The sequence below is a fragment of the Canis lupus genome, chromosome 17 (assembly GCF_011100685.1).
Source record: "Canis lupus familiaris isolate Mischka breed German Shepherd chromosome 17, alternate assembly UU_Cfam_GSD_1.0, whole genome shotgun sequence".
NCBI classification, from domain to species: Eukaryota; Metazoa; Chordata; class Mammalia; order Carnivora; family Canidae; genus Canis; species Canis lupus.
This window is the reverse complement of record NC_049238.1, coordinates 15,922,445-15,994,533: the sequence shown is the minus strand read 5'-3', so window position 1 is coordinate 15,994,533 and position 72,089 is coordinate 15,922,445. Positions and strand designations below refer to the sequence as shown.

The 72,089-nt window shown below is 41.5% G+C and overlaps 1 protein-coding gene and 1 long non-coding RNA gene across 3 annotated transcripts; one reads left to right on the top strand and one right to left on the bottom strand.

Moving 5' to 3' along the window:
* The first annotated feature begins 33,920 nt into the window (after nt 1-33,920).
* Nucleotides 33,921-71,229, top strand: APOB (apolipoprotein B). Of its 2 annotated transcripts, XM_038560882.1 has the most exons (29): nt 33,921-33,998; nt 34,236-34,274; nt 35,564-35,679; nt 36,688-36,833; nt 38,832-38,985; nt 39,832-39,987; nt 41,392-41,516; nt 42,187-42,272; nt 43,411-43,630; nt 44,386-44,613; nt 44,838-44,955; nt 45,059-45,205; nt 45,903-46,114; nt 46,388-46,625; nt 47,189-47,365; nt 48,716-48,907; nt 49,985-50,152; nt 50,613-50,824; nt 53,327-53,509; nt 54,312-54,433; nt 55,858-56,068; nt 56,637-56,812; nt 56,936-57,123; nt 57,599-57,744; nt 59,414-59,787; nt 60,310-67,506; nt 67,911-68,025; nt 68,127-68,310; nt 69,279-71,229. In XM_038560882.1, the coding sequence occupies exons 1-29, from the start codon at nt 33,932-33,934 to the stop codon at nt 70,920-70,922; spliced, it is 13,341 nt and encodes a 4,446-aa protein (XP_038416810.1). In that variant the 5' UTR covers nt 33,921-33,931; the 3' UTR covers nt 70,923-71,229. The 2 variants fall into 2 exon arrangements, with proteins under 2 accessions (XP_038416810.1, XP_038416811.1); XM_038560883.1 differs by lacking the exons at nt 67,911-68,025; nt 69,279-71,229.
* Nucleotides 44,723-55,483, bottom strand: LOC119869702. The gene is made up of 3 exons (XR_005372163.1): nt 48,800-55,483; nt 48,164-48,273; nt 44,723-46,863 (listed from the first exon to the last, which is right to left on the bottom strand). It is a non-coding gene; the product is annotated as an uncharacterized LOC119869702 (long non-coding RNA).
* Nucleotides 71,230-72,089: the final 860 nt, after the last annotated feature.

The window sequence follows — 72,089 nt, the reverse complement described above, 5'->3', positions numbered from 1 at the left end:
AGCTTAGATCATAATCTCAGGGTCATGTGGTCAAGCCCAGGGTCAGGCTCCACACTCAGCAGGGAATCTGCTTGAGACTCTCTCTCTGTCTCTGTGTGTGTGTGTGTGTGTGTGTGTGTGTGTGTGTGTGTCCCTCCCTCCTGCTCTTTCTCTCTCTCTCAAATAAATAAATATTTTTAATATAAAAAATAAACTTAAAAAATATTTCTCAGCTGCACCATGGGGGAATTAAGAAAGCTGCTGGGGCCAGTAAGAAGCTCCTTAGGGGAAAGTTACATAGTAATTTAAATTAGAAAATTACATAGTAGAAAGAATACAGTTTTCGTAATCAAAGAAACCAGGTTCAGCTTCATATTTCCTGATTTCGAACTGTATTATAAAGTTACGTAATCAAAAATAGTATAGTATTTGCATGAAAAGAGGCACATAGATCAAGAAAACAAAGAACCCAGAAATAAACTCATGCATATAGTAAGGTCAATTAATTAATAAGAAAGAAGCCAAGAATATACAATAAGGAAGGGAGAGTCTCTTCAACAAATGGTGCTGAAAAAACTGGACAACCTCATGCAAAAGAATGAAACTGGATCCCTATCTTACACCACATACAAAAATCAACTAAAATGAATTAAAGGCTTAAGTTGAAGATCTGAAACCATAAAACTCTTAAAAGAAAACATCAGTGGACATTGATCTTGGCAATGATCTTTTGGATTTGATGCCAAAAGCAAAGTGAAAATAAACAAGTGGCACTACATCAGACTTGAAAGCTTCTGTACAGCAAAAGAAACAATCAAAAAATAAAAAGTCAATTCAAATGATGTATATGATAAAGTGTTAATGTCCAAAATATATAAAGAACTTCCACTCAATGACATAAAGCAAATAATTTGATTTAAAAATAGGCAGAGGAACTGAATAGGTATTTTCCGAAAGAAGACATACAAATAGCCAATAGATACATGAAAAGGTGTTCAATGTCACTAATCATTAGGGAAATGCAAATTAAAAGCACAATAAATAACATTACACCTGTTAGAATGGCTCTTCTCGAAAAGAGATAACAAGTGTTGGCGAGGATGTGGGTACCCTTTAGCATTGTTGGTGAGAATGTAACCTGGTGTGGCTACTATGGATAACATCATGGAAGACCCTGAAAAAATTAAAAATAGAACTTCCACGTGATCCAGCATTCCCATTTCTGGGTATATATCCAAAGGAAATGTAAGTTAAATAGGATATCTAAGAGATATCTGCATTTTCATATTCATTACAGCATTATTCACAGTTACAAAGATATAGAAACAACCTAAGTGTCCATCAGCAAAAGAATGGATAAAGAAGATGTGGGATGGATAGATAGATGGATATGGGATGTGGAATATAAAGGGATTTTATTCAGCCATGAGAAAGAAAGAAATCCTGCCATTTACAGCAACATGGATGGCATAATGTTAAGTGAATTAAGTTATAGAGAGAAAGACAATACTGCATGGCATCATTTGTATGTGGAATCTAAAGAGAAAGTCAAATTCATTGGAACATAAAGTAGAAAAGTGGTTGCCAGGCCTAGGGGGTTGGGGAGGGTGGAAAGAATAGGGGGAGGCTGGTAAAAGGGTACAAACTTTTAACTATAAAATGAGTAGGGATCTGTGGTACCTGGCTGGCTCAGTTGGTAGAGCATGCAACTCTTCTTTTTTTTAAGATTTTATTTATTCATGAGAGACAGCGAGAGAGGCAGGAACATAGGCAGAGGGAGAAGCAGGCTTCCCACAATGAGCCCATGATGGGGCACCCAGGAATCACGCTGTGAGCCAAAGATAGATGCTCAACCACTGAGCCACCCAGGTGTCCCAAACATGCAACTCTTGATCTCAGGGTTGTGAGTTCAAGCCCCATGTTGGGTGTAGAGATTACTTAAAAACAAAATCTATAAATAAGTTAAATAAATAAATAAGTAGAGTACAGATCTAATGTATAGCATAGTGAGTATACTTGGTAACACTGTATTTTATAATTAAAATTTGCTAAGAGAATAGAAGTTGAATGTTCTTACCAAATATATACATATATACATTACTATAAAATATATACATGACATTACTATATATATATATATATTATATATATATATAACATAAAAATATGTAAGGTGATGGATGTGTTAACTAAATGGGAGAGATCTTTTCACAATGTATACACATATATCAAATCATGACAATGTATACTTTAAATGTCTTCTAATTTTACATCAATTATAACTCAATAAGTCTGAAAGAGAGAGAGAGAAAGAGACCAGGTTCAAGTACTGGCTTGGCCTCTTCCTACCTATGCTAACCTTGACATGTCACCTATCTTAGTAGAGGCTACCCATCCAAGATAGCCTTCAGCACCATGACATTACCCTACTGCCTCAGGCTGATGCCACTACTTACCAAGAAAGCAATGGGCAAAAAATGATCCAGGGGGGATCCTGGCTTCATCAATGTGTATTCCTTCAGTTGTATTTTTATTTTGTATTTTGAGGCTCATATTCTGCGGGGCTCTGCCTCTAAGTTCCTCACTCAGTAGGCAGACTTTAATCAAAACTTAATAATGTATTAGAGACATACTATTCTAAAGCATTCCATACTATTCCAAAGCAATCTCAGCATCCCTAATATCACCTCTGATCTAGAACCCCCTCAGGACAATGTGAGCAATAAGACAAGTAAACCTAGAATGTTCCTCCCTCCAGCTCTCGCTAAAAGTTGCACATGATGCCTTCCCTTGCCAAGGCACCATTGCCTGTCTATACCAGTACCGAACGCCCTTCTGTTTCCCAAAGAATCCTCACATAGATGAATATATGCTGATATGGAAGCATCAAAGCCAATATTTTAATGGTTTCAGAAGCTGTCCTCATTTTCAACCATTAGCTCAAAAAAGGAAGCAATGAGCTCAAGACCTTAAAGTGAGATAAACCTATAAGGAATTTTTTAAAGGGTTGGAGTTATTTACAAGGGTTAGTAAATGTATGAAAACTGTTAGTGAGAAAATAAACTGATGCAACTTCCTTGGAGTGGAGGGCAATTTGATGCTGTCATCATTTACCAGCTGTGTGATGCTGAGTTTTATTTTCCTTCCTGGCAAAATGGAGCTCTAATACCTACCTTCCGGTTTTGTTTCAAAGATTAAATGTGACAGAGGGTCCCACACATAGTTTGTACTTAACAAGTATTACCTCCTGCCTTAATCATCTTGGGCTGCCTTAACACAATGCCACAGACTGGGCAACTTAAACAACAGAAATATATTTCTCATAGTTCTGGAGGCTGGAAGTCAAGATCAAGGTGCCAGGAAGATAATTCATTCATAGTCTTCTTTTCTTGGGAAGGAGGGAAGGAGAAAAATGGCAGGTGGTGGGGGGCATAGATTAAAAGAGAGTAGGAAGGAGAAGTACTGAAAGAGAGAGAGAGATGGAGGGAGAGAGAGAGACAGGGAGAGAGGAAAGAGATTACTCTCGGTGTCTCTTTTTATAAGGGCACTAGTCTCATCATGAAGACCCCATCCTCAGATCTCATCCAACCCTAAATATCTCCAAAAGGCCCCACCTCTAAATATTATCCCTTTGGGGGTTAGAGCTTCAACAAATGAATCTGGAGGGGACACAAACATTTCATCTGTCACATCATAATGTGAGTAATCAGCATTTTAAAAAAGGGAAAGATATTTGCTCAGACTTTGATTTCTATTGAGACAGATGCTAAGAAATCTATTCCAGGATATCAGGTTTAAGCTGGGGTTTTATTTTTAAGTTGGAGAATATATTCTAGGGTTTTCTTTTTCATGCCCCAAGGTAGGAGCAGTATCATCCTACCATGCACATAGCAGGTTTATTATCCCTCTCAGAAGGTATGAGAAGCAACTGTTTCCTCTGATCCATTACAGAAACAATAAAAAGTTCAGGAATGGGGAGCTCGGGGAACGGGGCCACAAAGCCTAGTGGGCTTTGGCCATAATATAGTTCCTATAATGCTTAACTAAAATTTGTCTTAGACTTTCTTGGCAAACTATCCAGGAGGTGGAAACACACTAGTGATCTTTCACACACCTGCCTTTATTCTGGTCTGAATTTAGTCACCTTAGTAATAATGAGAATTTTCCATTAGAATGACTTACTTTAATCCCCAAATTCTAACTTTAAACCTTGCTAGGCTAAGCAAAAAAAAAAAAAAAAAAAAAAGCCAGACACAAAAGAGTACCTGCTGTGTTTCCATTAATATGAAGTTCTAAAACAGGTAAAACTAATCTTTGATGCTAGAAATCAGGACTGTGGTTCCCTCAAGAAGGGCAGGAATTGAATTAGAAGGGTCACCAGGGAATTTTCTGGAGTAATGGAAATATTCTATAGCTTGAGGGCTTACACATTTGTCAAATCTCACCAAGTTGCCCTTAAGATCTGCTCATTTCACTGTAAATAAAACCTCAGTTATAAAAAGTGACTATATGAATTTCGGCTCTTTTGTATCAAGTGGAATGTAATTATGAGAATTATGTGCATTTTTCCTTAGAAAGATCTGTCAGAAATCTTGATTCACATTTTTATATAGTCTTCAGTAGCAAACAGGAGTATGGATTGGGATAGAAGCCATGTGTTCCTCAGGTATTCTCTCTGCATTTCTGTAGCCATCCATAGAACAGCAGTTCTCACTGGGAAGAGAGGGACAGTGGAAATTAACACTTTTTAGTGGGGTATATCAGAGTTACCAGGCTGTTTTTCTAGTATAGGTATGGGCTATCTCCCAACTTTACCCCCAAAGATTCTCTTGTGATGTTCCCCCTTAAGAACCACTCCAAAGTGTGCCACTCTTATTAATATTGTACCCCTCAGGGATGTTGAGTAAAAGCTCTTGATTCTATGCAGTTGGGTCATTCAGGTAGACCAACCTCTGCCTCTCTTTCTTACTGCCATCTACCAACTTCCCAAGTATTCTTCTTCATTAACTGACAATGATAGGACCTGCATCTTTTTTTATTTTTGCAATTTTAAAGCACTTTAATTAATATAATACAGGGTTTCTTTTTTCTTTTCTCTTCCCAAAATCTATTACTAAATTGTATGTCTTTTTTTATTGGAGTTCAATTTGCCAACATATAGCATAACACCCAGTGCTCATCCCATCAAGTGCCCCCTCAGTGCCTGTCACCCAGTGACCCCCATCCCCCACCTACCTCCCTTTCCACCACCCCTAGTTCGTTTCCCAGAGTTAGGAGTCTCATGTTCTGTCTCCCTTTCTGATATTTCCCATTCATTTTCTCTCCTTTCCCCTTTATTCCCTTTCACTATATTTTATATTCCCCAAATGAATGAGACAATATAATGTTTGTCCTTCTCTGATTGACTTATTTCACTCAGCATAATACCCTCCAGTTCCATCCATGTCAAAGCAAATGGTGGGTATTTGTCATTTCTAATGGCTGAGGAATATTCCATTGTATACATAGACCACATCTTCTTTATCCATTCATCTTTCAATGGACACCGAGGCTCCTTCCACAGTTTGGCTATTGTGGACATTGTTGCTATAAACATCGGGGTGCAGGTGTCCTGGCGTTTCATTGCATCTGTATCTTTGGGGTAAATCCCCAACAGTGCAATTGCTGGGTCGTAGGGCAGGTCTATTTTTAACTCTTTCTCTCTACCCCACTTACTATCATAATTCTGAGTGATATCAAGATTCATATAAATGAGCCATCCAGAAACACAGACTTGGACCTCTATAATTTCAGTGGCTGTAACTTCTACTCTACTTGGCTAAGTCATGCCTAGAAACTATCATCTGGAGCTGCACCAGATCAGAAATTCCAAATTCCATTATTCCACAATGGGCCTTAATATCTATGTTATTTTTCTACTTCCTTTGTACCTTCATTCCCATTAAACCTACTTTTCGACTGCAGAGACCTCCAGCTCTTTAAACCCACAATTTTTTTCCGAGTCTATGAAGACCTTCTGAAGGTCTCTTGCTAACCTAATCTGTAATATATAATTGATTGTCTCAATTATTCTTGACCAGTATCTTTGACACATTTTGTTAATATGCTTTCCCTGCTACAGCAACTATATAGTAAATCTCTAGCCTAAGATCAATGCAACATTACTGCTTATATATCTCATTATTCTTGTGTACACATGTCCCTTAGTAACACCTGGTGACCCTTTTACTTGCTCTTTAGACTGCTTTCCAACCTCCTCAAGAATTATTCCAAACATTTGCCATTCTCCCCAAAACCCTCAGCAGATCACCTAGGCTCCTATATCATGGAGAAATTGAAATCACTAAGCTCACTCTCCATTAGCTTCTTGCTTTCAGACAGCAGTTTTAATGTATTTTCTAGCTCACATTCTTATTCATATCTGTACCCTTGACTCCTTTCCCAAAGTCTAAGAACACAAGGTAAACCCAAGGTATCTCAAGGTCAGTGCCAACACTTAACTCACCCCCTTCTCCTCTGACACTTTATCAATCATCTTATTTTTGTTCAAATATTAATCTCTTTCTTCCTACCTCTTCCTCTCTTCAGCCTATAAACATGCTCATGTCAGGCCCATGTCAAAAACAAATCATCTGGATCCCATGACTTATCCTAGCTACAATTTATCTTATCATCACCATATTATTAAGATTATATTTTTGGGCAGCCCCGGGTGGCTCAACAGTTTAGCGCTGCCTTCAGCCCAGGGCCTGATCTTGGAGACCAGGGATTGAGTCCCATGTTGGGCTCCCTGCATGGAGCCTGCTTCTCCCTCTGCCTGTATCTCTGCCTCTCTCTCTCTCTGTCTCTCTCTCTCTCTCTCTCTCTGTCTCATGAATAAATAAATTAAAATCTTTTTTTAAAAAAGATTATATTTTCTTAGTATAACAATGGTTTTAATTGGTAAATCTTTTGAGTATTTTAAATCTCAATTTCACTGGACCACAGAGAAACTTTAACTGATCACCCTAAAATAAACACTCAAAAATTGTAAGAACTAATAAACAAGGTTAGCAAGGTTGCAGGACACAAGGTCTACATGCAAAAATCAATTAGTTTATATATATATCACCTTACACTTGTCACAATGGCTAAAATCAAAAAGACAAGAAATAATGAGGTTGCTGGGGATGTGAGAAAAAGGAACCCTTGCACTCTGTGGGTAGGAATATAAATCAGTGCAGCCACTGTGGAAAACAATGTGGAGGTTCTTCAAAAAATTAAAAATAAAAATACAGTATGATCCAATAATTTCATTACAGAATACTTACCCAAAGAAAATGAAAACACTAATTTGACAAGATATATGCATCACTATTTTATTGTGGTATTATTTATAATAGCCAAGATATAGAAGCAACCTAAGTGTCCATCGATAGATGAACAGATAAAGATGTGGCACACACACACACACACATACACACACATAAACAATGGACTATTACACATCCATAAAAAAGGATGAGATCTTGCCATTTGAGACAACACAGATTGACCTAGAGGATATTATGCTAAGTGAAATAAGTCAGACAGAGAAAGAAAAATACCATATTGTGTCACTCAAATATGGAATCTAAAAAAACAAAACAAATGAATAAACAAAAAAAAGGCAGAATCAGACCTATAAATATAGAGAACTTATGGTCCTGAGGGAAGGGGTGGGGACACTGGGAAATACCAACTTCCAGTTATGGAATTAATAAGCCATGGGAATAAAAGGCATAGCACAGGAAATAAAGTCAGTGATATTATAATAGCATTGTATGGTGACAGATGGTAGCTACACTTGTGGGAAGCATAGCATAATGTTTAGAGATGTTGAATCACTATGTTATACGCCTGAAACTAATGTAATATTGTGTATTAACTATACTCAAATAAAACAATTGAAATAAAAAACAATTATTCTATTTCTATACATGAGCAATGTGAAATCCAAAAAATGAAAATTAGAAAACAATCCCAATTATAGTAGTATTAAAAGAATAAAATATTTAGGAATAAATTTAACAAAAGAGGTATGATATTTGTACACACAAAATTGTAAAATACCATTGTAAGAAATCAGAGAAGACTTAAATAAATGGAAAGATATCAGATATTTAAGAATTGGAAGACACTATTATTAAGGTAGCAAAGTCCCCAAATTGATCTAAAGATTCAATGCAGTCCATTTCAAAACCCCAGCTGGCTTCTTTCAGAAAATGACAAGATGACGCTAAAATGCATATGGAAATGCAAAGAAAGCAGAATAACCAAAACAAACTTAAAAAAGAATAGTAGATTCGGGGGACTTACGGTTCCTAATTTCAAAACTTACTACAAAGCTACTGTAAACAAGATACTGGCACAAGAGTAGACATATAAATAGACAGTAGAATGAAAGTCCAGAAATAAACTCTTACATTTATAGTCAATCGACTTTTGACAAGGATGTCAAAAGATTCAATATGGAAAGAATAGTCTTTTCAATAAATGGTGCTGGTATAACTGCATATGCAAATGCAAAAAAATGAAGTTGGAACTTCGGGTTTCAGCCTTACATGTAGATAGCTTGTAAATCATCAGTCCTAATCTTACATAAAAAAAACTGAACAAACTAAAAATTGATGACTTGTCTTGGACTCATGATATTGTGGGGGCAAAGAGCTACCCTGAAATCTGAACATTTAATGGAATCCAGGGGCACTTGGTGGCTCAGTTGGTTAAGAATCCCATTCTTGATCTCAGCTCAAGTCTTGATCTCAGGGTCATGAGTTCAAGCCCCATGTTGGGCTCCACAGTGCAGAAGGAGCCTACTTAAAAAGAAATAATGGAATCCTAAGAGTCACTGAAATCTGCTTAGGTGAAGAACTGGAGTCATACATTGATAGGAACACTTTTTGCAGTAATTTCAACAAATTGTTAGAGCTGAGTATGGACTAGTATGAGAGAAAGAGACTCCTGGAGTCTGTGCTCTTTAGGGTCTCTTTTGCTTTCATGGGCTTTACTTCTCAGAACCCCATCAGGTTCTCACAGTGAAGAGCCAAGAAAGATAAGCTCATAGCTCTGACATGTGATGAAGAATTTTTTTTTTCGAAATAAAGCCAGAATTTCTTCCATAACAAAGTCCTATTCTACAGAAGAAAGATTTTGCCAGAGTCTTATTTTACCTGAGAGAAGTACACTGCCTTGATTCCAGCTCCCTCTACTTTCATGTCTTACTTAAGGGGTGGAGGGAATCCAAGAAACACTTGTGAAGGACACAACCCAGGTACCTAAAACACTGATATTTAACCATACAATTACAGAATGCTACCCCTTACCAACACCTCACCACCACAAAAACAGACTCTGTCTAAGGAAGAGAAATTCTAGGACAACAAGGGGAGACAAAAACAAATACACCATAGAAATTTGAAGCTTCTGTCACCTACAGCTACAGCAAAATTAAACACAGCCCAACTCATATCATAGTAGACCTACTCGGCTTCATTTATTTTAATCATTCCTAAATTTACTCACTCTATTATAAACTCTTTTATTGAACATGTGATTGGTTACATGGCAAAAGACACCTAACCCTCTAATATTTTTCACATTATATAAATAACTATATTATTATATCATTTACATCTCTGCCTATCTTATTGCCCCAATTGTTGAAGTCCTTAAGGACAACATCTGTGTTTCACTTTTCTGTACCTTCTGTGGGTAGCCTGAGTGCTAAGTGAGTGAGTGTGTGGATAAATGAATGAATCAATAAGCATAAGATTTTATTTGCAGTGACCAGGGAATCCTTGGGGAGGAGGTACTGCAGTTCTAATTATTATTGCTCTAATAGAATTTCCTTGGTCTTAGACATCTGCCTCCAGGGAAGGAGTGTGGTACAATGGGGAATGGTCTAGAAAAAGGAAATCTGCTTTCTAGACTTGGATGTACCATGAAGTAGCTATGTGGCCTTGGAGAGCTCAACTCTGGGCTTTTTGCAGATCTGTAAAATAAACACTCCTTTCAGTTCTATCATTCCAAGATTCTTGAAGCCAGTGGTCCCTATTAAAGTGGGAAAAAAATCACTGAAGTAAACTCTGAGTGTAGAAAATGAGTATTCTTTTTCTTATACCCTCTAATAGCTACGACTTCTTAAATGCCTGCTATATTCAGGCACTGTTTTAACTGCATCACCTATATTAACTTATTTAGTTTATTCCTATGAAATAAAACTACTTTATCCCTCCTTCATGTGTGAGGTACAGAAAGGTTATGTGACTTACATAGCTGGTGGCAGAATGAACTTCAGCTCCAGGCAATCTGGCTCCAATAGGTGTGTTCTTGATCCTAATGTTTCTCCTATGCCCAAGGGTAGCACCAGGTCTTCTGCCCTTGGAACCAATGGCCTCTTCCATCACCATATGGTTCATTTGAAAGATTAAACTCTTGCCTCCCTGGAAAGTGATAATTCAGAATGATGTTGTGAAAAGACACCCTTCCCAGTAGAGCAAAGACATATTTGCTAACGCCCTCATTTGGGGCAAGGGCCTTTGTTTTATTTGACATTACCAGCCCTGGATTGGGAAATCAACCTGCGGAGAAGCTTTTGAACTGACTTTTGGACAGAATGCTGTTATTTTCCCAAAACCCTATCAAACATGAGGTTGAAAGGGGAGTCCTTTCATTGCAACATCACCTATCTTCCTCCTGCTGACAGGGTTCTGTTTGCTTCAATGTCAAAGAAGGCTTCCTTTATGGGTTCTTCCACAGGAACTGGATTTAGGAAGCTACCATAACACTGCTTCCTCCCATTCCTCAGCTCAGTCCAGCAGTATATCATCTATGAGAGACTTGCTTAAATGGTTAAACAGCCTTTTTAAATGGGGTTAGGAAGAATAAGTAAACAGGAACTTTCCATCACATGAAACATGTACTTTGAATCCAACAAAGTATACAAAGTAACAGGTAAGATAAAGGTAAATCTAGAACTAACAAAGATTGGGATCAACATTCAGTGTTGCTGGACCTTCTTCCTGTTATTCCAGCCACATATTTCCACCTCATTCTTCTTTCTGGTCCTTCTCTTTGCTCCCCTTATTTCTTCTCCCCACCTGTCCTTTCCCATAACACTGTATTATTGTCACATTTCCCCCTCCTAGGTCACTGAGGAAAAGAGCCTCATATGAGTGCATATAAAAAACCCTGAATATCCATATATGGATAGCATATGCTTGCACTTTGAGTTTTTTCATCTTTGTAATCATTCATGCATACATTCAACAGATGATGATTCATCGCCGGTTCAGTCTTAACTTTCTTACCCTACCTCCTCATACCTTAGGACAGTGTTTCCCCAAGGACAGTGGACTTAGCTAGGGAGGCCCAAGGTAGCAGAAATTGGGGCATATTCTCAATAGTTTACCACTGGTCATGGATTCAGCGTTTGGTAGAAGCCAGGTCTACAAATTACAGCCTTGAAAACAAAAACAAAAACAGATGTTTGGAAAAACTAGCAGAAACAAAGATCTTCCTGTCTGGTGCTTTTAATGTCTTTCTGGAACTTTCTTTTGGAGCTCTGGAAAAAACTCAAGTACAGGGAGGAATCAAACAGTGTCCTTCTGTCAGTATCTGTTATCTGTTCACTAAAGAAGCCATACAAGCTTGGGAAACTTTTCCAGTGCCACCCTATCATCCAATGACTCATAGAATATCATAGACATGAGATTATACATGAAGTATATAAGAGTATATATGAGGTATATATAAGTATATACCTCATAAGAGGTATGGCTTTTGACCAACCTTATTATACTGTTTATCAGTATTTATTGAGCACCTTCTAGGCATTCAGCCTGATGTTAGGTGCATTTCTGCCCCTTTGGGCTCTTAGAACTAAGTTGGAGATACTAGACAGATGCAAATCAGATAATGGATACAGCAATATAAAGTAGAATCAGTCCATGATCTGGAATCTTAAGTCTGGATATGGCTCTCAACTTTACCACTTGTTAGCTGTGAAATACAGTTAAACCTACTTCAGAACTGTTGCGTGTGCTTTGTATGTTACGTAAACTATGTACGAACAGAAAATATTTTTCTGGTTTTTAGAAAAGAATGTGAAGCAGGGTAGGATTCCTTGTCAGGTTACTACAATCCCATGACATAAGCTAGTGTTTTGCAAACAAAAAGTAACCACCCATTGGTGGATCATGAAATCAATTAAATGGGTGGTGACCAGCATTTTTTTTTTTTAATGAAATAGACCAGAACAGAAAATATCAGAGTACACCACATATAGTAAGGGTAATTTTTGTTTCAGGCACTTTTATCTCGATTACATATATTTATGTATACTGTATTGTGATGGGGAAAGAATTTCTTAGTATGGGTCACTTTCAAAAAGTTTGCAAAATGCTGAGAAGACTGCATGCCCTCTCCATTCCGGTGTCCATAAAATTATTTGGATTCATCCTTGTTACCCCTCTAATGACCACTCGTTAGATTTCTAACTCAATCAATCTAGTAATTATTGATTTCTGTACTTGCTCAGCCCCATGGAGCAGTACCTATAGAGATCCTGTGCTCAAGGATCTAACCAGGAAGGAGAATGACTAAAAACAACTGGAGACAAATGAGAACATTTAAATGCCGCATGGGTAATAATTCCTCTTCAGTAACAGGAGGTCACAGAAGAGGAGAGGGAGCTCAGATATTAGGGGAGATTTCCAAGAGGTCCACTGAAAGCAAACCCTAGAGAAAGAGACTTGGCTCACAGAAAAACAAAAGAGAAGTAACTAGAGTAGAGGACAGAGCCTGAGACAAGTGGAGGAGAGCATAGTCTTTCTGAAAAGTCGGCCTGAGCTACCATGTGTAGCCATTCTCCCCCTCGTGAGTCCTTGCTTGCCTGGTTGACCCCAACTACCAGCTCTCACCAAGCATAGCTTGGGTCTTCTCCCCCTTAGATCATCTTCCTTCAGCTCTGACCCTGGCCAGTCACTAGTTACTATGTGTGGTGACAAATTCCCTGTCAAGACAATTGGCTTCGGACCTGTGTCTCAGTGTCTGCTTCTCTGACTCATTTCAGAGGTTTCTTGATGACACAGGAAGAGTTAACTGTACTATTTATTGGAGGACAATGATATTCTAATATTCTAATATCATAAAAAAAAGAGCCAGAAACAGGATCAGCCTGACAAAAGTGATCTTACTGATGACTTGCCCAGTGCAGTCAAATTGGGGTTGCTGTTGCTTGCATTTGTTACCAGCACCCATATTGCTACTCAGCCATCCTCGTCTTCTCAGAATCCTTCTCTCCTGAACACAGAGACAAGAGGCAGTGGTGAGAGAGCACTAGACCTCAGACATGAGAACACTGAGTTTCCAGGAGGTTTACTACTGGTGCTCTGGAGCTCCATGTGGATGAAAGCACCAACTCCAACCCCTAGTAAATTATTTATTCCCAAAGTATCTGAAAATCTACTCCAGGTGTACTAGAAAGTTTTGAGATACAGAGATGAATTAAGTATGAATCTGATCCTGTAGCTGTCACAATAAGTATCTTAACTAAGGAGTTGTTGGGGTCCAAGGATGGATTAATAGGGGCTTCAATTATGTGCAAAATTTGCTAGACATTTCTAGGTTTTTATAGTAAAAAGACACTAGCTCTTACCTGCAAAGGGTTCTATGTCCCCTCAAATTTTTTAAATGATTAGTTTTCTCAACTATAGTTTTTATATTTTCTTATATTAAGAATAGTAGTCCTGTAACCATGAATCAAAAGCAGCGGAGGGTGCTTTTGAGTAACACTGGCTTCTATCTGATTTACTACCCCAACATCTATTCATTAAGTTGGTCAGTTATCAGACTGTAGTGACAGGGTATCACAGCCTCCATGGAAATACATATCTTGTATAAGATTAAAAGTGCTTTAACCAAACCTAAGGTCTGACTCTCATTTTCTGCAAATATAGTATGATATGTCACTAATCCCTGTGACATTTATGCAAGCATTTTAGTTTGTCTCCTACTGTAGCGGCATGTTCAAAACAAGTAAACTGAAGGTAATCAATTTATTGTGCAATGTAGACAACCCCACTATTTCTATCATCATTGTGAAGAGTATGGACTGCCTCATGGTGGAGTCTGTCACTAAGATTGCTGCTATTGAGACTATGGAGACAAATTACTAGGTGGGCTGTATCATATCCAGCAAGGCCATGATGTTTCTTTTTGAGTTGGCTCATTGCAATTCAGAGTCCCATTTGGCTAATTGTTATTTGATGTCATTGTGTATATACAAATTTGATTTTGAAAATTTGAACCTAAGCAAATCTAAAATTTATTCTTTGAAAGTGGATATTTCTTTTTGCTTTTGTTGTGGGTGAGGCATTTATTTTTCTTTATTTTTTTTCTTTTGCTAAGGATCTTGGAGGAAAGTTTACCTGTAGGAAATGTCCTGTAAGTTACTTAAATAACTCTTACACACTTGTATAAGCTAAATCCAGATGTTTTAATCAGAAGATTAATTGTGGCCTAATTTCACAGCTGTAGCTTTCCTAAGTTCAAAGAAGGTTAATTCCATACCTAAATTGGAATGCTTCTTTCTCTTCATAGGAAAATACCTAATTATTTAGAGTAATAAGTTTCTTTCAGATAATTAATACTAGCAAAATTAATTCATTCTCTTTATAAAGCATTGGTCTGACAATGAGTGAAAAATTTAGGCTGTAGAAAACATAAGTTGTCCTCTATTTATTTCTTCCAATATTCCAAATCAGTAACTATCTCTACTATAACGGGGTCATTACCAATAGAATAATAAAAAGGAGGGAAAGTTAACAGTTATATATATGTGTATATATATATAACTTGCTATCAGATAAATTTGATTTTGGAAAGTTGTATAAAAGTTGTATGAAATAAGCTCTGGTTGACTGCTAAAATAATAGAAAATAATGCCAGGCAGCTTCATAACCAGTGAAAATCTAACATGAAAATGTAGAAATATCCACTTAGTTTATGATGCTGCATCTCAAATATACATTTAGCTGATAATGGGAAAGCTGATTAAAGTTGGCCCAGTGACATTTTTCAGATGGCTGAGAAATGAGAAATATATTCTCCCCTTCACAGCTTTATGTCTCATTGGTATGAATTGATACATTATTTTGCTAAAGACATGAGTATGTGGTCCATGTAGCAGGGTGTTTATATTTCTAATTCTAAACTACTCTTTTTTTCCAAATCCCAAAGAATTTTACTAAAATAAAAATTATGTCTTATTACTGAAATCATAAGAATGAATTAAAAACTAGACTCTGTGCTTTTGTTCAGGGTAAAACAATACCTTATAAAATGTACAGCCAGAAGGAATTTCACACAACACAAAGGAAGAACATTTTATGTGTTAAGTCTGACCAGACAGATAGTAGAAATTACTAAAAACCATCTACTGCACCAAGATAATATGGATTTTTCCTTCTTTATTCAGTAATTTTTTGAGAGTTGTGAATAAAATGTGTGTGTATATGCAAACAGAACTTGTAAAAGTGAACTGAAAACAATTCTGCCAAAGAAATTATCTTTGTTGATCCTTCATTTTTTAAAAGACTTATTTATTTGAGAGAGAAAGTATGACTGGGGGAGGGGCAGAGGAGGAGGGAGGAAAAGATGCCCTGCTGAGCATGGAGCCTAATGCAGGGCTCTATCCCAGGACCCTGAGATCATGACCTGAGCAGAAATCAAGAGTCAGATGCTTAACTGACTGAGGTACCCAGGTACCCCTCCTTACTGATCTTTTAAAACACATGCCTACTTTCTTAAAATGTCCAATGTCCTTTTCAAATCCAACTGCACCTCCAGAAGCATTCCTATTAACACTGTGTTTTAATTCAAAAGGTGATCTTTCAGTGGAACAATGGAAACTACCTTGGAGGGAAAACAGTCTTATTTGACACATCTCATAGGCAATTGAGATTTGGAATGGAGACAAATTGTGAATGGCAGATGAAAAATAATAAGTTATGAATCTCCATCAATCAAGATGTGTGATTGAATATTGGCCACCAAATATAAAGATAGCTCCTTCCCACACTCAAGATAGAAGAGATTTGTTCAACAATTCATTCATTTATTCATTCATTGAACAAACACATCATGTTTGAAATGGTTTCAGAATGGACAGATGCCAAGGGGATTTCTCAGAGCCCTTACTGTCTCCAGGAAAGTTTATTTATGTCACCTTACAGTCTCATCAAAGCTCTAAAGAGCTTTATCAGCTATAACTGGGAAGAGGGGTTCATTTCTCTGTTTGTTTAGTCAATAAAATTTTTTTGAACATTTTCTAACTTCCAAGTACTTTGTGTGACTCATAGGTCTACAATCTTTTTCTAAAAGAAAAGATTCATGTCTTCTTGCCTCAAAATATATATATTTTATATATATATGATATGTATCATATATACATATGATACACACTATAACATATATGTTCTGAGTACTTGATTACAATGAGGCTCACTTGGAGCTCTTGGTCTCTACTCTTGGTCTCCCTAAATGTAAGAGTAAATTCTGAGCAAGGTTTGTACTCTCTTCTCCACCTTCCAGGTCCTACCATCACTATCTTACCCATCATCACTCTTTAAAATTATATTTTATTTATCCTTAATGTATAATACTTAAACCTGATGTAAAATACATTTAATATATAATATTATACACACACACACACATACCTACATATATATACCTATACATATATAGGTTCCTATTGGTTCAGTTTTTCTGAAAAACTCTAATAAAAAGGGCATATGCATATACAAGTGTACATTTGTATGTGTAGCTACATTGTACATAGTTTTACACAGTTCACACACTTATAACCATTATTTTCATCTGCTTTTCACATAACAGTCTATCTTGGAGACTGTTCTATATCAGTGCAAATATAGAACTGCAGTGTTCCATTGTATATTTGTTAAGTAATTTCTTTTTAAGATTTTATTTACTCATTCATTTGAGTGTGTGTGAGAGAGAGGAGGAGCAGAAGAAGAAGGACAAGCAGACTCTGCACTGAACACAAAGCCCAATGCAAGGCTCAATCTCACAATCCAGGGACCATGACCTGAGCTGAAATCAAGAAACAGATGATTAACTGACTGAGCCACCCAGACTCCCCTGTTCAGTAATTTATTGAATTAACTTCCTATAGACGGACATTTAATATATTTCTAAACTTTGCTATTAAAAACAATATTGTGGGAATATCTTTGTACACATGTCACTTTATAGATATAGGTATATTATACACACCTACAGATACACATTGTGTCTAAGACAAGTGCTTAGAGGTACAATTTCTGGGCCTCAGGATATGTACATCTTGCATTTTGTTTGGTCTTGCCATATTGTTCTCCACAGAAGTTGGGCAGATTTACAGTTCCCCCATCAATAACAGCAAAGTGTGTTTTCAAAACTGCTTTATCTTTGCTAGCCTGACAGATGAAAACAGGGATCTTAGTGTAATTATGATTGTATTTTTCTTATTATAAGAAAGAAAGAGCATCTTCTTATATGTTTAAGAATGATATCCTTTTCTGTGAACTGTTTATATGCTTTGTCATATTTTTGTTGGTGTTGAAAGCATGGCTTTTTGTAACAGTCATTTCTGTGTGCCTAAGGAATAGTCCCAAGATACATAAATGTTTTACTGTTAAACTAGAAGTTGACAACAGTCACTTGGACAAATTATCATTAGAATTTAAAAGTTAGTAAATTAAACTTTATCAGTTACATCTGATAATGTAGATGGAGTGCAAGGACTATTGTGTATTGTGTAGTGATCTATGTCTTATGTTTAATTATAATATGAGGATAAAATACCAGCCAATCCATTCCAAGTTGGGGCAATTTCTGTTCTCCTTAGAATTCTCATAGTTAAATCTATCAAAGAGTATTCTAAGGTTAAATAATTTACAATTAGAACTCAAGGTTTTGTGAATTGCTATGTAAGGAAATACTTTCCCAAATTTCAATATCATTAAAGAGCAAATAATAGTTGATGACAAATGCATCTAGCTTTATCCTAATCTCATCAGTTGTTCTAAAGCTTCTTAAAGCCATGACTCTCCCAGGTACAGCCATTAAAAAGAAGAAGAAGAGGAAGAGGAAGAGGAAGAAGAAGAAGAAGAAGAAGAAGAAGAAGAAGAAGAAGAAGAAGAAGAACTTTTAGACCTTGCATAAGTCTCTTAGTTTCTAAGGATCTTCTTACCTCACTCTAAAGTGTAAGTCAATCAGAGAAAGACAATTATAATATGGTTTTATTCATATGTGGAATATAAGAAACAGTGCAAAGGATCACAGGAGAAAGAAGGGAAAACTGAATGGGAAGTAATCAAAGAGGGAGACAATCTATGAGAGACTCTTAACTATAGGGAACAAACTGAGGGCTTCTGGAGGGGAGGCAGGTGGGGGATGGGGTAATTGGGTGACATGCATTAAAGAGGTCATGTGATGTGATGAGCGCTGGGTGTCATATATAACTGATGAATTACTGAATTCTACATCTGAAACTAATGATTGACTATATGCTGACTAACTGAATTTAAAATTTTTTAAAAGTATAGAGAATTACTAAATAATCTAAAATTCTATGATTCTTTATTCTCTCTTCTTACCCTCTGTAATTCAACATTGATTATTTTACCAAAAAAAGTCACAAAGCCATGAGTTCCAATTCTAAATTCTTTAACATAAGAATATTCTCCAAAGGACTTAACTGTGAAGGTTTACTTTCCACCCCTGACTGGATTCTACAGACATAGGCAGCCCCATCCACTCCCACCCAGTGTCCAGGAGATTCTAAGGCAACCCAATTTTCAAAACAACCATGAAGGCTTTAACTGCATTGAAAAATGTATAATGCTACCTATGATAGTTTTACAAATTGTATAGGAAAATAATTGTTTTTCATAAATATTAAAAGAAAGGACGGCTTCCCTGAAAAATAATTTGAGTTTCAAGATTTATGCAGGAATTCCATTGAAAACATAAAGGTACCAGATAAGAAGCTCAAACAGATTTTTAGAAAACTGAGAAGTTAGAGCTACTTCTTCAAATACTTTTCAAATAATTCCAGTTACTTCAAAAAAACTACGTAGTAAAGAAAATATCATGGACATATTTAATAAAACACAAGTATCACAAAAAGTATCAACTGGCCATTCAGCTGGCATCCAAAGGAACTATTTGCAAAATTCCTCATAGGACTGGGGCTTTCATCTTAGTGGTTAACCTCTCTCCACCACCTCCTGTGACCTCAGCAGTGGTGCACCCCTCCTAAGGCAATTATAGTAGGTCTTATAGTTTGGCAGTTCTTATAGGTCATACTTCCTTTCTAAGAGTATAAACTAGCAGAAAAGAAGCCCTTTTTATTCACCTTGGGAAAATGTCTGAGGTAGACATATGTGTGCACATCAGAAGATCACAGACATTTGGAAGAAGAAAGGGAACTGAATTGAAAGGATGTATTGACAGACTAGTGATAGAAACTAATACTTACAGACTATTTGCCACGCTCAAGAGCTGGGCCAAGTACTTTATCGGCATTAATCCTTCTAAAAATCACAGAACCTTATCAGGCAGGAATATCTATTATGATTCCCTTTCCACAGATAGGAAAGCAAAAGGGACAAGAAACTAAATATGTCCCTTATCACATAGCCAATAGGTGACAGCAACAGGGTAAGCCCAGGCCTCTGGCTTCAGGAGTATGTGCTCTTAACCACTCTGCTGGTCCACTTCCTAAAAAGAAAAGATACATGAGCTAAGGAAGCACCATACACAGCTTTGAAAAAGTGGTGGGTTTCTGGGTCTGCCCGTGATCAGCTTGTTCTACAAGAGTAATTTCCTCAAGACTATCCAACATGTGGAAGCTCTGCCCTCCTCCTTAGACCATAGGCTACCTTGAACCAAGTCTGGCTAGCCAATGAATTAATCAAACACATAAAATCTTTAGAAAGGGAAGTTACAAATGCTTCAGCATATCAGCACAAACCTATACACACTGATTTCATACATAATGTAAATATCCAGTTCTCTTAACTGGGCCTGTCTCGCAAAATGCTATTTTACTAATTGATTAATTGACTGACTGCTGATGGGAGGAAGCCTTAGTCTTTTAGTTTTTTGAGCCCTGGCTTCATTTGTAGTCAGGTACTTTAACATCTCACTGTCAGCAATTCATAGAACCAATACACAAAATAAGCAAAGATGTAAAAGAACTCAACAACAGGATCAACCAACAGGATCTGATTGACATTTATAGAAAACTACACCTGGGCAGCCCGGGTGGCTCAGTGGTTTAGCGCCGCCTTCAGCCTGGGGCGTGATCCTGGAGGCCTGGGATCCCATGTCAGGCTCCCTGTGGGGAGCCTGCTTCTCCCTCTGCCTGTGTCTCTGCCTCTCTCTCTGTGTCTCTCACGAATTAATGAATAAAATCTTAAAAAAAAAAAAAAAGAAAGAAAGAAAGAAAACTACACCCAACTCAGCAAAATAGTATGTTTTCAAGTAACCATGAAATATTCAATATGTTAGACCATACTCTAGGTCATAAACAAACCCCAACAAATTTAAAATAATTGAAATCACACAGCATAACTTCTCTGACCATAATGGAATCAAACTATGGTTGAGTTCAAACTACACAACCAAGTGATATAATGCTACTTTTGCCTCATTTTGATATTTTTATTAAATATAATATTACTATACTTTTCTCCAAAGGCTTATTGATATCAAAAGTGTCACTTTTTAAATCTCCTAAATAGCCAAATAGATTTCTTCTAGCACTTCCTTGAAGAAGCCTGATATCTCGCATAAATGATTCGTTTCTAATTTATAATTTTTGCACTTAATCTTTTCTTGCCAGAGACACCTTTATTTCTTCCCTACCCAAAATATCCACAGTGTCAAGCATTAATCTGCCCTTCTAGATTAGGCCAAGGTCTCCATTGTCTGCATTGTCTCTGGAGCTAAGTGAATTGCTAGCCTGGAGGTAGAAGGGAGTCCATTGCTCTCTGGGAGCCTGTCTTTAATCCCCTTGAGGTGAGTTTACTCTACTAGAAGAAAATTAGCCCCTGGAGAGCAAAAGTCAACAACCTTTATCATTCTTCTTCCTGGGTTATTTTGCTGTTATTGACAGGCTGTCTTAATGTCCCAGGGAGTTGTTTTCTGGATTTCTTTTACCCTTGGAATAAATGTCCCAGGATTTGATGGCTGTGTGGCCCTCAGAGTGCAGTAGCAATGCTGCCCAGCAGTATGCCTAGAAACATTTTCCAACAATATCCTTCCACTGCAGCAAGTACCATAGCCAAAACCCATCTCAGGAAGCCGTTAGACACAAAGGAAGCCATACTTAGTTCTGTAAGGCAGATACAAGACCACCTGGATCATAGTCCACAGTTAGGTAGTCAGCTAACAGGATCTCCTTGAAGCAAACCCTTCTCAGGAAAAAAAAAAAAAAAAAAAAAAAAAAACTTCCTTCTCAGGAAACACAGAAAGTATGGGTCTATATCACAGCCCACTATAAGGAGATCATGTACTTCTGTTTGTGATCTCTGTTCAGGCTATTACAGGTTTACTTATGTCTGCCACCACCCCCAAAATTCACATGTCGCTGTGGACTGAATTGTGTTGCCCCAAAATCCATATGTTGAAGCCCTAATCTCTAACATGACAATATTTGCAGCACATTTCTCTCTCTCTTTCTGTTTCTCTCTTCTTCTTCTTCTTCTTTTCTTTCTTCTTTCTTCTTCTTTCTTTCTTCTTCTTCTTCCTCTTCTCCTTCTTCTTCTTCTTCTTCTTCTTCTTCTTCTTCTTCTTCTTCTTCTTCTTCTTTTTCTTCTTCTTTCTTCTTCTCTCCCCACCCTATCCCCACCCCCTGCCATGTGAGGACACAGGCTTCCTGTAAGCCAGGAAGAGAGCTCTCATCAGAACTCAACCATGCTGGCATCCTGATCTCAGACTTCCAGCTTCCAGACCGTAAGGAAATAAACTTCCTTTAAGCACCCAGTATTTTATTAAGGCAGTCCAAGCAGACTAAGACGTATGTTGAAGTCCCAATCTCCAGTACCTCAGAGCATGACTGTATTGGAGAAAAAGCCTTAAAGAGGTAATTAAGTGAAAAGGGTGAGCCCTGATACAATATGAGTGGTGTCTTTATAAAGATGAGGAGATTAGGAAACAGACACAGAGGGAGGACCATGTGAAGACACAGGGAAGAGAAGACAGCCATGTACAAGCTAAGGAGAAAGGCCACAAAAGAAACCAATCCTGCCAACACCTTGATCTTGGGCTTCTAGCCTTCAGATTTATGAGAAAATTAATTTCTGTGGCTTAAGCCACCCAGTCTGTGGTACTTTGTTATTGAAGTCCTAGGAAAACTAATACTCAGGCTATTTGGGTAGTCACTGTGGTATATTTCACACGTGCCAGCATCATAGCCCATAAAATAACTCAAAATAATAATTCAGAGATAATGGGAGAACCAAAATGGTGGATATGATACAGAAAATGTGAAGGAGGAGGAGGAATAAATATGACAGACAACCTTAATAAAGTGGAGATGAGGGCTAAGGCTTGATGACCAAAGCAAGGGAGTGAGTGCACTGAGAGGGACCCAAGTGAGGTAAGAGCAGGGGCGGGGGGAGTCCTATACAGGAGTACCCCTTCTCCACCCATGGAATAGAATAATGGTAAGGCAAGGGAGCACTAGGGGTGAAGCAACAGAGGCCAGCTGAGGAGAGCAACAGATGGGGGTCCAGTCATCAGTGGGATGAGCTCACAAGTTGCTCTAGTTATGTGACTCTCCCACCTGTCTGGTACACTCCTTTCAGGAAGGTTCTAGCTTCTTTGAGCAGTAAGGGAGTAAATAGTTCACCTGCCCTCTAACAAGGAGACACAGCACTGTTATTAATGAAGTGAGAACAAAGTAATTACCTGGGTAATTCAGACATCCATCCCCATTTTCAACTAAAATGTTCAGGTAAAAAAAGGTGTAAGAGTCAAGAGGAATAAATTGATTTGAATTTATTACCTCAATTTACCATTTTATATTGGACTTGTCCAAAGTAACTTACAAAGATGACCTTTAGCTGTGCTCATGGGTCAGACAGTGATAGAGAATGTTATCATCAGCCAGTGTTGTACCAAGAGACTCCAGTCTCAAGACCTGGTCTGGAAGGAGAGGACAAAACATTTCATACTGAGTCATCCTCAGAGGTATTTTCTGGGTATGATGCAGTGTCTCACATTCTAGAGTGTGAATTCAGTTGAATGAGCCATGCAAAGACCATTATGTACAGGACAAGTGCGGAAAAAGAACTGAGGTATCTGAGCCAGTTCTTGTGTACCTACTTGGGGAAAATGCATGTAGAAGGGGGGAATTATGTGCGTGTTGGCCATGTCTATGTCTTCCTCTGTGAGATTTCTGTTCATGTCTTTTGCCCATTTCATGATTGGATTGTTTGTTTCTTTGCTGTTGAGTTTAATAAGTTCTTTATAGATCTTGGAAACTAGCCCTTTATCTGATATGTCATTTGCAAATATCTTCTCCCATTCTGTAGGTTGTCTTTTAGTTTTGTTGACTGTATCCTTTGCTGTGCAAAAGCTTCTTATACATAGACATGGCCAACACGCACATGAGAAAATGCTCCGCATCACTTGCCATCAGGGAAATACAAATCAAAACCACAATGAGATACCACCTCACACCAGTGAGAATGGGGCAAATTAACAAGGCAGGAAACCACAAATGTTGGAGAGGATGCGGAGAAAAGGGAACCCTCTTACAGTGTTGGTAGGAATGTGAACTGGGGCAGCCACTCTGGAAAACTGTGTGGAGGTTCCTCAAAGAGTTAAAAATAGACCTGCCCTACGACCCAGCAATTGCACTGCTGGGGATTTACCCCAAAGATGCAGATGCAATGAAACGCCGGACACCTGCACCCCGATGTTTCTAGCAGCAATGTTCATAATAGCCAAACTGTGGAAGGAGCCTCGGTGTCCATTGAAAGATGAATGGATAAAGAAGATGTGGTTTATTTAAAAAATGGAATATTACTCAGCCATGAGAAATCACAAATACCCACCATTTGCTTCGATGTGGATGGAACTAGAGGGTATTATGCTGAGTGAAGTAAGTCAATCGGAGAAGGACAAACATATGGTCTCATTCATTTGGGGAATATAAATAATAGTGAAAAGGAATAGAGGGGAAGGGAGAAGAAATGGGTAGGAAATATCAGAGAAGGAGACAGAGCATGAGAGACTCCTAACTCTGGGAAACGAACTAGGGGTGGTGGAAGGGGAGGAGGGCGGGGGGTGGGGGTGACTGGGTGGCGGGCACTGAGGGGGGCACTTGACGGGATGAGCACTGGGTATTATTCTGTATGTTGGCAAACTGAACACCAATAAAAAATAAATGTATTATTTAAAAAAGGGGGGGATTATAATAAACAGCATTTACATGAAGATTTCATCCCAAGAGGAGTGGCCACAGACCAGCATTCGTGTGCTCTTTCCCAGCACATTGCATCAGAAATCTGAATGTTACCAAAGGCCTACCTTAGGAAACGCCACTGAGCCCCATCTCCTCCTTTGCGAGTGCTACAGGATTTTTATGTTGCTTCTCTGAGCATCCTCTCTGGGAGCCAGCTGAAGCTCAAAACCCCATAACTTAACTCTAACAAATGCCACAAAGAGTTCAGGATTTCCTAATCTTCTCATTAAGTGTCAAGATGAAGGAGTCCAAACTACTTGGGACATGAAGTCAGAACACCTGAGTTCAAGTTCTAGCTCAGCTAGTTCTATGCCAGGCAATCCTCAAAAGTCATTTAACTCCAGGGAGCCTCAAATGCCTCACCTGTGATATATAACATAAAACATACAGGATTATTAGAAGCATTAAAAGAAATACTGAATACCAAAGCTCTTAACAAACCTCAAAGAAATGTGGAATTGCAGACACTAGCTGACTACTCTAGAGAGAAGGCAACTTGTGTATGAACTTTTAGCTCTGGCTTATTTGTAAGATCAGTGGTTAAAATATCTATTTTGCAGATTTTTTCTTTCAAATATTAAATGAGGTCATTCGTGAAAGTTAACTACCAAAAGGACTGGTACATTTTTGGTATTTGAAAAATATTAGGGTTTTAAAAACATTTATAATGGTATGACTATTGTTCTGTTGCCACTGGGGAGCAGAGAGGTGACCACTCCTCCTTCTCAATGTCTGTCATACTGTTATCATTGGGTCTGTTGGTTTCTTTGTTTGTATATTCCCCATTCTAACTCCCTAAATCTGTTCTCAACTCCTGTTCTTCTACTCACCCCCAAAGTAGCCATTCTAAGGTTTTTTATGTCAGTTCACTTATTTTATTTATTTATTACTGGTTTTGTCTGTTTCCTACTAATACATGTTGAACTTTTTTGGGTGGGAAAAAAAAAAAAAACTTCATTTCTCTAACCACTAGATACTTTCTGAAGAAAAAGGAAGAATGCCACAGCATTATGGCATTTTGGACTCTACAAGGAGCTTTGGAATTCAGCTTGAGAGGCCAAAATATCTTTTTTCATTCTGAAAAGACAAGGGCTCAGGGCCTGTCCCCTCAGAGATTGTGACTCTCAGTCCTAGATGATTGGTCACTGCTTGGAAAGCACCAGGGAGGAGCAGCACCCTGATAAGGGACTGATCCCGCTCCTTGAGCAATAGGGCTGATGTCATCCTCATGGGGAACAGGTCATGCCCTATTAGTGGGAGGGAGGAGAGGTTACTCAGGGCCATGTACAGGCTTACAGAACTTAGACATTTCTAAAACTAAGGCTCAAAAAGAGTTTTCTATAAATATTAAAACCTCTAAATGGATCATAGACATAAACACAAAATCTAAAACTATAAACTTTTTAGGAGAAAACATAAAATTTGATTTTCTTGACCTAGTTTTAAATGTTTTTTAGGTATGATGCCAAATGACAAGCAACAAAAGAAAAAATAATTAGACTTCATCAGAATTTAAAAATTTTGTGCTTCAAAAAACACCAGCAAAGAAGGGAAAAGAATCCACAGAATGAGAGAAAATATTTGCAAATCCTATACCTGATAAGACACTCATATCCAGAAAATATAAAGAACCCTTGTTGGGGCACCTGGGTGACTCAGTGGTTGAGCATCTGCCTTTGGCTTCTGGTCCTGGGATCGAGTTCTACATCTGGCTCCCCACAGGGAGACTACTTCTCCCTCTGCCTATGTCTCTGCCTCTCTCTGTGTCTCTCATGAATAAAAAAATAAATTTAAAAAAAAGAACCCTTGCAACTAAATAACAAAAAGTCAAAACAGCTCAATTAAAAAGTTCAAAACCCAAAGGATTTGAATAGACACTCCTCTAAGGGACATTTCTCAAATTGCCAATAAGAACATGCAAAAGGCCCAATGTCATTAGCCATCATGGAAATATCAGTTGAAACCACAATGAGATACCTCTTCACACCCACCAGGATGGCTATAATCAAAAAGACAGATAAAAATGTTGACAAGGATGCAGAGAAACTAGAATATTCATACACTGGTGGTGGGAATGTGAAATGGTGCAGCCACTTTGGAAAGTCTGAAGCTTGGATGTTCCTCAAATGATTAAACGCAGTTACCCTATGGTATAAATTTTCTCTTAATAAAGCTGTTAAAGAAGAAGTCCCTTTTGAGGGCAGGTCTCAGAACACTGAAGATGGCCAATATTTTTTAAAGTAACCTTACTAAGGCTGAGTGTCACCATTTAAAAAAAAAGAAAGGCAGGGGTCCCCAGATACTAAATGGCACATGTTTCTACCAACTTTCTGTTTGGAGACCAAGAAATCAAAATAGACCATGTTGTGGGGCTGGCCTGACCCCACACTGCCACCCTCTATGCTAATAGAGAGGAAGGAGGTAAGGTGAAACCATCAGGCAATCTGGTAATTTCTTGGTTTTGACTTCAGAATATCAGTAAGGGGGGCACTTGGGTGGCTCAGTCAGTTAGGCATCTGCCTTGGCTAGGGTCATGATCCCAGGAACCTGAGATCGAGCCCCCATCATGATCTCTGTTGACTGGGGAGCCTGCTTCCCCTTCACCCTCTGCCTGCCACTCCCCTTGTTTGTACTGTCTATCAAATAACTAAAATATTTTTTAAAAAAGATAAGACCTGTCAGAGAAACTTCTATTCCCAGACTAGCATCTTTTTCAGCTTTCCCTGCAGTTTTCCCTTCCAGTGTGATCTGGAAGATGGACAGAAACAGGAGAGACCTGATGGGGCACCTGGGTGGCTCAGCTGGTTAAGCATCTGTCTCTTGATTTCAGCTCAGGTCATGATCCCAGAGTTGTAAGGTGCAGCCCCATGTTGGCTCTGTGCTCAGCATGGAGTCTGTTTGTCCCTCTCCCTCTGGTCCTCCTGCTGTTTGCTCTCTTTCTTCTCTTTCTCTCTAAAATAAATAAATACAATTTTTAGAAGAAAAAAAAAAAGACCTGATGCAAAGGACCATCTGTCTACCTGCAGATGAACAGGCCAGGAAGCTTCCTTTTTAGGGACTTTCAATTGCTATGCTGACTGGAACATTATCTAATTTCACAAAATTGCACCATTTAGGCAGTCTGCTAATGGGTGCCCAGGGATTCTCTGACTGATGGGACACCTATATTGGGAAACAAGTAGGATTCAATGACCTTAATGGCCCTTTGAGGTCCCAAATCTCTGATTTTATATAATTAGTTACAAAGGAATATTTATTCTGAACCCAAATCCACAAAAAAAAAAAAATAAGCTTTTCACTTTTAACGAGCAGTAGATTACAAGGAAACACACCAATATCAAGGAGTCATCTTCATAAAACAGTCTCCATGCAATTTTATGTAGTCAACATAGAGTTAATGCAATTAGAGTAGGATGAATAATCTAGATTTATAATCTAGGAGACCCAAGTTCTTGCCCTGCCTCTACCCTTGTCTTGGACACTACAACCACCACCACATGCTGTCTGGGCCTACGTTTCTCTACGTATTTAGAATCAATCTCTTAAGATCTTTTTGTCTAACACTCTATGAATCCCTGCTCCTCCATGTCCCTTTACAGATCTGCACAAGGAAAACTCAGCCCAATACTCATGGCCTTCTACACAACCAATTTAATGCCAAATATATACTGTGCATTTTATATAGTAACTCTCAGTTAAATCAGAGATGGAATTAGCCAGAAAGCTCAGTCCCTGGCTGGGTCACAGCGAACCATGCTCCCTCCTGATCCCCCAGCCCACTTTCTCTCCAGCCTTCTCCATGGATTCGGCTAGCTGGCTGGATTACAGACTCTCGAGCATATCACAGGCTCTGCTTCTCACCACGGCTCTTCCAGTGGTGCCACCAAGTCCAATTACCCAAATCAAGCCCATCATCCAAGATGCAGCTCAAGTCAGGACCTCTGAGACCCACACCGGCCCAGTGCACTCTGCATAGACCACACGTTGGGCACTCTATTTACACTGGCTACTAGCTGTGATATGTATTCACACCCTTCTCATCTCTAAGTTCTCAGAGCACAGAGTGCTTACAGCCTCCCTAAAATACTTGAGAACCAGTAGTTGTGTGGGAATGGTGAGGTTTGTTTAGCCAACCAGCCATCTGTTAACCATCAGCACTGGTCTCAGCTTTTTGAGAGTAGTGTATTCCAGTCCTTAGTGCTGTGAGAACATAAAACTGAAGGAAAAAAAAGTCAGTAAAGAGTAGTTGACAAAAGTCAGCAAAAAGCCTTTCAAAGAAAAGCTATGGTATATCTAAGAAAGCTTATCTGAGGTCAAGGCAAAGACAAAGACTAAAGTTACACACAAGGAAAAGCTCCCTGAGGGTTCCCCAGTACCCCCAAGAAGGCATGCCCTCTCCTTATCTGGAAATCTGTTTAAAATAAGTAGAGTGGTCTATTTCTTAGACGAAAGAATGCAAGTTTTTATGGAGGTACGTGACTCCCAGAAAACCCATCCTTCTCAATGATTCCAAATCCTCAGCCCCAGCCCCATGGTTATTACCATGAGGTTGGAGCCCAGTGTGATTTATAAATTGTTGTTTTTTTTTTTTTAAGTTGCAAAGTCTTCATAGAATCAAACTAGTCAGAGCTGTGGTGGGCCTAAGAGGTCACCTAGTCCTGTCCACTCATCACACAGGTGAGTGATGGACACTCAGAGTTTTGGAGACTGTCCCATGATGGTGCTTCATAGCAGCAATTCTCTCTCATACAGATTCAAACCCACCACACATTCTAAATTAAGACTGAGGGTCCCTGGAGTGCAGGGGAGTGGGGGGATGAGGTAACTGGGTGTTGGGCATTAAAGAAGGTACGTGATATAATGAGCACTGGGTGTTATATGCAATGGATGAATAACTAAACTCTCTACCTTTGAAACTAATGATAACACTGTATGTTGATTAACTGAATTTAAATATAATAAAATTTGGGCAGCCAGAGTGGCTCAGAGGTTTAGCGCTGCCTTCAGCCCGGGGTGTGATCCTGGAGACCCCGGATCGAGCCCATGTCGGGCTCCCTGCATGGACCTGCTTCTCCCTCTGCCTGTGTCTCTGCCTCTCTCTCTGTGTGTGTCTCTCATGAATAAATAAATAAAATCTTTTAAAAAAATGAATAAATATAATAAAATTTTTTTAAAGATATAGACACACACAGGCAGCACCCAGGAGTAAAAATGAAGTGCATGTATAAAAAAATACCTGTCTCACAAGTACCATCTCACATTATAACCATAGTCAGTATACCCAGGCTATCATCTGCCCAGCCTAATACAAGGTGTTGGTGAGCAAGAGGGACGAGGGATACAAAGGTGGAAACCACACACAATTTTTGCCCTCCTAGCTTATCTCTCTAGTTGGCAAGGTAATATGTAAACACATGAAAAATTAAATCATATTACCAGAGAAAAATTAAAGTTCAGGGCAGCAGTAGAAGGTTTGTATGAAGGCCGTTCATGACCAGTTGTTCTAAAAGAAACTGAGAAGAGATAAGGGCCAGAAGCCTTGAGGTCCACCTGGGCTGGACCCAGAGAAAGGTTCCTTGAAGTAGGTGGGGCCACAGCCTGCCCTGGAAGGTGAATGGATGAGACGTGCATAATCAAGGAAATGGTACTTCACACGCATAGAACCTCACTGCACATAGACCAGCGCTGACTTCTGGGTTCCCTCCCTTGGTAAAAACTGCTGCTCCACACTCTGACCTTATCTCTTGGATAGCAGAATGAGGGAGTAAGAAAATTTCTTTTTTGCTTCCTCACAGGAGATTAATCATTTATCATCAGTAATGCTTTTATTTGGTTGACACTGGCCCTCCATCCACCTAATTGCACCATTTTTTTCTCGACATTTCTCATTTGTGTGTGTGTGCGTGTGTGGTGTGTGTGTACACGGTATGTGCGCACTTACATGTACAGACGACATTGGGCATGGGTGGTTCCATCCACAATGCTTGAGGTTTACTTTCCAGCTTCTGGGCATCGTTTACAATTACGATGCAGTCATGGGCAGAAAAGAGATAGGCTAATTAGTCATTGTCAGTACTGCTCCCTATTTGCCAGATGAGTTTTTTGAACAGCATAGCTGGCAATAATTTGTATCAGATTGTATTTCCTTGTTTTATGTCACTGAGACGATTTATTTGGCATCATGGTCACTGTATATAAATATCCTGGAAGCAATGGGGTATAAATGAATGGCACGGATTCATTCATTAGTATTCAGCAAATTCCATACTGAACATCTATATCAGTATGTGAACTGCACTGAACCCAAAATATCAGGCTTCTGAGGGGCCTTTAATAACTTCCATAGTTCCCTGAATTTGGCCAGGACCCTTCTGGTCACCTGCAGATAAACACAAGGCAGAGTTTCACTTCTAGAGACGGCATCTGGAATATTCAACATTATCTAATTCCTTGAAATCCCACTGGTCAGATGGCTTTCTAATGGGGACCCAGAGCCGTGTTGACTCAGACTGATGGTTCACCCAATGGGACTTTGCATCCACGAGCTGATAAATCACAACTACTGGCTGGGATTAATCTTCATGACACCAGAATGCATCTCTGCTAGAGTCACTAGTCTGCCTGCTATAGGAAGGCCCCCATTTGCCTCAGAAAAGGCAGTGGTTTCAAATACTCAGAAATGTAAGGAATCATCAAGAGACGAATGGATGCTCAGCCACATCTATGCACAGCCCTCCTGGATGCTCTGTTCTGCTTCTGCTTTTCCTTAGCTCTGATTTCCTATTTTTGTTCAATTTATCTCTGCCTCTGTATACAGCAGGGTTAACTAGTTCAGTAGGTACGCTACAAAATACTTCCGCTCTAATACACACATAACAAGTAAATTACTTTCTTTTTCTTTTTTTTTGGGGGGGGGAAGGGGGACAGGTGTCATGCTATCAGTGCAATTATTTACATAATTGTTTCATTTACAAAAATACCTCAGAGGAAGGTAGATATTTTTAATCCTATTTTAGGGATGACTGCACAGAAGCTTAGGAAGGTAGAGTCACTTGCTCAAGGTTACAAACTTCCCAAGAAAGCCAGGACTATAGCTCTGGTCTTTTTGAGTCTAATATTCACACTGGTTTCCTTTATACCAGAGAACCTCTCTGGATGAGTATCTTTTTCTGTTCAATGAGTAGCTTATACCTTAAGATTTCCTGAATCTTAATTCTATTTGATGTCTCCATGAAAACTAGTCGATATCCTTGGAACTTAGAAGTTGTTGAGGAGAAATGTTTTACTCAAAAGAAAGGGATGAAGGGTGATACCTGTGGTCACAAGTAACACTATGTTTTCAAATAGCTTTTGACAAAGGGTCTAAATGGATTTGAAATTTAAGAAGTTTCTTTGCATTAATCCTCCCAGTATTGCTGTGAGTGTACTCAGGTCAACTCAACGATTCAACATTGGCCCCGTGGTGCTCCTGTCCTGGACCCTGTCAGGGGAGGAAGACCAGCAGAGGGTGACTTTTGAGAGGAAATGAGGGAAACAGAGAAGCTGACCCCCATACTTCCAAGTCTTGGGCTTTCTCTTTTAGAGATGGTGACAGCTCAGAAGCATCCAGAGACCCCCTCAGTTTTCCCTGCATCCAAGTTGCCATATTCATTTTTGATACCCCCATCACAAAAACTATGCTCTCTGTTGACTGACAATAGCACAGAGACCTCATTCCTCATCTCCTTTTGGTTCTGAATACCTAAAATTTTCACCCATTCACTTTAAATTGAACATGCATGTCCCAAAATAGGAACAGCAGCTCCTCCTGCGGGAAGTCAGTCCTAAAGCCATTCTAATAAAATGCTCAGAGAACTGGGGCTCGGGGGTGGATACTTTCTCCAGACCTTTCACAATTCAGTGATGCAGGTAAGGCCAACCAGTGTGGATGCAAAGCAGCTGATCACCGCGGGGAGTTCAGGCACCCCAGGAGTTCCTGGCTAAAGAGAAATGTGGATGCAAGTGCCAGGAACAAGGCAAATGTAGAAGGTGTCCCCGTTGAGAGACCGGGAAGGAACCCTTCTGGAACCTTCCTCCTCACCCCCAGAAGACCCGAACACAGGAACTTTATTCCACCCGGATACAGAAGCACCAGCCTGTGACAAATAAGCACTGGCCTGTGCAATAGGCGTTTTTGTACATCGGGTAGTCGCCGTCCCCTCTTCATCACTGGGGGCTCCTCGCCCCTGCCCTGCACCCCTGCTCGGGGCTCCGCACCCCACCCCTGCCCTGGACCTCTCCAGCAGTTGCTGTAACACCTCACCCCGTTAGCACTCCCGAGGCCTACCTTCGATGCCTGCCTGCAGCTTCCTGTCTATGGCATCTGTCACCAGGCAGACTGGAGGTGCCTGGCGACAGGCCAGTGCCGGATGTGGCTCCGTCCCATCTCTCACACTCTGGACGGCCACTGGGTCAGTAAAGTCAATGAAGCTGCAATGTCTGCGCTGTGCGGGATTCCCCACAGCTGGGGGGGGGAGGGGTGCTTGGCAAATGTCCCCCGTAGAGGAAGGGGGGGTCTGTGGAGTGTGGAGGAGGCCCTGGCTGTTGCGGAGGAGCATGCGGTGTCCAGGTGTCCATGCACCACGCGGCGGCCCCCACCGTCCTCCCGTTCCTGGACGCAACCCAGGAGCTGGGGCAGGCAGAGAAAGGCCTCCTCTCCCCAGTTTCCCACGATGACGGGGGAGGGGCACCTCGCTGGGGTTTCCTGACCATGTGGACCATGTGGACCATGTGGACCATGTGGGCGCTCGGCTCGGCCGGGCCTGGGACTGGTCCAGGACCCCCAGCCAGTGCCCCTCTGCTCCCTCCGGGCGGGCGGGCGTGCAGGCCGCGACCCCAGGCCAGGGGCGCCATCCCGGCGAGGGGTGAGGGGTGAGGGGTGGGGGCCCCTCCCACCCCACAGTCCCCCAGACCCGAACAGAACGGAAAAGGTCTCAACCGAGCGGCTGTTAAGGGCCGGTTCTGGAAACGGCTACAAAGGCGGAGGGGAGCGGCGGTGCGGGTGCCGTGGGGTGCGCGGGCACCTCGGGGGGCCCCCCGGCCCCAGCCTCCGCGGGCGGGGCTCCGGGCGCCCCCACGGCCTGGCGGCCCGCGCTCGCCCCCTCGCCGGCCCCTCCTCGAGCTGCAAAAGCAAACAGCCGGCTGCCCTTTGGACCTTTTGCAACTGGCCTGCGCGCCCCGAGCCGGGCGCTGCGCCCCGGGCGGCCTGGTATAAAGCGGGCGCGGGCGCGGGCGGCGCATTCCCTCCTCGTGCGGGGCGGCCGCCTGCGGGTGCGGCCCCTGAGCCTCCCGCGAGCCGTCCGGCCAGCCGCCCCCGCGCCCCCGGCGCCCCCCGAGCCCCCCGTCGGCATGGGCCGGCCCGGGCCCGCGCTGCTGCTGCTGCCTCTGCTGCTGGCCGCCCCCCGCGCCTGGGCTCGTGAGTGCGGGGCGCTGAGCCCGGGGGGCGGGGGGCTGAGCCTGGGGGGCGCTGAGCCTGGGGGGGGCGCTGAGCCCCGGGGGGTGGGGGTGGACGCCCCGCGGCCCGGCCCCCCGGAACCGCCTTCCCTGCAGAGCGCCAGGTGCCCGCCCTCCGCGGCGCCCTCCCCGCCCCGGGAGACCCTGGGCCCGCGGGGAGACGCGGGAAGCCCACGCGCCCTTTCCCCTTTTCTTGCAGAAGACGAGGTGCCGGAGAGTGCGAGCCCCGGCTGCGCAAGTAAGGCCCTTCCCGCCGCGCTGGGAGGGCGCCCCCGCCCCCGCCCCGGCCCGGCCCGGCCCGGCCCGGCCCGGCCCCGGCCCCCGCCCTCCTCCCGCCCGCGGGCGCCGCGATGGTCTGATGAGTGTGCACCCCTCTGAGCCCCAAGAGGCCAGTCCCCTGAGACTCTGCCCACCCCCCGGGGATCTCGACTCTCTTCTCCCTGCATTAATGTTCAGTCCCTAGAGCTTGGCCTGGGGGCAGGGTAGGGAAGGGACTGTCATCCAGTGGGCCCAGGGACACTTTAAAGAGACATCACGTTACCGTCTGTTTATCCGTGGCTAATCATTGATTCGAAGCACATGAGGGTGAGGAAATGCTGACTTTAACCTTTGCGCACAAATCCAGACCCCGCTCCTAAGTATTTACCTGACCTCCACGGGTCAAGGAGCCGGCCGTCTGGTGGTACCCAGTGTCCTGAGAGCGGGAGGCCGTGGCCTCTGGTGGGGCAGCACTGCCATCGCGTGGCCGTCTGGCGTCACTGCACCGGTGCTCGGGCCCCAAATGTTCTTTTTTTTTTTTTCTTTTTTTTCCTCAAACTGTTCGACAAATTCTCAAGCACGGTGAGAAACTCCGGAAATTCCTTCTCGGAATTTTTCTTAAGACAGTCAGCTACCCCGAAAACTTAATGAACCTCGCCTCAGGGATTTGGTAGAACCAAAAAAAAAAAAAAAAGGAGCCACAGAATCGTGGTATTTTCGAGCGGAACAGGTGTTAGAGGTATTTGCTTTACGAGGCCAACTGTTAATCCACCGTCTCTCCATAGACTTTCTGGGCTCCACTGTTTACCACTCCCCTCCTTGCACCCCATGATACATTCAAAAATTACTGGCAAATTTAAACATCCTCAACAAACCATAGCGGAGAAGTTAAATCTGTAAAGGGAAATTAAGGATAGTGCAAAGTCAATTAAAAATAATTGGGAAAAAATTTTTTTTAGAAATAATAATTGGAGTGACACCTGAGTGGCTCAGTAGTTAAGCATCTGCCTTCAGCTCAGGTCGTGATCCTGGGGTCCTGGGATCGAGTCCCACATCGGGGTCCCCGCAGGGAGCCTGCTTCTCCCTCTGCTTATGTCTCTGCCTCTCTGTCTCTCATGAATAAATAAAATCTTTTTAAAGTAATGACAATAACAATTGGAGTTTAGTTACCACTTTTTATGGTCTTTGTCACTACCCCTCGCTTCCTAGAATAGACTATCCTTGGGGGAGTTATCTGCTATGTAGCTGACTTATTTGTCCCCATTTTAGAAGGTGCAACTCGCTTCAAGCACCTCAGGAAGTATGTATACAACTATGAGGCTGAGAGTTCCAGCAGTATCCCTGGGACCACTGATTCAAGAAGTGCCACCAGGATCAACTGCAAGGTATGAGGGGAGAGGAAGAGCCACTAAAGGAAGCTGGGGCTTCTGGCCTTGCAAACCCAGGTCACAGCAGGACTGCTATAATCACAAAGCAAGGAACTGTCCCTACGTTTGAAAGTTAGCCACTCTGCTGAGTTTTCTGCTACAAAAAATTTTGCCAGCCAGATTTATTTTTCCATTAGCTTCCAAGATGTAACTGGAATACATGATCTAAAATATCAGCATTGTAGAACGGTAGATTTAACAAGATGAGAGAAACACAATGGGTGGTAAGCCAAGGGAGATGGGCATCTCAGGAAAGCATTCTGGGGTGCAGTGTTTATATTTGCAGCCAAACAGAAGAAAAAAAAAGAAAGAAAGAAAAATTTAAATATGTAGTTTGTTCTCAAATAAAACTTTATCTATTGCTGGAATGATTGTACTCACGTGCATGTTCATAAGGGATGGATCTAAGGGCCACTACTGGGGGTCATGTGGGAAAGAGAAGTCAAGCTGGGAAACTGACCTCTTCTTTCTAGGGCCCCATAGTCTATGTTAAATGAGGTAGCCATTGACCACATGTGGCTATTTCAATTGAGTAAAACTTAAAATTCAGCTTCTTGATCATACCAGCCACATTTCAAGTGCCCATGGCTAATGACTCTCATATCAGACAGGGCAAATGTAGAAGATTTCAGTTTTTGCAGAAAGTTCCTGAACAGTGTTAGATAACCACTAGGGATCTCCATAAGCTCCTGCAATACATGAAGCTCTGAATAGGCCCCAATAGTTACAGACAGTTGGATTGGTTGGGTTGTTTGGTGACATGAAGGAGACATTTGCTGTTGAAACCAATGATAGCCTTCTTCCTGCTTCCCGTTGTTCTTCCTCTAGCTCCTAGACTGCATTCCGTCTAACCAGTGGTCCCCAACTGTATTTCCTTTGGTGTCCTGATTAGGGAGTAAGCCTTGGGCTGTGAGGGGTCTCCTGTTCTTGAGGGACGGTCTTCATGTACTGCTACCCTCTTCCCAGGTTGAGCTGGAGGTCCCTCAGCTCTGCAACTTCATCGTCAGGACAAGCCAGTGTACCCTGAAGGAGGGGAATGGCTTCAACCCAAAGGGCAGGCCCTCCCTGCATAAGACCAAGAACTCTGAGGAGTTTGCCGCCGCCATGTCCAAGTAAGGCGTGGGCCTGTGTAACCTTCTGAGCTCTGGGAATCACTGGATGTGTTGTGCATGTGTGTGCGCATGTGCGTGTGCACTTGTGCACATGTGCACGTGCACCCAGGGACGGATGAATGCATGTGTTCATGTGAGGCATGTGTGTGAGGATAAGTATTTTATTCTGTATTCATGGTGGGTTAGGGAATTGCTAAGTTGTCACAAAAATCAAAAAAAGAGGGAAGTATTTACCCTCCCCTAGTGAAGTGCCCCTAATTATCATTTAAATGTGTTTCTAAAAATTCCCATGCTTTAAAACTCCTTGAGACAATAAAGCTAAGAAGGTTTATTTAAACAAGTGAACTCTTGTTTAAAGAACTAAACAAGACAGGTAGCCCATGGTCTTCAGGGAGGGTCCAGCAGGACTTGCGGGTGTGGCCTACACATGGGGTGGCAAGGCCCAGCCTCAAAGAGTCCAGCGAGTGCCAGGTCCCCACCCAGGGCCAGTGTTCTGCCAGTGCACAGTGACACGGCCATCCTGGTGTTTACGGCTGGCATGCCTTCTGACTGACCAGTGTCTGTATTGCACCTGTTGTAAATATTATGAACATCACCCCTGCCTCAAGTCCAAATCACAGTTGGTAGTGTCCTAAGAGTGTGCAAATACAGGCAGTAATCGGTTTGTTGATCTGGGAGCATCAGAAACTCAGCCCATCTTTTGATTTGTTAAACATTAGACATGAAAGCAAATCCTCTCTCTGCAGAGTAAGCCTTGGTGCTTGTCTCTCACCAATATTTTACCTGAGACCTGAACATGTATGGGGGACAGGGATGTGGTGACAGGAGGGACTGGTAGTTACTTTTGGGTATTTACCTTTCTCCAAACAAAAGGGATTCCTGCTCTTGACCACCACAAGACTGCCCAGGCCTACACTGCAGTGTCTGGAACTTTCTGCGAGGATGTAGAGCTGTAGGAGATATGTCTGGTCTCCTTCTCCTCCTTCTGACTTAACTAGAGCAGATGCAGCCTTAATTTCCAAAAGGAAGTCCCCAAAGGGAGGTCCCTAAGATCATAGTTGATATAGGCTTCAGACATGGTCTCAGACTATATAAAAGAGTGATTACCCAAATGTATGAAAAGAAGCTCAAATTCACAAATAGTCAGGAAGTGTAATTAATGTTACAACAAGATATTTATCACATTATACCCATAAGATTACAGAAATTTAAAACAGCTAAGAGCCTGTTGCTGGTGGGCCTCTGAGGAAAAGTGTACTCGTATGCATTGCTGGTGGAAATGAGAGCCAACAGTCAATATCTATTATAATTAGAAATACTTACTGCCTTTGACACAGCAATTTCAATATTCTGGGACTCTAGCCCATGAAAAGAAAAGCAGTAATGTGTGAAGATCTATGCATGAGGGTGTTTATTTCAGTGTTGTTCATGTGGGGGAGAAAAAAATCCAGAAAGTGAATCCCATCAAATAGGAGAAGGCCTGAATAAATTGCAACCATAAAATGAGAAAGTTCTATAGCTTTAAAAAAAAATCTGTTAGAGCTATACTAAATGAGTCAAAGGATTTCTGTGGCATATAATTGAGAAAAGCAAGATAGAAAAAAATGTGGAAAATACAATGTCATCTATATAAAACAAGAAACGAAAGAAATCTTTATGTGCAAATGTTTCCACCCCCACACCTCTAGATGGGATCGCCTGAGTGTGGAGATAGAAATGGAATACCCGGTGGGTTGTTCCATGAGGAGCATGACAGCAGAGACTGGTGTGGGTGGAAAACAGAGTAGGGATGCATGAGGCAAGAAAAACAGGTAAAGAAGTAAAAGAATGCCAAAAACATACACAAATTTGCATACTTTTGGAAAATGTACATTTATAAAGAAAAGATTGGGAGAGAAAAAAAAACAAGTTGGGGAGGCCACAAAGCTCCGTCACTTACATCCACCAAGCTCACGGTGGAGAAAGGACACTTCTGTGAGCTTATTCTCTCTGCAACAGGTATGAGCTCAGACTGGCCATTCCTGAAGGGAAGCAAGTTTTACTCTACCCGGAGAAGGAAGAGCCTACACATATCCTGAACATCAAGCGGGGCCTCATTTCGGCCCTCCTGGTTCCCCCAGAGACAGAAGCAGATAAACAAGTGTTGTTTCTGGTAAGAATTCAGAAAGTTGGTAACAGTGGCCCTTTGAGCTCCTCTTCACAGATTTGAGCCAGGTCCCACTGTGTACATAAAGTGGGTTCTTGACTACGTGGCTAGTTATGCAGGCGGCCCTGTACTGGGGTGAGGCGGCAAGACCCAAGCCTTTTCTTGTCCCCTAGGCTCAGGAATGGATCTTCCTGAGCAGGCTTACCAGGTTAGCCTGATTTTAAAACAATACTTAAGAGGTCCTGACCACGCTACTCTTGTTTGATTTTTTTTTTTCTGTATCCCCACAAGGTTTAACACAGTAAAACCTGTGTGTATTTTAAACACAGAAAATAATTATATCTGTTGCCAGCCTCTCTTAAGAATGTCAAGTTTCGATCTGAGAAAGAATCCGATTTATTTGAGTCCCATGAATATTTCTTGAGTCTTTACTGTGTTCTGAGTGCTATAGGATACAACACTTGGAGAAAACAGAGATGCATCATGCAGAGACCCTTCCTCAAGGAGTTCTCAGGACCGGGGGAGAGAACCAAAACATAAGGCAGACTAGAATACATGCTGTAAATGAGCAGTAGAGAAAAACCTCTGAGAGCACCGAATACAAGCGCAGAGGTGGCTGGGTCCTAGGAGGCCAGCTGGTGGGCCTCAGAACCAGAATCCCCTGTAACTGGCCTTCTCACTCCACCTCTGGCCAGCCAGGCAGCAGCAACGCCCACACTCTGCCTTGGAGGAAGAAAGTCCCTTCCCAGCCCATGTTGCTCCTGCCTCCCAGACTCCTTTCCCAGCCTCTCTAAAGCACCTACAGCTGTTTTCCCATGTCAGATACACCTGCTGTATCTTCTATTCTCATAGGATACTGTGTATGGAAACTGTTCCAGTGACTTGACTGTTAACGCAAGGAAGGCAAATGTGGCAACAGAAATATCCATTGAAAGGAACCTGGAGAAGTGTGACCACTTCAAGCCCATCAGCACAGGAGTTAGCCCACTTGCTTTGATCAAAGGCATGGTAAGTTTCATGTACACACCGCTCCTTGCACTGAGTATTGTCCTCTTGGTTGTTAAAATTCTGGAATATTAGAGCTGGTAGGGATTTTAGGGAAGAATGAACCCAGCCTCATCTTCATATAGACTATAGCAGGAAACTGCGGACCAGACCAGGAAAGGACTGCCCAAGGCCACACGGCCTGTAGTTAATTGAGCCAAGACTAGAATCAGGGTCCTGACTCCTTGGTCCAGAGCTCTGTCCTTCTTGCTGTCATTCTGTCACTGGAATCAAACCTTCCACCATCACTGGAGAGTAATGACTATCCATTCCTGAGAAGGTTCTGGGGCTTAGCCACCTACTGCTGTTTCCTATAGGAGGGCCGGATGTACCCAGTTCTAGGCATCTGACCTCTGAGGAAGTCCCCTGACCTATGTTCTACCTCCTGTAGAACCTCCTGTGTAGGTGACCCCCTTGTATTAACCTTCTCTGCTATCACTTCTACAGGGGTCATGTAGCACCAGAGCTTGCCCAATGCCTTATAATCTTCTGGGACATGAATCACAGCTTATCTCAATAAACAGGAAGGACTTGTGCAATCACTGCCATACTTGGCAATGTTCTGGTTATTGTCCTTGAAGCCAAAAAGATGGTGTCTGATGACTATAAAGTCCATAATCAGAATAGGCCAAGGCACTTGCTTATGTGTCTTTTTTTTTAATACTTGTGTGCTCAGCCCCACTATGGGCAGCACTGAGGGGCAGAGACAGTGGCAGATGAACCATGGACCTTCCCCTTGTACTTACAGTCTAATCCAGGAACAAGGTTCCTACACTTGCCAATAAAGGACAATAAATGACATACTTGATAAAGATCTAAACTGAGCAGTGCAGACAAGCATTCCTAGGCCTGACCAGGAAGGAGAAAGCACTCTTCACATAATTCACTGGGCAAAGCTGGTGGTAGATCTGCTTAGAAGGAATGGTGGGAGAGCATCAATCAGTCTAGCCTCAAATGTTTATAGAGGATATGGAGCATAAACATGAAAGATACAAAAGACACAAGAGTGAAAGAGAGAGATAAGGACAGGCTTCTAGGCAAAGAAAACTCAAGAAGCAGTGTGTGAAGTGTTAATGTGTGGTGGGTGGGGATGTGGACAATACCAGGTTATATACATTTTGCGCAGGATGAGAGAGGTCCACTGGCATGGAATAAGAAGAGTCTACAGCTTGACTAAGCTTTGGGGATGCTGAGTTATTGCATCCCTTGGTCTAAATGTCAAGTACCAAGTTCCCTTCTTTAACTGAGTTTATCTAGTGGTACAGAACTCCCATCGCCCACCTCCCTCGAAGGCAAATGCCCATGGCAGAAGAATCAGGTTGAAGCCCCAGGAATTGATCAAAATGCTTTTTCCAATCTCATTCACAGGTCCGCCCCTTGTCAACTCTGATTAGCAGCAACCAGTCCTGCCAGTACACTCTGGACCCCAAGAAGAAACATGTGTCAGAAGCCATCTGCAAGGAGCAGCACCTGTTCCTGCCTTTCTCCTATGAGTAGGTCACCCTCTGCACCCTGATTCATCATTTATAGAGTTGATATGAGACAAATGTTTCTCAATGCCCTGTTCTAGGCGAGGCTCTGCCTGGAGGAGCCTATGAGGAGGTACAAAGCAGAGCCCATCCATGTCTCCATTTTCAATCTAACAGGCAATTCAGAAGGAAAATCTTAGGTACACAAAACAATTTGAGACCAACACAATATATCTGAGACCCATATTTTAAGGATTATGGATCAGAAAAAGCCAGGGATCATTGCAGGCTGCCCTGGTTAAAAAGACTTTGTAGAGAACTTATACATCCCAATCCATTTTTTAAACCGAATCCATTAACTAGTGTTTATTGATTAATCATTCTATTCTTGACGTTCTGCTAAGGGAGATACACAGGAATTTCTAGGCACAGTGTTGGTCCCTACTCTCTGGGCACTCCAGACTGGTAAAAGGTGTAAGGTACAAATGTCTCTCCAATGGAAGGACAGCTAGCATGACCAAGAGGAGGTGGATGGTGTTCATTAGCAGGGGAGGAGGCCAAGGAGGCTGGACTTAATGGTTTGAATGATAGGCAGGATTTGAGTAGAAGTGGAGAGAGAGACATTCGACATGAAAAGAATAATTACACTTTAGGGAGCTGACCATCCATGACATGATGTGCTTTATTTGTTCAGGAATAAGTATGGGATTATGACACAGGTTACACAGACTTTGAAACTTGAAGACACGCCTAAGATCAACAGCCGCTTCTTTGATGAAGGTAAGATTTTATATGCACATAGTTGCCACGGCTGGGAAATCTGCCCAAGACACACCATGTATCACGGCTGGGAAATGTCTGCTGACTGATGAGTCATGTGGGTTTTGACATTCTGGCTATGGGCTGCTCTAATGAGAAAGCACGTCCCTTTCAGAATGTCAAGTGTCAATGCGATAAAGGAAAAGGAGAAGTGTCTCAAAGCTACCTGAGTTTTTAAAAAGATGAAATTGGCCTCTTTTTAATTTGGTAGATCTGACTGTAATAAGCCTAGGACCTGGGCGAGGTGAGACAAGTGGGAGAGGGCTTTTGGGATCAGGAATTGGTCTTTAGAGCAGGAAGAAACCTTAGCAATCTCTAGTCCAATCCTAACCCTGTATTTGTCTTGTATTTAAATCTGTCTTATGCATTCATTGTTCTCAGCAACCTATGATATCAGGTGGTAGACACATGTGTGCTTTTATACCCATTCTACAGAGGGGAAAAAGATACATGGAGAGGCTTGTGATGTATCCAACATCTCTGAATATTGGAAGTAGTGCAAAACCAGCCCTCAGGTCTAATCTAAGCCAGTACTCTATACATTGTACAACATTTCCCCCATTATTCCCTCACATTTCCCACATTAACCTCTGTCCTGGCAGAGGTCAGAGCAGGATGATGGAAGAGATACAGAAGGGTCTTTCCCCCATAAGCTGCTTATAGATCGCATTGGAAAAGATGGCAGGTGAGCATCAATGTGTCTAGCCTCAGCCACAGCCACGTCAGTGGCAGCACTTCCTCTAGTTCCTTCTGGCAAAGAGGTAATCTGATAGCAAAGTCAGACAAGCCTGGATTCAATTGCAGCTCTGCCTCTTACACTGAGATGTCTTTGGCAAGGTGAATTGCTCGTCTCTGGGTCTCAGTTCCCTAATCTTTAAATTGAGGAATAATAGCAACCCATGAGCATAGTATGATGAGTCAGTAAAAACACTGAAGTCAAACACCTAGCATGGAGCCAGATACATAATAGGCATTGAGTATAGCATAGTTTTCTTTTCTTCTCTGCTGATAACTCCCTAATTTCCAGTTTTCAGTAGACCATGAGATGGTTGAAATGTAGGGTTAGGCAAAAATCCCTTTGACACTTTCCGCCTTCCAGGTGCCAAGGAAGTGGGTCTTGCCTTTGAGAGTACCAAATCCACATCACCTCCAAAGCAAGCAGAGGCCATTGTGAAGACTATCCAGGAGCTGCAAACACTGCATGTCTCAGAGCAGAATGCCCAGAGGGCTAACCTCTTCAATAAACTGGTTACTGAGCTGAGAGGTCTCAACAATGAGGCACTCACAACCCTCTTGCCAAAGCTGATGGAGGTGTCCAGGTATTTCTTTAATGGTTACAGCTATATCTCTTGTGTCACCTATGGTAGATGGCTGAACTTTCAAACCCTAGCCAAGCAGAAAATATCAATCCAGTTTTTTCACTAGTCGGTCAGTTAATGTTTGCTGGATAGAGAAATATCAACATATCAACTAACGTGCTTAGAGTTCCATGGGCAACACACACACACACACACACACACACACACTGCATTCAAGGCAGACATGCATTTGTGTGTCAAAATGGGAGGAAAATATTTCACACATTTTGATGAGTATCTTCTAATTCTTCATTCTATTGTGAGTACCTTGGAAAGTTTGAGAGAAAAAGAAGTCTATGCCCTCTGGAAGCCTAGGCTAGTGGAAAAAGAACTCAGGCAAACCAAGTAATATTGTGATTTCTCTAGACTTCAAGGCTCTCGCTCTAACTGCTGAGGTCAGAGGAGGGAATAAGGACCAAAATGAGGCCATGCCAGTATTTGCCTGGCACATGCTATGTTCTGAATGAAGGGCAGTAATAACAGTCTTCTTTTGGCGATAAATCTAAGACTTTCCTCCAAGGTTCTTCTCCAGTGGACAGTACTTATAGGGAAGGCTTCCTGTTCATGGGATTTGAGTTGGATTTTGGAAGATGGTCGGATTTGGAGAGTGAACACAAGAAATTGGGATACTCCTGACAGAGGGAGCATCATGGGCCAAGGATATCCGAGCTGCCTGAAGGTGATCTGTGTAACCTTCTCTGCTCTTTCCTTCTCAGCCCCATCACCTTACAAGCCTTGATTCAGTGCGGACAATCCCAGTGTTACACTCACATCCTCCAGTGGCTGAGAAGTGAGAAGGCCAATCCCCTCTTGATAGATGTTGTAACCTACCTGGTGGCCCTGACACCAGAGCCCTCGGCCGAGAGACTGCAGGAGATCTTCAGCACGGCGCAGGAGCAGCAGAGCCGGGCCACTTTATATGCTCTGAGTCACGTGGTCAACAAGTGAGTTTCACACTGGTTCTCCTCCAAGGAGCTAAGACCCCACATCCTTGTATTAAGATGGGACCCCTCCCTCCACTTTCAGACCCCCCCCCCCACCCCCGGCATCCTCTTTTGTTTTTCCACTGGCCATTTTGAGAGCAAAGACTTGAGAAATCTGCACACACAAGTTTGTATTTTAAGATAAACCTAGCTATGCTTGCTGAGTCCTAACTCTTATTCTGTAGCTATCATAAGGCAAATCCCGTGGTGACCCAGGACCTGCTGAATATTGCTGATTACCTGTTGGAACAGCTTCAAGACAGCTGCACTGGGAACGAAGATCACACCTACTTGATTCTGAGGGTACTTCCAATCTTCTGTATGATATGCATTGCTTCAGAAGCATTTTCCTGGACGCTCCCTACTTCTTCGGCACTTGATTTGCCTTTGTTTCTTTTCAATGCAGGTCATTGGAAATATGGGCAGAACCATGGAGACAGTAGCCCCAAGACTCACGTCTTCCATCCTGAAATGTATCCAGAGCACAGAGCCATCACTGCTGATTCAGAAGGCTGCCATCCAGGCCCTGCGGAAAATGGAACTTAAAGATGAGGTGAGGTCCAAAGAGGAAGTCTAAATGTAAAAAAGGTTTATTTAGATTAGCGAGGAGGTGGAATAAGATTCTAAATCCCATCATTCTACTGCTTTCTAATTGCCAATTTCAAAAAGCCTATTGACTTGACTGCCTGGTAGTATGTGGGCAAGAGAGAAATACTGCACCAAACTGCTACTCTAGCCTCAAAATATGAGATTTTAGCTTCATGCTGTCCCCCTACCAGATCAATCATCCCTCTCAGAAAGACATGCCTGATTTCCCCCAGTCTTCCCAAAGTGGGATAGTAAACCTGCCCCTACTTTGGGTGAAAATGACTTCAGAGCTTTGGAAAATGCCTTATTTAATCACCCCAAACTCTTACTGTCCCTTTCTACCTTTATTCTCACATTGAAATAATTTATGTTAAAATAAGTTTATTTCCACTTATAGTAGCAGATCTTCCTCAAGTCATCACTTGAGTACATTAATGCAGTTGAATGCAACATGCATATGATAGGAATCTTCTGAGACCCTTCCTTGAGATGGTTGTTCTGAGGGACTCCGGCAAGAAGATTCCATACCAGCATGTGAAAAGTTATTAGAAAGATGTTTGACTTGCACGTAGTAAACCATCAGCAAAGCACATCAGTGTTTGCCAGCCACATCTGTGTTCTGATCAAAGGACAGTGCGAACAGCCTCGTTTTTTGGCTATAGGTCCGGGAAGTCCTTCTTCAGGTTTTCCTCGATGATGCCTCTCCAGGGGAAAAGCGACTGGCTGCCTATCTCATGCTGATGAGAAGCCCTTCCCAGTCAGATATAAACCAAATCACCCAGCTTCTGCCACGGGAACAGAATGAGCAAGTGAAGAACTTTGTGGCTTCCCACATCGCCAACATCTTAAACTCAGAAGAATTGTATATCAAAGAGTAAGTAAGAGTCATTTTTCCCTATCTGCCACAAAGGGAAAGAATCCTAAATCTCATTCCTAAAGGCCACTGCCTGCCCTTTACGGAGTGTTCTTTCTTCTGGGCAACATTCATGAAAAAGTGTAACAAAATTGAGCCACACTCTTGGGCAAAGGAAATCCAGACCATTTGGTAGTAACTGTAATCCATATTTCCTTGGGGTGAGAAAGACAATGGATTTTTAACAGGATATGTATGCTAAAAATCCACTCCTTCTTTCGATTTTCCATCTAGCTTGAAAAAGTTAGTAGAAGGAGCTCTGAAAGGATCTCAGCTCCCAACCATCATGGACTTCTCAAAATTTTCCCGGAACTATCACCTATCCAAATCTGTTTCCCTTCCATCGCTTGACCCCATCTCGGGCAAAATTGAGGGAAATCTTATATTTGATCCAAATAATTACCTTCCTAAAGAAAGCATGCTGAAAACAACCCTCACCGTCTTTGGACTTGCTCCTGCTGACCTCTTTGAGGTATGTATGAGATGAAAAAGAAGAGGCTTACATCCTTTCTCCTGTTCTGTATGTACAACACCGTAAATAGCAAGTCAAGAGAGCCGTGAGTCAGCCTGGGGAGGAAATCCAATCAGGCAGTTGGTTCATACCATCAGTTTGAGCGTTTCTTTCCTCTCACCTTCTTTCCTTCCAGCTAATGGTTACTCAAAGTGGGACTCTGTAGTATTGATGGAAATGGAGATGTCTCAGGGAAGCCCTGAAAACCAAAATCCAACAAAATGCATAGGCTGTGCAATCAGACTGATCTGGTTCAAACCCCAAATTCATTCCCAGTCTGAATCTTTTGTTTGTTTATCCTCTCTGACCTTAGTGACTTCTGGAAAAGGATAAATAATAAATTCTACCTTTTAAGATTCTAGTAAGATCTAAATAAAACAACTCCCATGGTTGCTAATCTCAGCTCATACCCCATATTATTCATTAAATGCTTGTTTAATTGAATGGACATAAAGAGAGGAATTGGAGACTGACATACAACAAAGAAAGCTGATGGCATTTTCTTGCCTGATTCTCTTTCTCAGATTGGTTTGGAAGGAAAAGGCTTTGAGCCCACACTGGAAGCTCTTTTTGGAAAGCAAGGCTTTTTCCCAGACAGTGTCAACAAAGCTCTGTACTGGGTTGATGACCAAGTTCCTGATCATGTCTCCAAGGTCTTAGTTGACCACTTTGGCTACACCAAAGATGGTAAACGTGAGCAGGTATGTTTTTGTTAATAAAAGCTTCAGATCTCAGGACAAAAACATTTTTCTCCAAGCCTAGAAGTCATCGAGCAGCTATCTAGCTGAAGTGATAATTATGGCTATTATTAACCAGTCCTGTGGGGGTAAGGACTAGTGTCCTCTGCAGTTATAAGCCTCCTGGAGATTCAACATACCCAAGAGCCAGACTCATTCAAGGCCCTGTTACATAATTATTAACAGTGTAAACTAGGAGGCATGGGTTTGAATTCTGACTCTACTATCTTCAAACTGTGCACACATGGGAAATTTCCTTGATATTATATCTGTTTCTACATCTCCAGAGTGCTAATAATCCATACTTCACCAGGTTACTTAAAGAATAAATAGAATAAAGTATGTAAAATGCTAATAAGCAGAGTGCCTGACTGGTACTGATTATTCAATAAGCAGATATTATAATTTTTGAATTCATATTTTCATTAACTGCTTTCTTTGGCTCTTATTCATATCAGTGTACTAGCTAGTGGGAGCAAAATCTCCTTTGAAGCTAGCATAAGCCCCCACTTCAGGAGTAGAAAATAGATTGTATAATCTGGAGCTGCTTTTTCTTTAATTTTTTGCTACCCTAAGTGTTATTTAGTCATTGGCTCACATCAGAGTTTAGATGTAGCCCCACTGGGATCTACTGAATCAGAACCTGCATCTTAATGACATTCCCTAAGTTGACTTGTATGTACACTTCAGATTGAGAAGCAGGGCAATAATTTACTCCTAGATGCTCATGATGGCCCCACCTACACCTTCTAATTTACTTACCTCCACTGGAGGCTGAAGGCCTTTGCTCTGTTTGTGTCTGTCAATCACTCTTCTTTCACATATCTAAACATCAGTCTATGGAGTTCTTCTTATATCAAAGAAGGACTTGTCTAGGATAGGGCATTTTTCAAGCTTTGGTCAATTTATATAGCAGGTACATTTTCTCCAGATACCCATAGTATTCGTCCCTCATCAAAGGCAAAAAGGGCAATCAGGGGAGGGGTGAGGGACAATCTTCCACTCCTGGTGAGCCCTAGGAATTCTGGTATCCTGAAGGACAGAGGTCCTTCTTAATATGCCTACATCCAAGTCAAGAATAGCATGGAAGCACCTGCTATCCCTGATAAGACCTCAGGTTCTTTTTTCATCTCAATTTGGAGTTATCTATCTTTCAGTAAAAGGTGGGAGTGATTTCAGTGGCTTCCCTACATCCCCACCTGTGTACTTCTGTTTAGCCCGTAATGGCTGAAGCAGATGGGCCCCACATCAAGACTCTAAAGGTGTTTGACAATGCTGACATCTCATTAGAAATTTTGTCATTAAAAATCCTAGGATATGGTCAATGGAATTATGCTCAATGTTAAGAGGTTGATCAAAGATTTGAAATCCAAAGAATTCCCAGAAGCCAGAGCCTACCTCCACATCCTGGGAGAGGAGCTTGGCTTTGTCAGGCTCCATGACCTCCAGCTCCTGGGAAAGATGCTGCTGAATGGTGTTCACACTCTTGCCGGTATCCCCCAGATGGTAAGTGGGTCAGGCCCCATCACAGACAATGAGATTAGCCCATGCTTTTCTTAGATCTCCCAGATTCCTTAAGATCTGTCCCACAAACCAGAGAAAGTACTTGTGCTTCTTCCAAAGAAGCAGGTTTGCCTTGAATTTCAGAGAGGAAGATTCTTGGATTGCAAAGAATTGGTAACATTTAGAAATTAGACCATTCATAATGTGAGATATATCTTTTAAAGGTATTCATTTATTTATCTGGAAAATAATATTAAGTGTATCTCCCTCTATGCTACAAGTTCCCTAGATCTATGCTACAATGATTATGAAAGGATGTATTTGACAAACCATAGTGTACTATCTAAATATGAGCTATAGTTTTCATCATTATTAATTTATTAATAAGGGAGAAAATATCTAAATATATTCCCTGATATTTGATTAATAATAATGTTGGCTTTAAGAAACCAGATTTCAAGTTATTTTCTAGAAATGTCATTTAAAAAACCCAAAAGCAATGCATAGTAATATGTACATCATCTCGATAGCTCATTAGTTTTAAAAAAATGGTTTTGGGGTGTCCAGGTAGCTCAGTCGGTTAAGCAGCTGACTCTTAGTTTCAGCTCAGGTCCTAGAGTTGAGCCCTGAGTCAGGTTCTGGCATTCAACAGTGAGTCTGCTTGTCCCTCTCCCTCTGCCCCTCCCCCCTTTCTAAAATAATCCTTAAAAAAAGTGATTTTATCATAATAGATTATGCTTAAGTAAACCCTCATTTCCATTTAGACTCCAAATAACTAGAATTAAGCCATGCCATTCAGGGTGACTTATAGCTCATAAAGCTCTGAGGCACAGCAATATTCTTAAGTGACTGAACCACTAGTTCAAAATGACATGGTATCTGTCTAGAGCAATTTCTTAAATCCCAATATGTTGAAACCAATAATCATTGATTTTTATCAAATACTCAGCTAGTCAAAATATCCTAGTCTGTTCCTTTCTAGATAGAGAATAACTATTGTCTCATATGTGGGAGGGAACATTTCACAAATTCTGCTTTGATGAGGCTTTCTTATAGCTACTGTCCCCTGTTGATCTACAGATTGGAGAGGCCATCAGAAAAGGCCTAAAGAATGACTTATTTCTTCACTACATCTTCATGGACAATGCCTTTGAACTCCCCACTGGACTTGGGTTACAATTGCAAGTCTCCTCCTCTGGAGTCATCACTCCTGGAATGAAGGCCGGAATGAAGGTGGAAATGGCCAATGTAAGACCCTGCTCACTTTCTCATTCCTTAGATTGTTCATTTCCTCCATGGTGAGTTTCTTGTACAATTTTAAAATGTGTGCAGTTCAAGATGAAGTACATCATCATCATCTCCTTACTCATTTTTATGGAAAAACTGTAGGATTCCACTAGGAGGCGCCACCTGGCTAGCTCCTAGCAAGCAATAAGGAGACAGTAATTCTCAATAAATGAAGATTCCTGTCTTTTTTTCATCCTGTTATGCTTAAAGTTAACTTGGGCACTTCCTAGTGCTGGGTCTCAACGTGGTCTGGTTCTGGGGAACTGGGAACATGGCTTTTCTTCCTCCTAAGATATCACAGTAATGTTTCCTGAGCTGTGAGTGATCCAGAGATGTTTGCCCAGGGATGGGGAAGGGTGGTTGATCTGACTGCACAGGGGCTGAGGTATTGAAGTTGAACAGGTCATTTTCTGATTTACAGTTGCTCACGGAGCTGGTAGCAAAGCCTTCTGTGTCCATGGAGTTTGTGACAAATATGGGCATCATCATCCCGGATTTTTCAAAGACTGGGATCCAAATGAACACCAACTTCTTCCACGAGACAGGTCTGGAGATGCAAATTGCCTTCAAAGCTGGAAGGCTCAAGTTTGTCATTCCTTCTCCAACAAGGCCAGTCAAGCTGTTCAGTGGCAGGTAATTCTGTCCATCAGATCACCAGCCAGTGTGAGAGGGACAGTTGAGACTGGATCCATGGGACTTGACTGCCTGAGATAATTCAGGGCCCCATGTACCTGGGGGGTGGGGGGGTGAGAGAAGGTTAACCTAGCTTAGACTCACCTAAACATTACAATTTCCTTGACTGTCCACATTTTACAAACTGACATTTAGGACTTACTAATTAATCACTCGATATTAGGTTTTTTGTTGTTGTTGTTGTTGTTTATTCGTTTGTTTTGAGAATGAAGAAACACAAACTCTAGAGAAATCATCCTTGGAAAATGAACATTTTTTTCATAGGAAGAACACCAGAGAACATACTGATCTGTGGTAGCTAGCTCAGTGGATAGAGCATGAGAGTCCTAATCTCATGATTATACGATGCAGCATTTACGGAGAGCTCCATTTTCAATGATATCCTTAAACATTGATTTACCTTAGTTTCTCTATGTTGGACACCTTAATTTATTGATTTAAAAATAGTAAAAATAGTATTTAAGTGCCTAATATATACGAAGCCCATGGAATAAGATACACCTGACCTTCTAGTGCCCACAGTTCACAGGAAGGATGTACAGTAAAGCTATAAGTGCCAAGTGCTCAAGGAGAGGAAGCACCTGATACCTGAAGGCTGTCAGAGTTATGCAGACCAAAGAGAAAGGAATGAGTGTTCCCAGGCCAAGAGAAAAGAATGGCTTGAAGGAAAAAGAATAGGGTTTAGGAGCTATAAGAAAGTCGAAACTCAGTGTGGTATAGGGCACAGGGGTCGTGGAGGGAGGTGACAAAGGCTGGCAAGGGTCAGCCTTCTGAGCCATCTGAAAGATGTCGGACTCTTCTGAAGGCAGAAGAGTTTAAAATGGGACCATAAATAAAGCAAGGTTGGTGTTTTAGAGGGCGTATTCTGACACCAGAGCAGGGTGCAGATGGACAAATGTGACTGGAGACAGGGAGACTGGCTGGAGTCCGTCACACCCACCATGTGCACGAGAAATGCTCGCAGCCTGTACCAGATGGGGTCCAAGGAGGGTCCATGGAAGAGTGAGGCTACCCTAGAAATTTTTTGTGGATGGAAACATGAGCCCTTGGCAATTGATGGGAGGTGAGAAAGAAGAGGAAGAGCAGTGGGGAGTACCTCTCGCTGAAACAGGGAAGCTGACAAACTCAGTTTGGGATATGCCACCTTTGAAGTCCTATAAAACAACTGGTTGGGATACCCAGCTGTCAGCAGGACCAATGGGTCTAAGCTCAGTAAACAGGCTGGAGCTACAAATACTGATTTGGGCGTCATCTGCAGATAGAGGTCGTTGAATTCAAACAGCAATCGGTGTCAGGTAAATGTAACACTAGGACAGAAATGTGGAAAATGTGAATGTGTGAATCAGAAGCGAAGCAGCACAGAGCAAGGAAGGAGTGGCTGGAGGGGCGGAAGAAGAGCCAAAGCTGTAATAGGTCATAGAAGCCCAACAGAGGCCACCAGGGTGGATTGCCCCGTGGGCAGGCACTTAGAGTTCCAGCCTACCAGCAAGGCTTTTAGGGCACCCCTTAAAGGATGAAATAATACTGAGAAAAGAACATAGTATTTCAAAGAAAGCATCTTTCAATGAAATCAGAACATTGTTGAATTTTGTTGTACTCACCAATTTTTTTTAAGTACGTACTTGGAAGGAGGATTCCATAATCCTTTCAGAGGTTAGGGACTCTAAAGTCTTAATCCGGCCAGAAGTGAGCAGCTCTACCTAATGCTTCTGGGAGATCAAGGAATACGATGCCTAAGAATGTCCTTGGGAGTTGGGAGCAAGAAGGTGATTGGAGATGCCGATGGAGGCAGTCCCAGAAGCTCGATGGTGTGGCGTTCGGATCATAGTTCATGAGAAGCGTGTTGAAAGAGTGAAGACCACCAGGCAGACAAGTTTCTTGATTGTGAGGGACACAAGAGGGACTGAGCATGGAAAGAAAAGGATATGTGTGTGTGTGTGTGTGTGTGTGTGTGTGCGGTGTGTGTGCGCACAGGTGCAGTGGGAGAGGTGTGAGTGGGAAAGGTGACTTGGACTCATTTAATGTGGGAAAGAAGTGGAAAGAAGCATAAAGTAAGAGTTACCCTTAGGCTTCCTTTCACACGAGGGAAGGGGCACACCTGAGTTCAGGTCCCAGTGATCCTTATGCAACATCTCTGCGTCTCTGTTTCCTCAGTAAAACAAGGAGCCTCCTAATGCCTGCTGTTGTGGGGATCACAGCAAACGGAAGCAGACAACATAGTGCAATGTCTGAAACAGAAGAGTCACTGTGTTTCTTAGCCTTGTTGATGTTTGTACTATTAGTCGTCTCTGAGTAAATAAATAATTTGAGGTGGGTGTGGACAGAAGGGGGATAAAGAGCAGGGTAAGGGGGCAAATATCGGCCCTGCGACAGGCGACAATCAGTGTTGTTCACTTCAGTTCGTAACTTGAAGGTAACTCAGGTTTTTTCTTTCTTCACCAGTAATACATTGCATTTGGTCTCTACCACCAAAACAGAAGAGGTTGCACCTCTAAATGAGAGCCGCAAGTCCTGGTCGACTTGCAAGCCTCTCTTTACTGGCCTGGACTACTGTTCCTCGGGCGCTTACTCCACCGCCAACTCTCCAGAATCTGCCTCCTACTATCCGCTGTCCCGGGACACCAGGTCAGAGTTGTGCAGTGTCCCGCCCGGCATCTGCTCATCTTCTACATAATGGCCAGTAGGCAGGGCAAAGAAAAAACTGCTCTGTGTTGTAAGAGGCCTGTGCCACCAGCCTTAGGCCTTTGCACCATCCTTTAATTGCTTAAAATAGCGGTCCTCTGTCCAACACACCTGAAGGGTACTTATATTCCTACCTAAACTTTGAGGGTAGGACTGGGTTTCCCCATAGGTGAGAAGGGGTGGGGCAGGGCTGGAAGGTAAGGAGTCATGACCCCTAAGAGAGGTCTTAGCTCAAAAAATAAACAGCCAAGGTAATTCTAGCACCCTCCCTCAAGGGAGCTGAAGCCATTACCAGTGAGAGATATTCCTTTAAAAGCATCTCTTTATAGGTGGTGTCATCACAGCACAGATTCCAATTTGTTCCTAATTCAGGGTCCAGGCTTCTGAGCCTCCAGACACATTAGCTTGACTTTTCCTAGAGCCTACTGATGTGTTTGAAGCCCCGGCCATGCTTCAGGGCTCCTTGTCTTCAACTCTCGCCACTTCCACTGCTTGTTCTCAGCTTTGCTGACACAACCTGCCAACTCCTGCTCTGTTTGTCCAAACACCCTGGAGTCTCCCTTTTCCCGTGAGCTCTTAGAGGGACTGAAAGGGATCAGAAAGGTCATCATTAGTTAGGGACAAAAGCCAATATTAAAATAAGGACCATATTTTTATTGCCATGGAGGCTGAGTTGTTTTGGGGCGGTAAACATCATCACTGAAAACTCTAACATTATGCACCATATACACTGTGATATCTTTAGATTTGAGCTGGAACTGAAGCCCACCGGAGAAGTAGAGCAATATTCCGCCAGTGTATCCTATGAACTGCAGAGAGAGGGCGGAGCCTCGGTGGACACACTGACGTTTATAACTCAGACTGAAGGCAAGTATCTAGAGAGGGCTCCTCCCGTCTCTGCCTCAGTCTCAGGTCCAGGACTCACAAGGGGGACTTAATAATTTAATGTATTTTACAAATATTTACTGAATGCCTGAAAAGTGTCAGGCCACTTCTAAGACCTGAGGCTAGAACAAAAACAGTGGTGAAAAACTCTCTGCCTTCATGCTGTTTACAGCAAACAGCCCAACAAGTAAATATTCAGAATGTCAGATTGGAGCTGGGGAGAAAAACAGAGGCTACAGGAATCTGAGGAATGTCTGGAGTGGCAGGATGAGGAAGGGGGAGGAAGACAGTGCTATTTGAAATGGTAAGGGAAAGTGTCACTGGTAAAAGAGCGTAAAAAAGAGACCTGAAGGAAATAAGGGCAGGAGCCATATGGAAAGGGTGTTACAGGCTGAGGGGCTAGCAGGTGCAAAGGCCCTGAGGCAGCTGTATGGCTGCCATGTTTGAGGAAAAGGAAGGAAGCTGGTATGACTGAAGCAGAGAGATCAGGAAGGAAAGTAGTAGAAGGTAGGTTCACAGAGATAGGGGGAGGTAGAGGAAGGAGGCTTATAGGCTGTGGCAAGGACATTGGTTTTTACTGTGAGTGAAATAGGAAGCCATTGGAGAGTTCTCATGAACTGATCTATGTTTATAGTGAGGAAAGACTTTAGGGGTCAAGGACAGAGAAACTAGTATATAGGCTATTGCAGTAATCCAAGCCAGAGACATGGGCACTTTGGATTAGGACAGTGGCAGAAGAGATCTAAGAAGTAGTTTGATTCTGCACATATTTTCAAGATTAGGCTTCTCGGGATTTGCTGTTAAGGTAGGTATTGAATGTAAGAGAGAAAATGGAATCAGGATGACTAAGTTTTTTGGCCTGAGCCACTGAAGAGTGGAGGTGCCATTTACCGAGATAGAAAAGGCTTGTGGAGAAGCAGGTTATAGGGGATGGGGCAACCTTAGATGTTAACTTTGGAAGATATTTTAATGTAGGGATAGGATGTCACAAAATTATTTCTTAAAGATTTTATTTACTTATTTGAGAGAGAGAGAGAGCATGAGCAGGGGGAGAGGCAGAGGGAGAGGAAGAAGCAGACTCACCACTGAGCAGGGAGCCCAACACAGGGCTCGATCCCAGGACCCCAGGATCATTACCTGAGCTGAAGGCAGATGCTTAACTGACTGACCCACCCAGGCACCCAGTATATCACGAAATTAAATGAGAAAAACAAAACCCACAAGAAAGCAGGTACAGACTGAACAAATGTATGAGCACCCCTGAGTTAGAAATTTAAGGTAAAATCCTAAACTTTGTCCTCATATGAGCACATTGAATGCTTAGGATTTCTCTGCCTTTTCCTCTCCTTCCTTCCTAAACATAGCTTCTGAAGACACGTCTTGATTCTCTTGTACCCTCTTTCCAGGTCTGAAGCAAACTGAGGCTGCTATGATGTTCAAATATAACCGGCAAAGTACAACTTTGTCTAGTGAAATCCAAATTCCAGATTTTGATGTTGACCTTGGGACAATCCTCAGAGTTAGTGATGAATCTGCTATGGAAAAAAAGTCTTACAGACTCACTTTGGACATTCAGAACAAGAAAATCACTGAGGTCACTCTCACTGGCCACGTAAGGTACAGAAGGCTCAGGGTAACCTGACCTGAACTACAAGCCTCTGTGACTCTCTCCTTTCTTCCTCTTTTAGCTTTAAGGCTGACCAAACCAGGGGCATCCCCCATCTGTAGTCCAAAGGGCAGATAGAGCCTTCAGTAATCTGACCCTCTGCACATGTCCAGTTGGACCTTCCTACCATTCACTGGGCATTTACCATTCATCAGACACTGTGCTGGGTGCCCTAGAGGAATTATCTCATTCTCATAATAAACTGCAACATAGATATGAGTTTCCCTGTTTTATAGATAAGAAAATGGTACCTCATGAGGATTAAATAATTTGACCAAAGCAATAGACCTAGTAAAGGGAACAGCAGGATTCATACGGTTTTTGAAAATCACTTCTTTCTCCCATGACTCCCTGGAAAGTCTTGAATTGATGCTGAAGTCGGCTTCCAAAGTTAATGAGCTCATTTTCGGAGCCATTCATGTATCTCATTTTTATCACCGCAAATGATACTTCTATTTGAGCCTACATATCTCCTTGGAATGGACGGTCATTGATCTCAAATGATTTTCTTCTCAATAGCTACGACAAGAGGGAAGAAGGAAAAATCAAAGGTGTTATTTCCATACCCCGTCTGCAAGCAGAAGCCAGAAGTGAAATCCTCACCCAGTGGTCTCCCACAAAACTGCTAGTCCACATGGACTCATCCGCTACAGCTTATGGCTTAACGATTTCCAAGAAGCTGGGATGGCGTTATGGTATGTACCTCCTCTCCCTGTGAGTGCTTCCAAGAGCACTATGGGCTTAAGGACAGTGTTGAGAGTCATGGCTTAGGGGCTGACCTGGTGCGGTTGATGATGATTTCACATGTGCATTTTCAGATGAAGAGAAGATTGAATTTGAATGGAACACAGGCACCAATGTGGATACCAAAAAAGCAGCTTCTAATTTCCCCATGGATTTCTCTGATTATCCTAAAAGCTTGCATATGTATGCCAATAGTCTCTTGGATCACAGAGTTCCTCAAACAGACATGACTTTCCGGCACGTGGGCTCCAAATTAATGGTTGTAAGTACAAATCAGTGAGTCAATAAATACAGGGTTATAACAACTAATTACATACTCAACCCTGAGTTAGGTAAAAGAGCATCCAAAGCTCGATAAGGTATGCTTCCTATCCCAGGGAATTCCTGGGGAGCAAACAAACATTCATGTATGCTTAGTCACCCTGTTACACAAGGCCGTGTGTGATAAATACCTAATGAATACTGCTAAGCAGAAGAGTTTACTGTGCCTATAATATCAAAGGAAGCTTCAGGACCCTGGCTAAGAGTTCGACTACATTATATATTCTTTTATAAAATACAGGAAGAGATCCATGACTAGCAACCAAATTCATAATTTTCTATGATTTGTTTTTAACTTTCAGTGTATCATTGTGCTTAGTGATTGATCTGTCAAATACAGATTATCACCTGATGTTAATTGTGCTTCAAGGCCCCTCCATACTCATTGCTCTAAAGAAGTTTCTATTACTTTGCAGGCAACAGATACATGGCTTCAGAAGGCATCTAGGAGTCTTCCTTATGCCCTGAATTTGCAAGATCACCTCAGTGGCCTAAAAGAATTGTACCTCCAGAAAATGGGATTGCCAGACTTCCATGTCCCAGAAAACATCTTCTTAAAAAGGTAAAAAAAAAAAAAAAAAAAAAAATCTTGAACCATGAAAAGTAAATGGAAAGATTTAGTTAGCATAATTTAGACTCTTTAAAACTCTTTAAATTTACATTTTCAAAGGAAGGAAGTAATTGAAGCATCTTAATGAGATTGAAAACTGTCACATAAACACAATGGCATTTTTGCATTATTGGACATGGGGTCTGAATGTGAACAGCGATGCAGTCAGAAGGAACCTAAGAAAGTAATTGGGGGATTTTGATACATTCACACAAAGAGGTTTTATGCACCGCAACCTGAATTTGGAAGCCATATAGTTTTCTCCATTATAAGTGAACTCCCCGTTTGTTTGGGATCAGGATGCAGACATAACTGGTTTGTGAGAATTTGAGAATGACTAGAGAAATTGCTAACTTCAGGCTGGCTGTGGAGCTCAAGAGCGTCAGAAAACCCCAGGAGCATTGCAGGAAGGCAGCATCCTGAGAGGGCATTTCCCTTTAGCAACATGTCCTCATCCTTGTGGGGAAGTCAAGTTCCAAACCACTCAGTCCACTCCTCCAGTTACAAAGATACATGGGATGCTTTGCTTTATATCATGAAAATTAAAAAATCAAATACTGAAAAAAGTATAGTCTTTTCTAGATTGACTATTGTCTGTATTATCTTCAAGATTAAGAAAACAAGTAGCCTATGTCTTATTGGCCTTTCCATAGTCTATGGCTGAGCAGCAAAGTTTAATAGACCAAGTAAATGTGAAAGGACTGAAGTCCACCAATGTACTGACATGGACAAAGCCTACTGATGATAAGAGGGAAAAATGTCATCCTCAGATGATCCAGGACCCTCTTCCCTCACTGCTAAGATTTCTGACCAATGGTGTTCTTTGTGCTATAGGGGAGACAGATCTTAGAATTGGACAAGGCTTAATTGTGCATCCTCTCATTGAGTGTTGTGGTCCTGGATAGGCAGTAGCTTATTGGAGTAATGCAATCAACAATTTATTTGCGTAACATCTAAATCTTGTTGTTCTACTTTATGATAAGTTTTCATAGTAGTCCACTGTATGTACATAGTATTGAAAAGATTACAAAGGACTTTTAGGTAGCCAAGACCAGCTCTGTGAGGTCAGCAGAAATGGTACTGTTATCCCCACTATATAGATAACATGACTGAGACTCAGAGAGGCACACACACACACACACATAGCATCACCACTCTGGAAGCTAAAACTATAGCCTGAGATTACTGCCTCCCACACCGGCACTCTTTTCACATACCCAGTTGTCTCATTTCAGTTTAGAAAATATGAAGTACCAAGTGTCACATGTGTGTAAGATGCTAGACTAGGTGTAGTGAGAAGATAAAAACCAGTAAGGTGTCATCCTTCCTCCCAGGAAGAGCTTGTAGACACTGACTGGCAAATGAACAAGCACGTGCTAATTATGTAAGCAAATTTGAGGTAGATGTAAGGGACCGGTCCTTGAAGGGCTTTGAATGGATTTGAGTGTTGAATGGATGGAGGTGAAAAGCACAATTGCAAACACAGGGAGCAGTGTGAGGAAAAGCACAGGATGGGTTTGGGAATGGGGCACACGCACAATTGCTTGGAAGGTCAGATAGCAGGGAACTTTGAGTTCTCGATGTCTGACCATGGACATGTTGTCTTTGTTGTTCATTTTAGTGATGGCCGAGTCAAATACACATTGAACAAGAACAGTGTGAAAATTGAGATTCCTTTGCCTTTTGGTGGAAAATCCTCCAAAGAGCTGAAGATGTCAGAGACTATTCAAACACCAGACCTCAACTTCAAGTCCATAGGATTCTACCTACCATCTCGGGAATTCCAGGTCCCCACTTTTACCATTCCCAAGTTGTATCAACTCCAGGTGCCTCTCTTGGGTGTTCTAGACCTCTCTGCAAATATCTACAACAATCTATACAACTGGTCTGCCTCCTACACTGGTGGCAACACCACCAACAACCACTGGAGCCTTCAGGCTCAATACCACATGAAGGCTGACTCTGTGATTGACTTGCTGTCCTACAGTGTGCAAGGTGAGCCATGGTTGGGTAGAGAGTACACAGGGTTAATCCATTGCAGGCTCTGGTGGGATAGTCTCCTCTGGGAAGGAAGGGACTTGGGCTTTTGTACAGATATTTTCCTTGCTATTCGGAAGCCAATTCATCCATTCATTCATTCAGCTAATAGAAATATTTATTAAACGTATAATACGTACCAAGCATTCTACTGAGGCAGTAACAGAAGAAGCAGACCACTAAAATAGCAATGAAAATCCAAGATAGGAGGTGCTATGATAGGGTCTAGTGGATAAGTATAAGGGACAAAGGAGCACTTGATAAGGGGACTCAACAAGATCTGTGGTGGTCAGGGAAGCATTTTGTTGTCAGATTTTATGCTTGTGTTATGGATGGAGGAGAGAGTTACATGACTAACCGAGATCAGTGGGGCTCTATTTGGGAGTGGGGGGTACTTTATTATTGAATGACATTTAACATAGCAATTTATCTGGGAGTTTACTATTTAATTTAACTAGTGTGTTTTCATTTCTATATCAGGATCTGGAGAAACAACCTATGACCACAGGAATACATTCACATTATCATGCGATGGGTATCTTCACCACAAATTACTGGATTCAAATATGAAATTCAGTCATGTAGAAAAAATTAGAAATAATCCAGCCTCCAAAAGTGTGCTAACATTTAACACCTCTACTGCCTGGGGACCTCAGATGTCTGCTTCATTACATTTGGACTCAAAAAAGAAACATCATTTGTATGTCAAGGAAGCCAAGATTGATGGGCAGTTTACGGTCTCTTCGTTCTATGCCAAAGGCATATATGACCTGTCTTACCAGAGGGATTCTACTACAGGCCAGTTAAGAGGAGAGTCCAACCTGAGGTTTAACTCCTCCTACCTGCAGGGCACCAACCAGATAACAGGAAGATATGAGGATGGAACTGTCTCCCTAACCTCCACCTCGGATCTGCAAGATGGCATCATTAAAAATACTGCTTTCCTGAGATATGAGAACTATGAGCTGACTCTGAAATCTGACACCAGTGGGAAGCATGAAGACTTCGCCACTTATAACAAAGTAGATATGACCTTCTCTAGGCAGAATGCATTGGTACGTTCTGAATATCAGGCTGATTACAAGTCATTAAGACTCTTCACACTGCTTTCTGGATCACTAAATTCCCATGGCCTTGAATTAAATGCTGATGTTTTGGGCACTGACAAAATTAATAGTGGTGCTCACAAAGCAACACTAAGGATTGCCCAAGATGGAATGTCTACCAGTGCAACTACCAACTTGAAGTATAACCCTCTGGTGCTGGAGAACGAGCTGAATGCAGCACTTGGCCTCTCTGGGGCATCTGTGAGATTAACAACAAACGGCCGCTTCAGGGAACACAATGCAAAATTCAGTCTAGACGGAAAAGCCGCCCTCACAGAAGTATCATTGGGAAGTGCTTATCAGGCCATGATTTTGGGCTTTGACAGCAAAAATGTCTTCAACTTCAAAATCAGCCGGGAGGGCCTTAAACTTTCAAATGACATGATGGGATCCTATGCTGAGATGAAGCTTGACTACATGAACAACCTGAATATTGCAGGGTTGTCACTGGACTTCTCTTCAAAACTGGACAACATTTATAGCTCTGACAAGTTTTATAAGCAAAATTTTAATGTACAGCTACAGCCCTATTCTCTCGTAACAACTTTAAGCAATGACCTGCAATTCAATGCTCTGGATCTGACCAACAGTGGGAAATTACGGCTAGAACCCCTGAAGCTGAATGTGGGTGGAAACATAAAAGGAGTCTACCAAAACAATGAAATAAAACACATCTACACCATTTCTTATGCTGACTTATCAGCAAGTTATAAAACAGATACTGTAGCTAAAGTTCAAGGTACAGAGTTCAGCCATCGGCTCAACACAAATATCGCTGGGCTGGCTTCAGCCATTGACATCAGTACAAGCTACAACTCGGACTCGCTCCATTTCAGCAACATTGTTCACTCTGCAATGGCCCCTTTTACAATGACCATCGATGCACTTACAAATAGCAATGGGAAACTGAGTTTCTGGGGAGAGCATACTGGGCAGCTGTATAGCAAATTCCTATTGAAAGCAGAACCTCTGGCCCTTACTTTCTCCCATGATTACAAAGGATCCACAAGTCACCATCTCCCTTTGAAGAGCAGCATCACTACTGGCCTTGATCACAAAGTCAGTGCCCTGCTTACTCCGGCTGAGCAGACAGGCACCTGGAAGGTCAAGACCCAGCTGAATGAAAATGAATACAGCCAAGACTTCGATGCTTACAATGATAAAGACAAAGTTGGTGTGGAGCTTAGAGGACGAGCCCTGGCTGAACCCACCATGATAGACTTCTCGATTCCAGTGCCATTTTTGCTCAGTGAATACATAAACATAATTGATGTTTTAGGGATGAGGGATGCTGTTGCCCAACCCCAAGAATTCAGTGTTGTTGCTTCTGTAAAATATGACAAGAATCAAAATGTCCACACCATTAACCTCCCATTCTTTGAAAGCCTGCCAGAATATTTTGAGGAGAAACGAATGGTAATTATAACAGCACTGGAAACCATACAGAGAGAATTGAAACTCATCAATATTGATCAATTTGTGAAGAAATACAGAACAGCCTTGGACAAACTCCCACAGCAAACCTATGGTTATCTGAATTCACTCAATTGGGAGAGACAAGTTTCAAGTGCCAAGGAGAAACTAATTACTCTCATAGAAAATTATAGAATTACAGAAAATGATGTACAAATTGCACTGAACAATACCAAAATCAGCCTTAATGACAAACTGTCTCAACTAAAAACATATGTGATACAATTTGATCAGTATATTAAAGATAATTATGATTTACGTGATTTTAAAATAGCAGTTGCTAAGATTATTGATCAAATCATTGAAAAACTGAAAATTCTTGATGAACATTATCATATCCATGTAAATTTAGTAAAAACAATCCATGATGTGTGTTTGTTTATTGAAAAGACTGATTTTAACAGAATTGGAAATAGCACTGCATTTTGGATTCAAAATGTGGACACTAAGTATCAAATCAAAATCCAGATACAAGAGAAATTGCAACAACTCAAGACACACATTCAGAATATAGACATCCAGCACCTTGCTGACCAGTTAAAACAACAGGTGGAGGCTCTTGATGTCAGAGTTCTTTTAGATAAGTTGAGAATTACAATTCCATTTCAAAGAATAAAGGAAATTATTGAGCATGTCAGAAACTATGTTGTAAATCTTATGAAAGATTTTGAAGTAGCTGAGAAAATCAATGTGTTTGGAACCATGTCCCATAAGTTAATTAAGATGTATGGAATAGACCGACACATCCAGGTTCTAATGGATAAATTGGTACAGTTGGCCCACCAATATAAGTTGAAGGAGACTGTTCAGAAGCTAAGCAGTGTCCTACAACAAGTTAAAATAAAAGATCACTTTGAGAAATTAGTTAAGTGTATTGATGATGCTATCAAGCAGCTTAAAGCATTCTCTTTTAAGAAAATCATTGAAGGAGTAAACAGATTCCTTGACATGTTGGTAAAGAAATTAAGATCATTTGATTATCACCAGTTTGTAGATGAAGCCAATAACAAAATCCATGAGGTGACCCAGAGACTCAATGGTGAAATCCAGGCCCTGGAACTTCCACAGAAAGCTAAAGCACTGAGACTATTTATAGAAGACATCAAAGCCACGGTCTCAGTCCATCTGGAAAACCTTAAGGGCACCCAAATAAGTCTATTCTTCGATTGGTTGCAGGAGCCTTTAAATTCAACATCTTTAACCTACATAAAAGAGAAATTCCAAGAGACCCTAGAGGATATACGAGAGCGAGTGTATCAAATGGACATTCAGCGGGAAGTTAAGCGGTACCTGTCCCTGGTTGGCCAGGTTTACAGCACACTTGTCACTTACATTTCTGACTGGTGGAGTCTCGCCGCTAAGAACCTTACTGACTTTGCAGAACAGTACTCTATCCAATACTGGGCTGAGAACTTGAAAGCCTTAGTAGAACAAGGGTTCACTGTTCCTGAAATCCAGACCACCTTCGGAACCATGCCTGCCTTTGAAGTCAGTCTCCGTGCTCTTCAGGAAGCTACATTTCAGACTCCAGACTTCATAGTGCCCCTGACAGATTTGAAGGTTCCATCAGTTCAGATCAACTTCAAAAAGTTGAAAGATATAGAGATTCCACCCAAGTTTACCACACCAGAATTTACCATCCTTAATACCTTCCATGTGCCCTCCTTTACAATTGACTTGGTAGAACTAAAAGCAAAGATCATCAGAACCATTGACCAGATGCTGTCCAGTGAGCTGCAGTGGCCAGTTCCAGAAATGTACCTGAGGGACCTGGAGGGAGTGGACACCATTCTTGCTAGCATCACTCTGCCAGACTTCTGTTTGCCAGAAATCACAATTCCAGAATTCATAATCCCAAATTTTGATTTTAAAGATTATCAAGTTCCTGACCTTCACATACCAGAATTCCAGCTTCCCCGCATGCCACACACAATTGAAGTCCCAACTTTTGGCAAGCTGCATAGCATTTTGAAAATCCAGTCTCCCCTTTTCACGTTAGATGCAAATGCTGACATTCAGAATGTAACTACTTCAGGGAACAAGGCGGAGATCGCAGCTTCCATCACCGCCAGAGGAGAGTCCAAATTAGAAGTTCTCAGTTTTGATTTTCAAGCCAATGCACAGCTTTCAGACCCTAAGATTAGTCCACTGGTTATGAAACAATCTGTGAGGTTCTCCAGCAAGTACTTGAAAACAGAGCATGAGAGTGAAGTGCTGTTTTTTGGAAATGCCATTGAGGGAAAATCAAACACAGTGGCAGGTTTACACACAGAAAAAAATACACTGGAGCTTAGTAATGGTGTGCTCGTCACGATAAACAATCAGCTCACTTTGGACAGCAGCACAAAGTACTTCCACAAATTGAACATCCCCAAACTGGACTTCTCCAGCCAGGCTGAGCTACGTAATGAAATCAAGACCCTGTTGGAATCTGGACACATAACATGGACTTCTTCTGGACTAGGGTCTTGGAAATGGGCCTGCAACACATCCTCAGATGAAGGAGCACATGAATCACAAGTTAGCTTTACTATGAAAGAAGCCATGGCTTCCTTTGGATTGTCTAATAAGATCAGTAGCAAACACCTAAAATTAAGCCAAAACTTGGTTTTTGAATCTAGCTTCCCTGACTTTTCTAAATTTGAAATCCAGTCACAGGTTGAATCCCAGCATGTAGGCCACAGCGTTCTAGCCGCTAAAGGCACAGCACTGCTTGGAGAAAGGAAGGCAGAGATAACTGGCAACCATAATGCTCATTTAAATGGAAAAATTATTGGAACTTTGAAAAATTCTCTTTTCTTTACAGCACAGCCATTTGAGCTTACTGCATCCACAAACAATGAAGGGAATTTGAAAGTTAGTTTTCCATTAAAATTGATTGGGAAGGTAGACTTCTTGAACAATTATATACTGCTTTTGAGCCCTAGCACCCAGCAAGCAGGTTGGCAAGCAAGTGCCAGGTTCAATCAGTATAAGTACCATCATAATTTCTCTGCTGGAAACAATGAGAACAGTGTTGAGGCCCACATAGGAATAAATGGAGAAGCCAACCTGGATTTCCTCAACATTCCTTTGACAATTCCTGAAATGACTCTACCTTACACAACACTCACAACTCCCCACGTGAAAGATTTCTCCTTATGGGAAAAAACAGGCTTGAAGGAATTCTTGAAGACGACAAGGCAGTCATTTGATTTAAGTGTAAAGTCTCAGTATAAGAAAAACAAAGATAAGCATATCATCCCAATTCATTTTTACATGAAAGATTTCCAGGTATTGAGTACCCCAGGTGATATTTTCATTCCAGCCATGGGCAACATTACCTATGACTTTTCCTTTAAATCAGGCCTCATCACACTAAATACCAATGTTGGACTATATAACCAGTCAGATATTGTTGCTCATTTCCTAACATCCTCTTCTTCTGTCATTGATGGACTGCAGTACAAATTAGAGGGCACCTCAAGTTTGACGAGGAAAAGAGGCTTGAAGCTAGCTACAGCTTTGTCTCTGAGTAATAAATTTGTGGAGGGCAATCATGACAGTACTATTAGTTTGACCAAGAAAAACATGGAGGCATCAGTGACAACCTCTGCAAAAGTCCAAATTCCCATTTTGAGAATGAATTTCAAGCAAGAACTTAATGGGAATACCAAGTCAAAGCCTACTGTCTCTTCATCCATTGAATTAATATATGATCTCAATTCCCCCAAACTCTACTCTACTGCTACAGGGAGAGTCAACCACAAACTCAGCTTAGAGAGCCTCACCTCTTACTTTTCCATTGAGTCATCTACCAAAGGAGATGTCAAGGGTTCAGTCCTTTCACGGGAATATTCAGGATCTATTGCCGGTGAGGCCAGCACTTACTTGAATTCCAAGAGTACTCGGACTTCAGTGAAGCTGCAAGGGGCTTCCAAAGTTGATGGTATCTGGAACCTTGATGTAAAAGAAAATTTTGCTGGAGAAACCACTCTGCAACGCATCTATGCCATCTGGGAACACAATATGAAGAATTCCTTACAGCTAGAGGACTTGTTTTCATCATCTGGAGAGCATACAAGCAAAGCTACCCTGGAACTCTCCCCATGGAAAATGTCAGCGCTTGTTCGGGTCCATGCAAGTCAGCCAAATTCCTTCCTTGAAATCAATTACCTTGACCAGGAGATGTCTCTGAATGCTAACACTGAGAACCAGAAGGTCAGCTGGAAAAGTGAGGTCCAGGTTCATTCTGAGTTCTTCCAAAACAACATACAGCTTTCCAATGACCAAGAAGAAGCACGCCTTGACGTTGGAAGTTCCTTAAAAGTGTCCCTATGGTTCCTCAAAGATATCATCCTTCCAATTTATGACAAGAGCTTATGGGACCTCCTCAAGCTGGATGTCACCACCAGCATCGATAAGAGACAGTATCTTCATGCTGCAACTGCCCTTGTATACACCAAAAACCCCAAAGGCTATCATTTCTCTGTCCCTGTGCAAGAATTGGCTGATAAATTCATTATTCCCAGGCTGAAACTAAGTGACTTAAATTCAAGTTTTGTCATACCTACATTCCAAGTCCCATTTACAGATCTTCAGGTTCCATCCTACACAATTGATTTCAGTGAAATAAAACTCTACAAGAAGCTAAGCACTTTGCCATTTTCCCTCAATATACCAATGCTACCCAAAGTGAAGTTCCCCAAAATTGATGTGTTAACAAAATATTCTGAACCAGAAGACTCCTCAGTTCCCTTTTTTGAGATAATTGTTCCTGCATCTCAATTAACTGTGTCCCAGTTCACTCTTCTACAAAGTAGTTCAGGTGACAGTGCTGTTGAGTATCTAAATGAGGTGGCTAGCAAATTTGCAGACTTTGAGTTGCCAGCTATTACCATACCTGAGCAGACTATTGAGATTCCTTCCATTAAGTTCTCTGTGCCTGCTGGAATCTTCATTCCATCCTTTGGAGCACTGACTGCACATTTTGGAGTGGTCTCTCCTCTGTATAATGCTACTTGGAGTGCTGGTTTGAAAAACAAAGTAGAATATGTTGAAACGTTCCTGAATTCCACATGCAGTTCAACCATTCAGTTCCTGGAATATGATCTAAATGGTAAGAAATTGTCCTGACTCCTCTTCTATATGCTCTATATTTGCAATGAGAGTTGTGAATAAATAATTACATATTTTTGTAAGAATGGAAGCATAATTACTCTCCATAGCAAAATTTTAAAAAGAGAGAAAGAGAAGGATATATACCCAGCCTGTAAAAATCACCCTGTAGAAAATTTACTGACATTCCAGAGGAATAGATTTAAAGAAAAAAAATTTTTTTTTCTGTGATGATAGTAGGGCTAATAATGTCTCTTTCTAACTATTTATTTTTGTTAAACAGGGACTGCATGTTTCAAACATGTGAAGCATGTAGTTAAGATGGAATTCTCCTGGTTTTTACAATGAAAATATTTATGTCCTGCAGTTATTAATCTAATAAAATATAACATTTCTCCTCTACAGTTGTGGGAACACACAAAATTGAAGATGGCATGTTAGTCTGTAGGACAAAGGGAACATTTGCACACCGTGACATCAGTGCAGAATATAAAGAAGATAACAGATATCGAGGACTTCAGTATGGAACTTTTATGGAAATCTCATCTCTTTTCAAATCATTGTCATTTTTCCCATCTTGATACCCCTTTCATGATGGTTCATCTGCTTTTCTGCTTTCAGGGACTGGAAAAAAGAGATTCGCCTGGACATCACCAGCCCAACATTCACTGATGCCCATCTGCACTACCAACTAAATAAGAATTACCTCTCCTACTTGGTGGCCTCCCCAGCTGTAGGCACTGTGGCCTTCGACATGGAAGACAATAACCGTACCTTAAAATTGAACCTGTACTATCGCCCTCAGGTGAGTCCCATCTAATGGGTTACACATCCCAAGAGCGAATAGAGAATTTGGGCAGATCAATTCAATTTAATGCAAAGTACTCTCTCGAGCCTTTCCCAAAGTAGATGAAACCAAGCAATGAACAGGTTGAACTTTTTGTCTGAGAAACTACTCTCCAGAATGTACTACCATGATTTTATTGATTTTAAGTATTGCCGGACCCATAACATCCTATTTCCACTATTATTATTTCTTTCTTTTTTTTTTTTTTTACTTTATGGCAAATTTAGAATGGTGAGAGTTATGCCTCATCACCTAAATCATGAGCAAACTCTGCCATATGCTGAGTACACTTTTCAGATAGGGGCTTCTGGAGTATTCGAGGCTTCAAAATTCTTCTCTGCAAAAGAAGCATTAACTGAGATGCCAGATTTCTCTCATGTACTTTACAAGCTCTGTCAGGCCAAATCAAAGATGCCATTAGTAGAGAAGAAGCAAGCAGGTTCTATTGCTAAAATCTGAGAATGAATGGCTCCTCATAGTGGTATTCTAGGTCTCTGCTCAATGGGTCTGGACTTATTCCTTTTTGCTACTTCTCTTTTCTCTGAATTAGTCTTCTCCTGTCTTTTTCTCCACTTTCTCCTCCCCCTACCGCTCTCCCTCCTCTTCCTCCTCTTCTAATCTTCAGTCCTAACAAGGCCTTAATGTTAAGTGTTACTATGTAAATGGCATGCATAATTTTATCCTTTCTGGGGCGAAGGATAAAGAGAAATTAACAACAGTGAACTGGTTTAACCATAAGACAAACACATGAACTGACATATGAAAGATAAATCCCTTCAGAATATGAAAGATCCTCTGATCTTGACTTTTAACAGCTAATGAAGTTTTAATGTAGTATATTATGTAATCAGGATAATTGAAAAACATGCTCTTTTCATCTGGTTTTTGTGTGTGTATGTGTGTTTTGTTTTGTTTGCTGGTTTTAGTCCTCTCTAGATAAAAAACTCAACATATTCAAAACTGAGTGGAGGTACCGGGAATCTGATGAGAAAAATCAGATCAAAGTCAGCTGGGAAGAAGAGGCAGTATCTAAACTACTAACCTCTCTCAAAGACAATGTGCCCAAGGCCACAGGGGCCCTTTATGACTATGCTAACAAGTACCACCAGGAGCACACAGGACTCGACCTGACGGATGCTTCTTCAAAACTGAGAAGAAGTCTGCAGAACAGCGCTGACTGGGCCTATCACAGTGTCTTGGAGAAGATTGATAAGGCAGATTTAGGGTTCCAGAGCATAGCCAAAGGTACCACTAGAACCTACCAGCAGTGGAAGGACAAGGCCCAGGATCTGTACCAAGAAATGTTATTAGCTCACAGAGACCAAGGTGATTTCCAGGGACTCCAGAAAGACATGTTTGACAGATTAATGGGAGTTACTCAAGAATACAAAGTCACAGTCAGTCATCAGATTGACTCGTTGATTGATTTCCTGAAGTTCACTAAATTCCAGCTTCCAGGAAAACCTGGGACATACACTAAAGATGAACTCTGCACTATGGTCATGAAAGAAGTAGGGCAGGTGCTGTCCCAGGTATATTCAAAAATCTATAGTGGGTTCGAAATATTGTTTTCCTATTTCCAAGACCTGATGGAGAAATCTGAATTAATCAAGGACCTAGAGATTAAAATCCCTTTTGATTCAAAGAGCTATAAACTAATAGATGTAATCTTGGAGTTTGGGAGAGTGTTGAAATCTTTATCACAAAAGCCACAGGATGCATTTAATAACCTTCAGTCTATCAATACTACAGAGATGCTAAGTGATCTTCAGAGATATTTACAAAGAGCTTTCCAAAAGATAGAAGAAGAAATTCAACGCTTAAAGGAGAAGAAATTTTCTTATCTCATTAATCATATTCAACACAAGATCAACATAATCTTCAACAAATATATTCCATATGTTTTTGAATTCCTGAAAAGAAACCTATACCTTAACTTTGGCAAGTTTAATGAACTTGTTCAAAACCAACTTCAGGAAGCTTCTCAACAGTTACAGCAGCTCCATCAGATCATAAAAGATCTTCGCAAAGAATATGTTGATTCAAATGTGGTCAGCTGGACATTGAGGTACTATGAACTTGAAGAAGAAATCATCAGCTTGATCAAGAACCTCGTGGATGTCCTTAAGGACTTCCACTCCAAATACACTGTCAGTACTGCTGACTTGGTTTCCCAACTCTCAAGTAAAGTTGAGCAGTTTGTGCAAAAAGATATTCAGGAATACCTTAGCATCCTTATTGATGCAGATGGAAAGGGGAAAGAGAAGATTGCAGAGCTTTCTACTAGCACTCAGGAAATAATTAAAAGCTGGGCCAATGCAATGAAGGAAATCATTTCTGACTACCACCAGCAGTTCAGATATAAACTACAGGATTTTTTAGACCAACTCTCTGATTACTATGAAAAATTCATTACTGAGTCCAAAAGATTGATTGACCTGTCCATTCAAAATTACCACATGTTTCTGAGATATATCACTGAATTACTGAAAGAGCTACAATCGGCCACAGTCAATAACATGATCCCCTACATAAAAGTTTCTCCAGGAGAATTTACTATCACCTTATAATTCTTATAGCAATTTCATTTATTCTTCTGTTCCAATTAAACTTTCATACAGTAGGAGAAAATTCAAACTGTATGTATTGATAAAACCATACACTGAGCCAGCCTTATGGCAAGCAGCTAACTATAGGCAGAAGCATGTATGAACTGGATCTGCACTAAAGCTGGAATAAGATCTCTAAAGGTCTCTCAACTCTGGGAAATAACTTTTTTTTTTTTTTTTTTGCAAGTTAAAGAAAATCAGGATCTGAGTTCTTTTACTAAACTTGGGGAGGGAGAACAAATAAATGAATTCTTTATTGTGTATCATAGCTCTCAGTTTGGTTCATTCATATTGAAAGGTAGCAAAATGAAGGTATTGATTCAACTTTCTGGCATTTCAACACTTTTAGAAGAATACACACTGAGTTTAGGATAATAGAATAAAAGAAGAAAGGGGGAAATTGAGGAGGGAAATATTTTGCCACCTAAAAAAATAAAAGGTAACTGATATCAGGGATTGTATTCAAGTGTAAAGAAAAAAAAAGTGTAAAGGAAGAACTATTTGCAAAGGCTTTCACATAATTTGATCCCAAAGAAGAACTCATTTGTCTTCATGTGCCACATACTCTTCCTCGCCCACCAGTCTGCCCTCTCTAAGCAAGGCTCTCTACTGGGCTCTGAGATAAACCAACAGACTCTTTATTTCACTCAGCCTACCAGGAATGAAGAAGAGATGGCTAGGAAGTCCTGGCCTCAAGGGCTTCATGATAATAGGGACCTCAGATGTCTCCTTGCAGCTTAGCCAGGATCCATTCAAGGCACAGAAAATAAGAGTTAAAGAGGGAGCATGGGGACATATATTCTAACATTTCTGAGGCCAAGCATGCATTTGTGTTCTTGGGCTTCCTTATTCCTCCAAATTTAATATCTAACAAGCCCAAGTATAATCAAAACCCAAGGGTTTCCCCTGCCACTCACCTCAAGCTGTATTTTTAAACATTGGCAACTTCCAGTCAGAGCATCTGAGGTGACCTCTAGTAAGGGAAGGCTGCAAAGAACATGTGCAGCACAGACATCACTAATATCTTGGGGAAAGTGAGCTCTACTTTTTCTTTCAATGGCACTGAATAACAACAAAACAAAACAAAACAAAAGGTGTAACCTCTGGGGAATAGGCAATTAGAGATTA

What these genes read in the sequence shown, in the direction of transcription:
- APOB (XM_038560882.1), top strand. Translation starts at nt 33,932, where the DNA reads ATGGGCCGGCCCGGGCCCGCGCTGCTGCTGCTGCCTCTGCTGCTGGCC. An exon ending in ATAAACAAGTGTTGTTTCTG is followed by an intron (nt 38,986 to 39,831) that starts GTAAGAATTCAG and finishes CTATTCTCATAG; the next exon opens with GATACTGTGTATGGAAACTG. An exon ending in GAAGAATTGTATATCAAAGA is followed by an intron (nt 46,115 to 46,387) that starts GTAAGTAAGAGT and finishes TTTTCCATCTAG; the next exon opens with CTTGAAAAAGTTAGTAGAAG.